Genomic DNA, 72089 nt, shown 5'->3' with positions numbered 1-72089 from the left:
CTTTGAGGAAATGTATCCTTTGATATTAACTGCTCAGAGTGCGCTTGTGCTTTATCTGGTGTTAAAGGTGAAGGTCCTCCAGCAGGATTCTGATCTTCTGTCAAACTGCACTCCATTTTAATTGGATCATCTTGAAGTTGTGGGACATTTATTTCATCTTCACAAGCCATCTCTTGTGTTTGTCCTGCTTCAGATGTGTCTGGCTTATGTTTATACTATCTGAAATGGGATTTTCATCCTTTGAGGTCTGTATAAGAAGGTCTGACTCACCACTAAACTATCAGAGCATTGAGTCTGAAGGTCCTCTTGAACCATGCAAGTTATTTCTGTGGTTAACAACTCCTGGCGCGTTGAGCTGCGACAGCTCTTCTGTGATCTTAAGCTCGCCTTGGTTCAACATGTCCTTCTGAATGTCATCGCCTGGTTTGAGCAAGCAAAAACTGGAATTGATGGAGTCTGCAAAAGCAGAGGGTTCATCTGATTCTTGGTGCAACTCTCTGAGATGGGATCGAAGTCGCACAGAGCTGACGAATTTTCCTGGCAAATTGCACACACGTAGATGAAGGGATGCTTTCGGATGTGGGCTTGCAAGGCTGGAAATTTAGTCGAGCCGTGATCGCAGAGTTCGCCTTGAAGGGTCTCTTGTTGCCATGAACCATCATATGGACGGTGCGCTCGAGCTCATTCTTGAACTTCCGGTCGCATATTTGACAGTTGTACAGAAGCTGTCTTTTGCCCTCCTGGTCTGGAGGCTGTACTCATTGTAGGAGTCCTGCACCTTTTTGTCGTTCATGTCATGAGTCTCACGGATGTGTTTTAGAAGGTTCTTCACATCAGAGTATTTCTTCTTGCAGAATTGGCAGTGCTGCTTGATTTTCTTGTGCACTCGCTCCACGTGCACTTTGAGGTGTCCTTTGCTGAGGCAATTAAATGAGCACAGCTCACAGCTGAATTTCTCCCGGTGTGTTTCGCATGTGAAGCGCTAAGATTGGCCTTTATAGCGCTGGCGTAGTCACACTGCGGGCACTTGAATGGTTTCTCATTGGTGTGAATTCTTAAGTGAGCCTGCAATGAATGTTTGAACTTGAAGACTTTATTGCAGTATTCACATGTGAAGATTTTAAGCTGCGTCTGTCCTAATCTGTAACAAGAAATATGTTTTATTAATATCATTGTGCCAAATAATTTTACAAGATCAGTACAAATGAGCATACAACTTTTGTAGGTCAAGTAGCTTTAATCAGGGTCTTACATATTTTGACCTAATAAATTATTATAATTATAATTTTTTTACATTTATTACCTTTCCATAATTTCTGGACTACTGCTTAGAGATAAAATGTTAGTGGTAGATTAAATAAATTAATAATTAATCAATCAATCAATTTATAAATATATATTTAAAATAAGTCATGTCTAGCAATTCCATAATATATTTACTAAAATTTTCTATGATTTTGTTTAGAAAATAATTGCATTGAAACATTTCCAAATACTGATTCTTATAATGCATATTACTAATAAAACAAATAAGTTAAATATATTTACAGTAAGAAAATTAAAAAAAATTCATGGAAAATTATCTTTACTTAATATTGTAAAGATTTTTGGTATTTAAGAAAAATCCTTTTTTTTTTCCATACAATGTATTTTTGGCTATTGTTACTAATATACTCATACTACTTAAGACTGCTTTTGTGGTCCAGGGTCACATATTAATACTCTATTTTGCTTTAATAATAATTAAAATAATTAAAATAATTTCTCTAGATTTGTAAATCTGAAGATAACATTTCAAATGTGGAAAGAATCATGAAATATAAACCTGTTTGATTTGAGGGGTGCTTCATAAGCAGCTTGCTGAATGGCATATTCCTGGTATCCCCTTTTCATTGCTGCCTCTTGGGAACCTTCATCTGCAACAGTAGTCTGAGTGGATGGTTCAGCTGGAGCTGCTTCAATAGGAACTATCTTAGAGGCACCTGCAATAAAGCAAAGCGTAAAGTCAGTTGAAATGCTTCACTCAACTTTTAAAGCAAATAGGCACATCTCACCAGGCATGGCCTCTCGTGACTGGTAAGGACCACACTAATAATAGGGTTTTTGTTGGCGCTTGCTGATTCAGGTCCTTTGCACTGGATAGCTTATCTGTCCGCATCGCCCGAGCTTTCTTTGGTGTCCTCTCTTCTCCTCCTCTTCATCACTGATTTTATTTGCATCAGCATTATTACCTGGGCAATAAAGTCGACAGGTGAAATAATGTGGCAATTCAGAAAGAGCTACAACATTAACCGGCATGAATTCGTACCATTACACTCTTCATCATCAGCGGTCTCTTTCAGTCCTAACGAAGCAAATGTGTTTAGAGATTTGTCGCCTGTTGCTGAATCACGCCGATTGCATTTCTTGCACTCCAGATCACTGCCATCCTCAATGGGCTCTTCAGCTACCACCAGCGGTGGAGTTTCTGAGAGTCTTTCTCCTGCTGATCGTGGGTGCATTTTCTGCACCTTTTCTGGCTGTACTTTCTTCGCGTGAGCCTTTTGGTAGCCCACGCTTTCTTTTCACAACAACTTCTGCAAGACAAACAAGACATTCTTGTTTTCGGTGCTTTTAAAATGACAAATAACATGAGATAATGCAGTTTTCTGCAAATTATAAAAATGAAGCTTAAGTCAGCGTATATTTGGTAGTTCAAGCTTAAATCAAGATTCTTTAGATGTGTAATGTTACATCATGTACAAATCCTGCTTGAGGTAAAGTGTGTTTTGGAAAACTGTAAAAATTGAATAAATGTAAAAATACAGCCGACATTGTAATTGTAAGTACCTTATTTTTCAGTGTTTGGATCTTAATAATGTTCGATTCAGTTTGATTTTAGGGTTCAAGCTGCTTACCTGAACTCTGTGGCTCCTGAGTTGTCAAAGGCTTAAGTGCTATAATAAAAGTGTCAGGATCACCTCCTTCATTGGAGTGAGTCTCATTAACATGAGAGAGCAACCAATGGTTTACTGGGAGAAAAAACAAGTTGCATATTTTGCACATGAAGACTGATGAACTAGCTCTGTGAACATAAAAACAGCAGCAAGTCTTCGTTTTGGTTTATTATTTATAATGAGAGACTTATTTGAGACTGTAAATTCCCCTGGAAGACGCACTGTGTGTGTGTGTGTATGTGTGTATATATATATATATATATATATATATATATATATATATATATATATATATATATATATATATACACACACACCTACAACATTTTTACTTTTCATTTACAAGTACTAAGATTTAACATGCATCCTTCAAAAGTAATATATATGTACTACTACGCAGAATATTATAGGTAAATAATATAAGGCTCGCAAAGATATGTAATTTCTGACTATATTTGACTAAACATTTGTTTCAAATGGTGAGTTTTAAAAACTTTCCCTGACAGAATTCACTGAGTCGTTATTCAAAAAGCATCAGAGAGCTCCTTTCTAAAATAAAGGCGTCCAACTATGACTCGAGACTAAACACTTTCAAATCAGGAATTAATTTATTGACACTTATATTAATAACCATGTTGATGTTAGTAGTCGCGGTTTAATTTCTGATCATAACAACACTATTAATTTATCCACTGATACGGATCTTCAACAATATGCAATACGTTAGATGGCATTCAACAATAGATTTCATAAACCCGTTACTAAACTGCATACCAAGGCTGATTTCTTTTTCAAGAGCAAAGGCGTGTGTATTACGTTGTAATTCTAGTTGTCAAAGCCGGGATTTTCTAAAGAAAACTAAAATATCCTGCCATATTATTTTTGCAAATTCTCATGAGCCAGTTTCGTGTGTATTTCTTAGGCACTGGAAACGGTTTTCATTAAATAAGCTGACGTTTAGGCTCAAAGAGTTGGAAGGTGTTATTTCAACAAAGAACTGTAAGAGGCAGGCATAAAACTGAATTTGCGTACCAGCATCCTCTGCAAAAAGTAACTTTTGCTGGTGCGAACCACTAGTTTTACCCTAATTTATTTGTCTCCTTATCGAATCGTTGAACTAGCCCGTTTCTCAGGGCGCAGTTAAACGAAAATCACCTTTTGCTTACCTGCTTGCGCTGCATCCATTCTTTTTAAACGTCAGCAAAATGTAAAGAGCCTCTTAAACGATTTAACCGCCGTTTATAATTGCCCAGGGGCGCAATTTTAAACGCATTCATTATGCTTAAATTGCTTCTGCGAGTTTCTGTCAGATCTGCGATAACAAATATGGCGGATGGTCTTCAGATGCCCAGGGCGGGGCGGGGATGTGTTTGTGCTCGACCAAAGCTCTGCAGAAAATGTTAGTATCAACAATGCGTTTAAATGCGCTCCTGTATACTAAACGACTTTGGTTAAATCGTTTAGACTCTTTATTTTGCTGATTTAAAATGGATGCGGCATGGCTGGTAACAAAGGAGCGATTTTCGAGTTAACATCGGCGTCCAACGTTCGACCTGAGAAGACAAATAGCCAGGTAGGCTTAGTGGCTGCCAGCAAGAAATTGCTGCTCAAATTCGGTTTTATGCGTATTCCGGACCTTTGTTGGCCTTTCTTTGAACCCCAAACATCGGCTTATTGTATGAGCTTCGTAGCTGAAGTAAAGTAGCTTAATGACATTGGTTTCACTGAGCTTCCGACAACTTAGCTACAACGTAATATTTGCCCCACTCTTTAATCGGCAACGGCTATGCAGTTTAATAACAGTTTATGAAATCTATTGATGGCTCTTTCGCTCTAACACTGTTGTTGAAAAGATCCATGTCTGAATAAGTAACTGAAGTATTATTATGACTTAGAAGATAAACTGCGACTACTAATCAATAATAACTGATAATATAGTAATCAATAAGTGTAATTCTGGAGGCTGAGGTGTTCCAAGCTGATGCATGATTGAGCGCTTTTGGCCACGAAGAGCTTTCCCTGATGCTGTTGCGGCTTTCCGGTAGTAATCAAGATTTTAAAGCTCACCATTTTAGCTAAATGTTTAGTCCAAATATGATCAGAATACATATCTTTGAAACCTTGTATTATTAACGTATTAATACATATACTTTTTGAAGGATACATGTTAAATCTTGGTATAATAAGCAAATATATGTATTATTATTGATATTATTGTGTATATGTATATATATATGTATGTATATATATATATATACTATATATATATGCTATATACATATATACACACAGTGCGTCTCCGAAAGAAATTGATCTCAAACAAAATCTCTCGTCTAAATAATAAACCAAACGAACTAACTGCTAGGCTACCGAGCATTCATCATTATTTTCACCAATGTTTCAGCCTTGCTCTCATGTTAATGAACTCACTTCTGACGTAACGCTGTGACAACTCGAAACCACGAAGTTCCGGAAGTAGCGAGCTAAAATCAATCGAACATTGAAAATAAGGTACCGACTGTGTTCCCGTTTTCAAAAACGCTCGAAGCAGAAGTTTGTTCACATGATAACAACATTACAATAAGATGCGTTTAAGCGAACTACCAAATATGCGTGACTCAGCAACCATTATATGTTCTTGTCATTTCGCGCGGAAGCACAGAATGCTTCTTTGCGAAAGTACATTGTGGCGTGGACGACTCCCGCGGCATACGGCCGAAAAGGTAGAAAGCCGCCCGATCGGCTTTGAGAGCTCTGAAAACTCCACCGTTGGCAGCTGAAACACGACAGGCGTCTGGAGATTATCTGTCGGCGTCGACTAACGAAGCGTTAATCTCCGCTAAGAATTTGGAACATCCCAGCGACTGAAAAATGCTAATGGCTGAGTCATGCGGTGTGTTTAACCAGCTCTTTGCAGTGCCACATTTGTGCCGAGTAACTAATGCTGATGCAATAAAGCGATGAGGAGGAAAGAAAGAAGGACACCAGCCATCTTGGTGCAGTGTATCGGTGCAGGCGAATGTCGGCTGGCGCCTGTTGTGTGGTCGCCTGTCACGAACGCTGCCTGAGCAATATTCTGCTGTTGCTGAGTTGAGTGGCTACATTTCGGCTGTTTTTGGTGCTTTTATTACGAATAGCACTGGAGCGGATTCCTGGCGGCTCCAGCTGAGCCATCACTCGAATTCTGACACGGGTAATTCCCCAGGCTGGCTGGCCGACTATGCCGTGCTAGCTTTGCTGCCCCTCAAATCAAGCAGTTTATATTCCTTGATTCTTTCACATTTAATGTTATCTTCAATTTACAAGTATCTGAAAGTATTTTAGTGTATTTTGAGTATTATTAAACTTAAAGCGAAGGCTATTAATATGTGACCTGTTTCCTAACGATCTTAAGTAATGTATTATTGTAACAATGGCAAAAGCTACCGATATGGAAAAAAGGATTTTCTTAAATACCAAAAATCTTTAAATAACAAGAAATAAAAATAATTTTCCATAATTACGAACACTATTTACTGTAAACTGTATTTAACTTATTTATTTTTATTATTAATATGCATTATAGAATCGTATTTGGAAATAACATTCAATTATTTTCTGAAGCAAATCATGAAAGAGCACAGTAAATATGAGAACCCTTTAGACATATTTTAAACTGTATATTTATAGAACCAGTTGATGACCAATGGTAATTTATTTATTACCACTAACATTTTGTCTCTCACAGCAGCAATCAGCATCAGAAAATAACAAGTAGCAAAACATGACCATAATAATTTTATTGAGTCAAAACAATAACGAACACGATTACTTGACCTACAGACCTTTATGCTCATTCTTATGCATTCTTCTTGAAAAGCCGGCGCTGTGTTAATGGGCTGTATTTCTTGATACGGAAGCAGGACGGCGCGGCCGTGTGAGGCTGCTGCAACCAAATGTTCGAAATTCCAAGCATTCACTGCGAGCTCACTGAAAATTCGCAATGGCATTCAGCGCCGCGGTGTGACCAGCATCGCCAAATATTGCGTTCGCATCTTGAGCACGTTCGGCGGCGACTTATTAACTGTTTGGTACTTACTCGGCAAGGGTGCACCTCAAGCGCGTGGCAGTGCTGGCTGTGCCAACTGCGAAGCTATACGATGTGAAGAACGCTACAAAACGCATCCGTGAGATCATGTTTTATGTTGCATTTTCGAGACTCTACAACATTAAGATAACTCTTACAACATGAAGCTGTGTGACGAAGTTCAGGAATGTTTCGGCGCTGTTTAAATGACGACTCATTCCCAAACTGCGGCTGCGATCTTGACTTCCATTTTCTTACAAGCCCACGTCGGCATCGCTTGCATTATAAGCTGGCTCGCGTTTCGTCTATCTCGAAGGTTGCACCAAGCGTCAGACGAACCCTCTGCTTTGCGAGCTCGTCAATTCGGTTTTGCTAACGGCGATGACCTTCAGAAGGATGACGAACCAGGCGAGCTTAAGATCTGGAAAAACTTCCAGGAAGGTGCCGACTTCTGAAATAACTTGCGTATTCCTTTCATTTCAGCTCTTCGACTCAGTGGTGAGGATCGAACAGCTAACATACAGACCTCCGAAGGATGAAAATCCCATTTCAGTATAAACAACCGAACGCTCTGGCAGGTTTCGCTACAAAGAGTATTGAAAGATGACAAATGATACAACACAAAGATGATCAAATGGTGCGGTTTGACGAAGATCGAGGAACAGCTGCACTAATCGAGGATACATTTCTCAAAGAGAGGGAAACGTTGTTCCTGACTGAATGGCGAGACTTTGCTTTTCCGGTTCAGCGAAAGAAGATGTCTGCTTTCAGCTGGCGGGCTCTGGCGTCGGCTTAACCAGTGTTTGGTGTTCCGAGAAATGAGGAAGACGCGAATGGCGAGCCTGCCCGGCTGTTTTAATAATCTATTATCTGCAGAATACATTCCTGTTCTGAGGTCCCCTGTGTCTTGCTGAAGTTTGCTCTGATCAAGCAACTGAACAACAGCCCAATTTGGCCTAAGGAGCTTACGTTGACAATTGCAATTGTGCTGGCTGAGGATGAAGTAACTGCAGTGTGCAGTCTCAGAGGCAGGGACGGCACCGTAAGTAATTGGTAGCTCTGCTGGTATAGAATAACTGCTTTTTATCATATTTAACTATTGATCTTTCTGCCAGCTTTCTTTGTGGCTGAGTAGCTTTCACGGCTTATCAGAATACGCCACAATACACGTAATCTTGACTCACGGCTACCTCTCAGTCATTATTTGTCACAGAAGTACCAGCTGCGTCATCAGTGACTGGCTGGCCTCTGCACAGTGTCCCTACCAGTACACACCTGACTACTTCAGGCTTCAAGCCTCTCCAAGCATTCAGTATGTGTCTGTTCATGTCTGCTTGTCACTTGAGATGTTTGGCTGATACTCTTCATGGGATCTTGTTTATTCATCGTTAGTCAAGATTTATACTGGCTGTCAGAATCTGTTCCTGAACAAAGATGAAAACTCGCAACCATCGAAGCTATTACAAATAACATATAAAAACCACCACAGAAACTTTAAAGTAATAGATGTGCTGGCCTAGTAATGACTCTGAGCTAATCTCAGCATTAATGCGTCAGCATAACAGCCACGGCAACCTCAAATCTTGTACTGTGATGTTTATTCTGAAACTTGAGTGTCTTCAACATAATACGTAAAATATGTCTTTTATTTTATTTTTATTTTGCTGTCATCAATAAATGTACTCAAAATTCCCCAGCTACTTTGAATAACATCTGCAAACTGTAAAAGAAATTTCACCTCATGTGCTGTTTGTTCTGTTCTGTCTGTTTCTTTGCTAAATATTGCAATGTGATATGCTCGAAATACTTCTCAAGCTCATAGGCCCAGGCTTGCAGCCCCCTTTGAAAAACTTTCGCTCTTTGTGTTTCCTCTTGAAAATTCGAAGTCAAATGCGCTGCAAAGAATAGCAAGCTCATGCACACAGCTTTGAAACGATAAGTCCTCTTTTCTTCGTGTTTATTGCATGCAGTGTTATTGCCTGTTAACATATTCCTCGGTGTTTAAAGGCTTTGCATATTACGCCTTCCCAAATATCAAACTTATTGTTTCTGTTACTGCAGTATGAGAACGTAAACTTGCTGGCTACCATGACTTTTGATAACAATGAAAAAAACTTAAACTCAACAATGACACATGTATACTACCATTCAAACTTTGGTCATTCGAAGGATGCATATTTGATGACAATTAAAAGCACAATGTAAATAATCAAATTAAAAAATCTATATAACTGTTGTAAATATCGATATTAAAGCGAATCGATGTTCGATTGCCACGCCAATACTTTAAAATCGGCTCAAATCACCCGTTGATAATACTGCGAAAATATTTCGTATTTTTGGATGTATCTTTGCCTCTGCAATGTTCTGTGAAAATATCTGGCACAATCTCTGACCAATTAAACCTTTTCATGACATATTAGTGTTGACAATGTAGTTGGCAAATGTGCACAAACTTAAGTGAAAGTATTTATTATTTAAATTTTAGTCATTTTATTTCATGCTGACTAATGAGGCTTCTTTATGATAGAGCACGATGTTTGTAGTATTTTAATACACTGCCAATGTACGTATGTGGAAAACTTATTCGGAGTAACACTGATGTGCACTAATTTTATCACTAGTCACGTAATTTCTTTATCTTTCTTTTCAGTAACTTGAAAGACATATTTTCTTTTGTTACTCGCGTGTCTACGATCACCACCAAGCAATATTTGCCTTTCACGGCAGTTCGTTGTCTTTTACAAAACATCCCCATTCGGCTACATCAATACTGTTTCAGAGTGTCCTTTCAGCTCTTGACGGCTGGGCGCAATGCTTTGTCTTGTAGAATCCCAACATATAATGCTGTTGTTTAAACACGGTGTTTGTCTGAAACTGCATGTTTGAACATTGATAATTATCGAGTAGTCAAATGTCCTTATTGGTAATTACCGTTATGTGCCAGAGAAAGGCTGAACACCTAAGCTGAGCATGATGCGTGGTGAAGACACAAATCAGTGAAAGTGATCTCCATTATAGTCACATGTTCTTAGTAAAGATGAAGTCTGTTACGTGCATAAACAACAACACTATGTTTTAAGTACTGTGCAATATGTTTGAAGATAGCTGACCTGTTAATAAACAAGCCTACTCAATTCAAAATACGTATAATCTTGTCACCATGTCACTACTAGCTTTCCAAAGCTTTAGTTAGAAGCAGATTTTTGTACAAATACGAGAGGGGATTTCTGGCTGTCTGGCTCAGACCAACAAAAAGCAAGGTACTAAAGGTCTTATATTAAAATCTGTTAAAATGCACTAGCGATTATCTTTATTCTTCACAGACTTGGTTTAGGCTGATTTGATATGAAGCTTTGCTGTTTGGTAGAAAGCGAGGAGACGAAGCTTTGGTAAATATGGCAGTGTGTGTTTCAACGTGATCTTGATATTGCTAACAGTACATTTTATAAGTACTTTATTTACTTGAACTCTGACATCATAATAATACTGTTCAGCTGGCCATGTTGTGAAACAACGTGGCGTTTTCTAACACTCCCTTTGCTTTCATGATGATATTGTATTTTGATATCCGGGTCGTGAAATCGTGAGGAAGCGACCATGCAGCCACCTTTCACATAGCTGAACTGAGAGATCACGAAAACGCTGCGAGGCCTATTTGCGCAAATGATCAGCGTTGCTTGACGAAAGAAATACAACGGCAATTCGAAGCCAATCATGTCTAAACTTTCTGGTTGTGTTCGAAATGACCCGCTGTCTACGTCGTGAAGGCAGCGTGGCATCACGCTGTGGCTGAGCTCGGGAAGAGGCCGCGATAGCTGCTATTGGCTGCAATGATTTGCTATGGCTCCTGGTACAGTGCGTTAATGAAAGCAGTGCGGCGTGCTGATCGTTTCTGCTTCTGGAAGAAAGCACCGATCTTTGGATATCTGCACTCGACACTGTATGTTGACAATGTATGAGAGCCAGCCGAGGTTTATTACACTAGCGTATTTATTATCACTGTAATTGCGTTAATAACACCTGTAATCAAGCATGCTTTTATATCTGTACAGCTGTGTCTGTTACCTATGATATAGAAGAGGCTCATGACATACCCACATTTCACAATTATTTTTAATGATATTGACAATCATTTGTCATAACAAGTATTTAATTAATGTGTCTTTATATTTACATATTAGCCAAAGCTCTTTGTAGTTTTAACAAAATAACTTTAACACTGATATTGAAAATGTTTCTATTTTATAAATATTTAGTTAAATGTACTGGCTCACTGAGACTATCACCTTAATAGTTATGTGTGACCAACATCGCCATTGTATGTTTATCGACGTCCCGCTAGCGGTATTTTAATGATGCATTTCAATGATGCTTTGAATACAATGCTTTAAATGGCTTTGCGGCGGCTTTCACAATCAGCTGCTTACTAAGAAGTCCCGTGTTCCTTGAGTGAAGAAAAGTGAACCATCTTATGGTGCCAGATACTGCTGATACAGTGAGCTTTGAAATACAATGTTGATAACTCAATGTTTATGGAAAGACTCAAGCTTTGTTGTCATGCAGGAAGAACGCGTCAGTTTATAATCTATGTTCAGAAGGCATTCAAAACTATTGCAACTGAGAGATTCCTGTATGGCACATGTTAATTTTTAGTTGAATTCGAGCTCGGTTTTTGCTATATTAACGAGATTACTCACTGTCAGGCTGAACTGAACATTACTGAGCATCCCACAAGGCCCGCGAAGTTTATTTTTACGGCTACCAGCCAATAAAGCGGTAACGACAATGATCATAACCTTTAATACAAGCTGTAGATGTTTCTTCACTGAGGACTCGGCGGCTGGCTAACCAGGTCTTTGCAAAAATCTTGGACCTACATTAAGCAAATTGCTATATTTTTAGAAAGTAGAGAAGTATTTTTTTTCGTGCTGGATAATACTATGTTAATATGGCTGTACTGTGATATTTTTATATAATGCTCCCCATGCGGTCTTCAGCCAGCTATCATATCAGTAAGCCAGAGACCCATTTAGCAGTGTTCAGTTTTATTCACTGTTTGACGTAGGCTGTTGACATCTACGGCATTGCAATGACCAATTGTCAATCCATTGCACAAGCCCCCAAGCTTTGGCACATTAACCGCTTCTATACAACAGAAGCATTTCCAAAAGATGTGTTTCGGTATCTGCTGTTGTCTCTTTCCGCTCCAACACTGTGACCTGGCTTGGCTCTCATCACCCTCCTTCTACTCTTCTCTCTTTTGAAAACTGCCAGACAGTGAAAAGTCACTTGAAATCTGTCCTTCGGCCATTTGAAACTTTTCTTCTTTTTGCTACTAATTTTTCTTCATCTGCTGCACGTCCGGCTGCTCTTGTGACCAATCTCAGCGGCAGGGACAATCTGCGCTATGGTTTATGAAACCGTCTGTTTGTCTTGACACATCGTATTTGCAGCTGCATGATCTTTCGTAATCTTCGAGTATCGGCTACGGTCTATTATTTGGGTAACGTGAAAATTGCTTTAAAAAACTATTGATTTGGTTTATTGTTAAATTCTTCTTGCCATTTGTGTGGCTGGAGCTGTGATTTATGTTATCTTCATCTGGTTTCTCTGCCTTCTTGAAGGTGCCGATGGCTCAAAAGAAAATGATAAATAAAAATCCCATGGATTATCACTATTAATATTATTAAAAAGCCAACGCTGCTTCGTGACAGCAACATATTGTTGTCTGATTCGCAGTAGCGTACCAGAGGCTGATGTCGAAAGGTACTGTAATACTAGTAAGCAAATTATAATCTTTTCAACTAAGCAAATACTATGAGCTGCATACTATATCATTGTTAAGCCTGCTGAATCTATTGTTAGCTGAGCGACGCTTTCGTCTTCCGACATGTTAACGAAAAATATTTAATGCCTCAGCGTGTTAAGCATTAGCTTTGTTGAGAAAGCACTAATGCGATGAAAAGAAAAACTGATACTACAATATATATTTAAACTCTGTTTTACTACTTAAAATGAACATTCTCGCTACTAGTTTGTATGAGCAAGTCTTGAATCAGTTGATGACAAGACTGCATTTTGTCAATGTTATATTAAATACACAGATCCTCTTTAACAAGAAAACACTGAAAGCTACATTGTATGAGCGATTTCATGCCACAAAACTATATTTATAAATATATTTAGCATATTCTATATTATATTCCTACCGTAAATATATCGAGTACAGTACTATGCATTGCTAATAACTTAATTTGAACAAGTTTAAAATAAAATATTCAAAAATATAAATTGCAAATATTTTTTTTGTACCCTCAGATTTCATATATTTAAATATGGCACATACATTGTGCCATTCTAATAAGCCATAGATCAAATGAAAGCTTATTCCTTTTTTTTTTTTTTTTTTTTTTTTTTTAAATAAACGTATTCAGGTTTCAGGGTCCAGAATCAAACATGTGATTATTTAAGGTAAGGGATTTTGAAGCAAGAGGATATCCTACTTTGGAGATCTGCACACTGTGGGAACTGATCTCTGAGTTGAGCTCATAGGAGCTCAGCAAGTCCACCACTGCTTTGTAGATGATGATATTGAGAGTCCTCACACGAACACTGTCCTCTTTACTTCGCTTTGATGGTTTCAGAAAGCTGAGTTGACTGACCGCTGAGGCCTGGATGGGCAAACCGGGAAAAAGTCCAGTAATTGAACCGAATTTAATGCGTAGTCACACTGCTTAGTCGTTAACGTATGCCATATCTAGAGTATACAGTACTGAAAACGACAGTACGTTAAATTAAATAAACACGTGTATTTTAAATATATATTTAGAAGAACTCTTACCTGCGGAGGAGAGTCATACCATTGTTTCTTCCTGTAAAGAACAATATCATATAGCATCACGCAACTTTATAGTCAAAACTGGCGTTACTTAGTTTATTAATTATACAAAACCGTGACTCGCTTCTTTTTGTTCAACATCTTCATCAGTTTATTGCCTCCAGACAGACAGGCTGAGCTATGAATACCAACGTTACTTTCTTTCAACATACCACCCAAGGACAAACTCTGTCTTCCGGCCGGACTGTCATTTTATGGATCACACTGGTTAATGCCGTCGTATATCGACTAATTGTGCAGTCTTTGGAGCAAACAACTCTTCTGACAGCCAGCATGATCACCAGCTTAATATATCTTTACACTCACGCTAGTTTCAGCATCGACTGCATTTGTCTGAGGGCGAAGGCTAAAGCAATTGAAACCAGATCGGGTCGATCGACGATAGGCTACTCTCTCGTGTGCTTTGGGTTTAGAAATTTTTTTTCCTTTTCATTTTCTCCACAAGCAAGCTATGAATTAAATTTATTAGCTACGAGGTGAATCCCAGCATTACAGACATTTATGAAAAAGCTAATATTGATAATTGATACAAAAAAAGACAAAGTTAAAAGATTTGGGTGAGGTAAAGATTTCTTGAGTAATAGTTTTCAACAGGAACTTCAATGTTGATCATTTAAATAATATTTTTACTGATAAAAAAAAATCATCTTCAACAAAAGCATATACAATCAATTTGCACCATCATAGCTCACAGTAGATCTGTCCTTAAAGGTTTGAAACACCATAAATTAAAAAATGTCAAGCCTAAATCACAAATTGTGAAGCACGTTTTCAGTAATATAGTCTGTTTACAAACAATGGTCTGATTCCTCAAGCATTCATATTCACATTTACTTGTCCTCATAGCAACAACATAGTTAACAACTTAATTAAAAAAAAAAAAAGCTGTTTTAGTTTTAACCATGTATAATATATGTAATGACAAATTAAACATAAAATACCAATTTGCTAACATAAAGAATACCCTACTTGTTCAGTCACAACTAATTTATTTAGTAAACCACACATCTGTAATATTTAGTCACGTTTATTCCAAGAGGCAAATACAACTGCAAACTTTAAATAGGACATGGAGGCACTTGTCTTTTTCACATCTGAAATAATTACAGTGTGGTTATATGAAAGCGGGAAAAAAGGGCATGAAAACACCATAAAGTGTCCCTTCCTGTGATACAGCTATGAAACGCTGCCTAATCTGCCAGTTAGTAGTAATAATTAACCAAGTCTTCATTTTCTGTACAGTTCTAATATAAAATGTTAGCGCAGAACTATTTCACTACAGACGTCCCCATATGTATATTACATTTAAAAACAAACAAACAAAAGTTTGACCTCTAATATAAAAGATGGGAAAGTGTTTTTCTTGCAATAAAGATATGTTAAAAAAAAAAAAAACGTCTTAACGTCATCATATGAACTATATACAACAATACAAAAGCGTAGAGTGTAGAGTCTTTTCAGCATTGCTGTAGGTTCCTTTTTTCCAAATATACTAATGCCAAAAAGCAAACCATCTTATAAATGTGTAAATCAAGTATTTTTAAATAAACATTTTGCAATGGTTTACATCCTAGTGTGAACATGCTGCATATAAACATAATTCATCTAACAAACTGTTCAGCCATTTTTACAGAGGCCGTACCTCTGAGATGAAGAGGCCATGTTCCATGTCATTTACTTCCTCTTGTTTAACAGTTACCCTGGGATGTAGAGGTCATGTCCCATTTCTTTTACATCCTCTTGTTTAACAGTTACCCCTGGGATGTAGAGGTCATGTCCCATTTCACTCACTTCCTCTTTTTTAACTGTGACTGGTACCCCTGGAATGAAGAGGTCATGTGTCATTTCATTCATGTCCTCTTTTTTAACAGTTACCTGTGGAACGAGGCCACGTTGTTTTACCTCGCCCAAGACCTTTTTTTAACAGGCCGACTCTGGAATGAAGAGGTTGTGCTTCACCTTGTTCACTTCGATCATTTTGAACCCGAGACGTACACAAACCTTCTTCTTCTGAATTGCTTTTAAACACTTGGTGAGCTTGCTGTTGAAGTGAGCCTTTACGTCAGCCTTGTTTATCCACAAACGAGAAGCCAGCAGTTCAATTTCAGTCTTGGTCACGTATGGCTTTCTGTGGAAGTACTGCGAAAGGAAGTCTTTTCGGTCCTCGAACGACGTCATCTCCATTCCCATTGGTTCTAAGAGGCGAGCTTAACTGGCATTTCTGGGACTTCTACCTTTGGAAGTTTAGAGTTCCTTCTTCTGCTCTTGGGAGTGATTACTTCTCTCTTTGGCTTAGCAATTTCGAGGCTCTCCTGACAGGCCACGTCTGAAGAACTGGCCATCTGAGGAGAATTACATAAATCACCCTCAGGGCGTTCTGTTGTATCTGGATTCAGTTGCCTCTCTCAGCTTCCTTTGCGGCTTTGGGAGCACAAGCGGCACCGTTGCACGTGAATAGAGATTGTCTTGATGTGTCGATTTTTCGGTATACACCCGAAACAATATATGCATTTGTATGCAGGCGTTTTTAGTATTGCATGAATGGTGGGAACGATGTGGTGTTTCGTTTGAAGATGGCTCTCATAGTCCTCAGAGTTCTGGAGTTTTACTTGGCAAAATGGGCAGGCAGTAGGTGTCGTCTTTAGCGCTGTTGCGTATTCTGCCTTGTCCGGATACATTTTTATGTACAGCTTATCTTGAGAGCTGGTGACTAGTGCAAGGTTGAGCTCTCGGTTGTCTAGAAGATCTTTGGGCACGTCTGTGTTCAGATTAAAAGTGTTGAACATTAGGTTCCCCTCGTCATCACAGTCGAGGCTAAACTGCTCTTTAATGTAATGTCGATTTTCCTTGATTTTCAAACTGTGCTCTTTTTATTGGTGTGCTCCATGATCTGCTTGAAAGAGTAGAACATCTGAGGACAGAACAGACACTTCAAGCCATGCAACAAATGCTGGAAAATCCCCTGCTCTGTCAGTAGAATCTTGCACCTCAGGCACTTGACTGTGTGATTGTCGTGTTTCTTCAAAAATGGCGCAAGCACGGCCAACTCATTTGGCACCGAATTTCTGTTTATCGCTCTCTGAACTGTAGGCATGAGACCAGCGGGCACCAACGCTGAATTTGTAGGTTGGCTGATCTGATTTGGTGTAAGTACCATTTGAGCAGGACCGCCGTGAACGGGAACCGTGACTTGAACGGGTGCTAGAGTGTAGGTTGGGACACCGTTGACTTTGTTGCCTGTGGGAATGAGACGCACAGACTGCGAGGCTATGAGGGGAGCTCTGGGAACCGACTGGTTCAGATGAAGACCTTGAGTAACAAGAATTGGTGACCTCACACCCATTTCGCCCGGGAGGTTGACCTGGACGCCAGGTGGAAGAAGAACCTGCTGTGTTGGATGGGTCTGCGGTAGCCTGGGCATGGCCATAGTGATAGGTACTGTCTTAGGAGCGCTTTGCTGCATGTTTGGCAACATCATATTAATGGGCTTCACTACTGGAGAGGTAGGCAGGACTTGCGGCATCCCGCTGGGGGACTGCGGATGCTGTGCGTTCTGAAGAGAGGCAACAGTCGTGCCTGACAGTAAAGCTTGCGTTTGTGGAGACAAAAACATCTGCCCTGCACCAGGAGAGCAAAACAAAGCAGCGGCGCTGCTTGGGCCTGCCAGAAGAACAGTACCGTTTCCATTTGTTTGTGGCATCTGCTGTGGCACATAGTTGGGCCTTGCGAGCAGCGTGACCTGTTGCATTGCTTTCGGCGCAAGGTTCAGCAGATTCTGTAGTCCAGCCATTTGGTTTGTGCAGTCTTTTTCGATTATACACGGCATTATTTGCCAGTGCAGGTCTTTGTGCTTCTCTGAACTCAAAATGTGATAGAGTAAATGTTCAATGGTCTCTGCAGGCAGTTTGCACACTTTGCAGTGATATTTCACTGATGCCCCGTCCCGTATCCGCTGACCGTCAGTCTTTTGCTTACTGTCCGAGCCCAGCCCAAAGTAGCGATCCAGCATCGCAGCATAGTGGTTGACCAAGACGTGTTTCTTCATCACATATAGTAAAGAGTCATGATAGCCACAGGTTGCGCACGTGTATCGGTCATCGGCAGCATCAGCGGAAACTGTAACTGACACGGTTTTCGGTGTGTGAGCCAAAGTGTGGCTAGGGTTGCTGTAAAGAGGTATACGATGGGTTTTTGACGGGAGCATGTGGAAAAACTGGATGTGTTGCTCTGTGACCTTCGGAGCGCTGACAAACGGGCAGTAGGGGCACATTAACAAACAGGCCACATCCAGATCATTCCAGTGACAGCGATGGATGTGACTTCTGAATGTGGGTACTGACCGGCTGGAGTACCAACACAGACTGCAGCACAGAGCTTGGCTCCGGTATGGATGCTGAAGAACAAATGTAATATTGTGATTAATATGGCATAAAATAATAGTGTGCACAGCGTAAAAAAAAATGTATTCCACTCAAAATGAAAAGTTCAACTTAAATTAAATTAAATGTTTTTAAAAAGAGATTTTACAGCGCAACATATGTCGTATACATAATCACCTTTTTTTTCTTTTTGCCAACATGGCCATCAGTGAAATCATCCCATTCCGTGTTGTCAAAACTTGCATCACCAGCATCAAAACATTTGTATGTCTGTTGGAAATAATACAAAAAATAGCATTAGCAGATATAATAGTATTTGTGTATTTTATCACTGACTTGTGAATAAAGGAGACACTAAAAATGAAAATATCGTTTTATTATATAAGACACATTTATTATTGAAATAACATTTGTCATCATCTAAACCTCATTTAAACTAAATGTAAAAAGACTGAAATTAGAATGCACAGTCAAATATGCAATATGAATTGACACTGATAATTAAATAAAAACAACACTGATCTCAGCTGATAATTAAATTAACCAGTTAACATATAGAAATGACATGCTTTCTGGTGACATATTGCTGGACTTCTTCAATCATACTTAAATTCCACCTCTTCCTTATAATCTACTCCAAGATCTGCTTCCATTAAATTAACAACCTTTAAATAGAACTAAATCCCGCCCTAGATTTTTTCCCCACTATAAGTTTCTGATGTATTTCACAATATGGAAGAAAAGAGCTGTCTCCCATTATTTCGCAACTTTTATAGTAGGATAGTTTCAGGTTTTTTTTTTTTTGCCAGTGTGTTCTTTTGCTGTGAAAGTTTTTAAAGTTCTTTAACTACAATAATTTGGTAAAAGTCGCACTAAACTGTAATGCGGTCAAAACTTGATACTGTATACGGCTATCGAATAATCAGCGCCTAAGAACGTCCGTCAGCCAATCAGAATCGAGCATTAAACAGATGCGGGTATAAAAAGAACATAACCTCTCGTTACCTCCAATAAATCTTGACACTGCTGCATCCCGATGTCACACAAAATACTTTTGACGCGTTTCCTCGGACGTCTGAGTTTTGTCAGGTTCTTCACTGGAATCTGATACATTTTGCTGATCCTGTAAATGAAAACTAAAAAAAATAATACGAAATATTAAATAGCCTGTCAAATCTTAACCTGTATCTGACGAGAATCTAAAGGACAATTAAGAGATCTCTAAATGAACATATGACTGGGGCCTATAACATAGTTATAATAAATATAGCTAGTTGTAACTATGTACCTAGCAAGGTCTGTATTGCAAACCATCCTCTGACACATCATATACACTTTTAACCAGCCGTGGATTTTAAGCGGTATAAACGCAGAAAAGACCGACATATGTCATTCATAATCAGAACTGTATTAATGCTTAAACCTGTGTGTGTGTGTGTGTGTGTGTACCTCCAGTACTCTGGCACAGAGCTGCGATTGAGTGGATGGATGTCTGCGTGCGCCCGTTTTCTTCCGGCGTCACTGGAAGGCGCGCAGTACGGAATGAGCTACTTCATCGCGTGAAGCATCCGGGTTGCGTTCAATCCGCCTTCCTCGGTGCGCTGGTGATCGTCTGTTGTTATCCGAACGCGGGATTGCCCACTTTTGATTGTATCTCACTAAAACATCACCCCACTCCTGCTGAAAAACATGGCGTACAGGAAGACGGGAAGTGACGTTTTCTGATTTACATATTGCATAGTGCAGGTCCACCAATGGGAGAAAGGTGGGCTGATCTTGCAAAGTTGATCAAAGTGATGGTCATTGGCTTTTGGAGCTATCCGTGAATCCACGCCTGGGGTCCTCACCTGTGAGTGATGTAGACTCACCTGTGGCACAACAACGCCTTCAGAGGGGCTTTTAGGGGGAGATGGATTGATTGATGGATTGAGTGTGACATGGTGACGAGGAGGCGATAAGAGTGGTGCATGCTGTCTGTTATGATATGGAGAGTATACCTGTTGCTGTTTAGGTGGTCTCTTGCATCACTGCTGATGTCGCCACAGCATTTCAGTTCAATTCAAATCTAATGACTTTATTCAGTGAAGAACATTTATGAGAACATTTATGAGAACACCTAGAACACGTCTGCATTAGGGATGTCTCTAAAGGACACAGAAAGCCATTTTATGGATGGGAGGTCTATCCATTGGTCCCTGTGAATGCAAGGACCTGAATGGACCCCATATCATTACGGTGCCCGCGATATTCCCTGACAGTTTGAGAATTAATTTTTAAAGGCAGAACACTGCAAACTTCATTTCACGCAAACCAACACTCACAAGTCATGAGAAAAGTTTTGTGAATCCTTTCTTGGCCATGTCACTTACTAAATTCCTCGTTTAAACTAAAGAGATAGGTCACCCAGAGGTGATAATTCTATAATGATTAAACCCTTATGTCATTCCGGACTTGTGTGAACTTCTTCATTCTGGAGCATGCATTTTAAGACGTGTCTCAATGCTTTTCTTTGTCCTAGCAATGGAAGTCAATTGTAACCAAAACCGTTTCCTGAAAATGTCTTAATCTACATAAAATCATTCAGGTTTGGAACAGCATGAAGGTGAGTAAGTATTGAGATTTTATTCATCCCGTTAGTTCACTAGCCTTGTTAGCTTTATTTCACAAGTGTTGTTCTGTCAATATAAAACTAGTGAGAAGAACAGCCGAATGGATAAACACAGCACTGCTGTGCGCAACGTGATTGTGTCTGTGTAGAAGATGCAACTTTTCCACAACTTATATTGATTTTATTTTTCGTGGACAACATTGGCAAAGAGTGTATGAGATGCATGTGAGGACTGTCTCTGACAGCCAGCATCAACCTGTAGCTGTCAACACCTGGGAAGGCTCCGGCTGCTCCTGGACGAAGTGCTGGTGAGGCCAGCAGAGGGAGCTCATCCGGCCGTCTGTGTGAGTGCCAGTGATGATAATGCTACAGTATATACCGTAAAAAATACAGTGTTGAGATGTTTACTACATTTTTAAAGCATATTTAATTTATCGTATGCATGGTTTATTTAATGCTATGAACTAAAATATATATTTTTTCTACACAGGCCTGGAGGCGGAGCACCAGATCCCAGCCTTCACTCATAAACAGGTAACATCCGTTATTGTATCCAGTTATTATATGCATATTTTATTTAGTTGGTGCACATGTAACTAACATTTTATGCACATTCTGTGTTTCTGTTGTTGTTTTTAGGTGTCCAGCACAAATGTTAAGAACAAAGAACATAAATCTCATACAACAAAAAAGCATTCGTATTAAAAATACTGATCAAGTTCATTATACTAATTTTATGTTTTGAATGTGGCCATGGTTCATATTCAAATGCATTTCACCTCTATATATTCTGAAAATGTTTTCCTTAATTGAAATAAGCTAAACAGTTCTTGAAAAGACTAAAATAATTTAAAAGGAATTTATTTAGAATTTTAATTGCATAGAGTCAACAGAAATCATGTGTAACTTTTTCTGTTATTTTATGGATTTGTTTCTTACAAAAACCCAATGCTATATATTTAAAAACACTACTTTATACATTAATAGCCATTAACTGTAAGAGATTCACTAATGTTAGTTTAACACATTTAATCAACACTTGGTTATGTTTATACCACAAATGCATGCCACAAAGTATCTGAGCAGAGTTTGCATTTATTTAAACGTAAAATTACAAAAGTAAAGATATTGTCATCAGTCACCCACTTTCACTCATTCCAAACTTTGATGATTTTCTTTCACTGTGGAGAGTAAAGAAATATTTCTCGAGACATACAACTGAATTCATTAGTCACCATCAACATCAACTACTAACATTTTCCAAAATTCCTTAATTTTTTCAAAAGAAAATCATTCGGGTTTGGAATGAATTAAAAGGGGCTGAGTGAATTAAAAAAAATTTTTATTTTAAACACTTTTTTAAAGGCTTTTCAGAGTATATTTTTATGCTGGACAATACGAAAATTCCTCAACATGCAGAATCCACAGTAATTTTAAAAAGTGATCACGATACTGCCATGTGAGTAATTACATATAGAGTAATTTATAAATTGTAGTGTACAGTTTAAAGCGGGTATGTATTTTCATTTTATTTTACAAAACAACAACAATTCCATCTTCCTCCATTGCCCCTGGGGCAACAGTAAATGGCGACTCAGATCTACGTACACGTGTTTAGAATATCATGTGTACTGGAGCTTCCCTGTCTGATGACCGGATTACAGCCGAAATGCTGCTGGGAGGTCCGATGCCTGTGAAGAGCGGCGCTATGGTCAGTGTGAGCTGTATGAGCGAGACAAGGCTGAGAGTGATAGGACGCAGCCGAAATGAGTGAGTTGGGCCATCTGGCAGAAACTTGAGGCCTGTAGGAAGTATTAACGTAAAGCTGAGAAGAATGAGAGGGTGCTGAAGACCCCTGATGTCGGGACAGGTGTTTGATGGGGCTCTCGACAACCACGTCTGCATCCTCTTCGCTCTCAGAGCCATTACCTAAACCATAAGCTTTCATTATCATAGGTAGCCCTGGATAGCTTATGGAGTGCGCACTATCAAAATAGTGTCCCGAACTTGAGGAACTGCAGCTTTTTCGCCTTATGTTGTTATGCTGGTTTGCAGGTTTCACCGTGATGATGAGGTTGTGGCTGTTGGCGATCATCATGTCGGTTACCTGATCCAAAGACTTCCGCAAAACATCAATACCATTCACTTCCAGGACCTGGTCATTAATGGCCAGCAGTCCCGCAAGCAGCCAGTCCTCCAGGAACTATGCGGGAGATGAAAATGCCCGGAACCTTTTCCAGACCGTACGGAGTAACCCTGACAGTGGTACCATCGCGAATGTAAAACCCCAGAGGTCTGTCTGAGCCCTGGTGATACAGACGCACTCTTCTGTGGCATTCTGGTATGACGTCCACATCGATGATGGACGAAACGGGCCGGAAGTTCTGTGGCATGCTGATCTGGAATGGGGTTTTTCTCTGGCTGACAGGTTTCTTTCGTTTTGTTGCATCTTCAACACCTATGATAGCCTGGTCAGCTTCCTCTGTAAAACAGTGTGGGAAGAAAGTTGAATTAAGCCTTTTTGTTTTGCAGTTCTGAAATTATGAAATCATTTTTTTAACTTAAATTTTAGTGTCATCACCTTTAGCTCTGATGTTGTCTGTAGAAGAGACTTTCAACTTGAATTAATGAATGGAACTGCTAAAAATTTTAGCTTGTTAAAAAATAAATACAGATGAATGTAATAATTTTAACAAATTAATTAATGTCCTGATGGAGTAAACAAATTCTCCACTAAATGTATATATTTCTAACTCTGATTATTTCTTTCTTTTTAGATTAATTTATTAATTCTTTATTTTTATTTCTGTTTTTTCTTACATTATTTTCAGAATTACGCTCACATTACTGTGGCACTTTAAGAACTCACATGATCTAGGACGGAAAGCAACAAGATAATCTACAGTATCTGACAAACAAACACACCACAAGGGAATACGAAGCAATTATACTCAAGTACATGATTTCTAACTAGATAAATTCCTTTTCTTCATTTTCCTCTGCTTTACGTAGATCAAACGGAAAGCTAAAAATGCCTTGATTAAATGTGTCTGAATTCAGAAAGAAGTCTTGTTTTATTAGCAGAAGAATTTATATCCATGTAATATATCTGAAAAATAATGCACTTTGGTACATACAAACATTATAATACTTAAGTTGCCTAAAAAGAGTACATAAACGTGTGTGGGGCAAAGAGTATATTTAATAGAAAACTAGAGATACTGTATTCATTGATTTCCCTTCTCCTTATACCTTGAAGCTGAATGAAGATACGCGCAGTAAAGACTGTGTGGAGGTCACAGCTTTTAGAAGTTGTCATCATTATTGATGGGCAGCAGCTCTCCTTGGACATCAGCATAGCCGATAAGGACATCCATTTGCCATAGGTGATGTAAACGCACAATGAGCCTTTGAAAGTCTTTATACCTGCCAGGCTCAGAGCGGTCCAGGGAAAACCTCCTGAATTCTGCACCATACTAGAAAGAGAAGTGAAATTGTATGAAAATGATTTCAAAACACAATCTCAATAACACTTGTATGTTCTACCGGACAAGATCAGTGAACGACCTAGGGCTGCATTCAAAGAACAGAAACAATGGACATATTTTAGAAGCGACCCGTTTCTGGATATTGTGTAGGTTTTGATTGTTTAAGTTATTGTTTACAAAGGTATTTCCTTTCGGTCTAATAATAATTAAGCGCCAAGATAACCACTGGGAACGCATGAAAGACACAGGAAATCTGCGAATGAATTTTAAATCTGGAAGAAGAATATGTAATTCCAAAAAGATTCAATAAAGTCTCGTAAAGGAAACGCATACCGCCAAAAACAAAGATAATGTGAGGTAATATACTGAATAAGACACATGCTACGGATCTGTTGCCAGAATAAAAAGTACAGACGTCAACTTACTTTACTTTTTACCTCGAGGACCGAACAGCAACGCAGAGACTGAGACTTTCTGAGCGCCCGGTTCATGTTGTCCGATGAGCGGTCAGCGAGCCACTGACCGCCAGCCACTCGGGTTTGGTTTGGTTCGGCTCAGCGTGACAAAACAGCGTTACGTGTTCTCATCACACGATGAATGGCTTGTTAAGAGACAGGACAGCACGGAAACTACACTTCCCAGGCGCTAGTGTACTTCTGCAGTACATAGTATCGGCGGATCAATTAGATAAACACGCAATGATTTATTTGTGAGACAGCTGACAAAATTAGTGAAGAATGAATAGATAAACAAACAGAAAAATACACACACACACACACACACACACTATATGAACAAAGGGACAGGAAGAGAGAGAGTGGATATAAAAATGTATATTCTAAGACGTAATTATTTTATTTTTAATTATTTTATCTTAGGTAATCATAACAGTCTGCAAATACATAACTACATTAAAGCAACAAACAAATAATAATTTACCTAAAATCCATGTAATAGCATGTGTGCAGTATAAAGTATGAAAAGACACCCATACTTCCTTTAGCTTTTAATCTAATCTTTTTTTTTTTTTTTTTTTTTTTTTAATGGTTGGGAATGTGAGAGATTTTGTTGGACAGAAAAAAAAAACATGTATTTATACTGTGCCGTTCAATCTAACAAATCCTTTAATATTCTTTAGACACCTGAATTAACATAAAACATTTAAAAGATGCCTCGCATGCACAAATCACAAAACATAATAAAACGAATCTATTAAATCTATTAGTATTTTCTGTGTTTTGATGGTTAAAAACAAAAGAGGAACAGATGGCTCTGTGCTCTGGCTCTATGCCTTGACTTCATCAGGAAGCTGGCCTCCAGTTACTGCGGCCAAGGCATTGGTCACCATCCTCTCCACCATTATCTGTGTGGTCTCTATAGTGTGGGTTCCTAAATGAGGCAGGACGATGACATTTGGGAAGGACAGCAGGGGATGATTCCTGTTTACAACCATAAACAGGAGCATAAAATTTATACAACAACTGCGACAAAAATTTGACTATCCTCCTTCTAGTAACGTAAGGAAGTCTGTTAAATAAAAAAAAAACATGCCAAGCAAAACAAACCTGGGAAGTGGTTCGGGATATGTGACATCTAAAGCAGCAGCTCGTATTATTTTCGCCTTGAGAGCGTCCACTAAAGCATCTTGGTCCACTACCAAGCCTATAACAAGGAAAGTAGTTCTCAAACAGGGCTACTTTTGTTTAATTGGATTTATTTGCTCCAGCCTTATTACATTACCTCTGCTAATGTTGATAAAGATGCTATTGGGTTTCATCATGGCAAACTCTTTGGCACCGATCAGTTTGTGCGTCTGAGGGGACAGATTGACCACCACCATGACGAAGTCTGACCTCTCCAACAGCTCCTTCAAGCTTGTACAATATGTGGCCCCAACTGCTCTCTCTCCTCACTCTCAGGCCTAAACAAATAAGATGCTATGAAATTAAATTTAAGCATTACATTTAGCCAATTTGACTGACCTTTTGACCAGGTTTTTATATATATATTTTAAAGCAATGTCTAATGACGTCTTGCAGAAAAATACACAGAAAACTGAGTTTATGTATTACTTAAGCTGTTTATTGACAGTGTGAATATTTCAAAGTCCAACAGATTCACCTTCGATTCCTATTGTGGTAAAGGATTTTCATCTCAAAACCTTGAGCTCTCTGGGCTATTTTGTATCCTATTCTACCCATGCCAATTATGCCCAGGGTGCCTCCAGAAACATCAGTGCCCAGAGAGGACTCTGGGAAATCATCAGACTCTCTGGACTTGGAAAAAATGTGTCCTGCAGTGAAAAAAGACCTCCGCAATGGGTTCAAGTGAATAATGTAATAAACCAGGATGTAGTAAAGAAAGGAAACCGCATCTCTCACCTTCAACAATCTTCTTGCAGATGCCAACATCAAACTCATGCCAATATCTGCAGTAGCATTATCCACCACATGAGGTGTGTTGGAAACTTTGACTCCAAAGCTATTGATCAGGGGAATGTCAAGGTGGTCTACTCCTACCCCACCATTGACCACAGCTTTGAGGTTGGGCAAAGACTGTAGCAGGTTTTGGTCAACCTTTAATGTTTTACCCCAAACAAACACTGCCTGGATTTTGTCAGCCGAGTGTCCTTTGCTCTGTACAAACCTCTCATATGGGACTATAGTGAAGTGTTTCTCGATAAACGGTGCAAAACACTCGTAGATGCCTCCTGGCGCTCCAAGTGTGGTAGCTAATATATACGGTTTCTCCATAACCTGTGAGAACATTAGCCCGTGATAGCATACATTAGCAATACCTATATAAACAAAGTAACAGCCTAACGCAAAAAGTCTTTAAACTTTATATGAGATATCTTTCTCTCTCACCACTTGTGTCGCAGTCGATCGCAGGCTGAATGTTCGCTCGATAAGTCTGCTTGTCATTTACAACATGGTATTTTATTTTCCAGACGTGGTTAATCAAGCACCGATTAAGGCCAAAGGTGGCTTCCTGCGAATATTTAACCGTTTAGCTTAACCCCAAAAAATCAGACGGCTGTCCGAAAACAGAAGTCTGCTTAAAACTGTTTCCAAATCGTCTGTTGTCACGTTTCATTATCGGAGAATGTGATAGTTTCTTACTCGATAACCAGAAGAGGGCGTTAGAAGCTCATGAATTGCATTAGCTGCCCGTTCCTCCATTTCTGTCACAAGATTGAGTACATATGTAGTTGTTTGATGGACATGTGCTTCGTGTTTTGTACTTGTACAAGATATTATTTCCAGATCTGACCTTTTATGAATTGAGTGATTTCCTTTGATCACTTTATAACAACACTATAACAATCACACTGCGGTGATGAACCAATCGAGTGAACAGTGAATTTGCTAAAAACAACAACAACAAAATTAGTTAAAAAATTAAGGCCATGAATTAAATGGTGGAGGCTTCGACGATTTGGAGGGACATTGCATTAATTCAATAACTGTTATGGCTGTTAATGGCGGCATCAGAGCTTCCATCTGTTTGGAAATTCACGTGTAGGGATTCAGCATCAGAAATAAACAACCATATAATTCAATATACTGAAACTCTAGCTTTTCATGTTTTCACTATAAAGGACACTAAATGCGTTTATGAGCTATGAGGTATTGTTTTTACAAACAAAGTGAGTCATAATTTGTTTATTTTCTGAACATTTCAGCATTGGCTACTCTAATACAACGATGCCCGGTGGGTCCATGATAAACTCCCCAAGTCCATCTGCTACAGCTGAAGGTATGCCACAATAACCATATCTGAGTGATTATTCACCACACACACATTGTATATGGCCAACCTATTAGTTATCGATGACAGTAGATAAATAATCAAAAGAAACTAGACAGTTATAATACCTTGTTATATACATGCATTAATTTAACATCTGACCAACTCTTCAAGTTGGGGATCTAAGGAAGATCAGTCTCTACCAGCCTGAATGGTGTCCTGTCTTTGTATGAAAACTACTTCCTTGAAAGTTTGCTTGGTTTGGCAATCAACCAAAAATCTTTTCTGTTCTGCTGAGCACTTCTCTTCAAAGTCTAGTGCTTCACAATTAGCCTACATCTCTGACTCTGCCCCAGGGACAGGCATGTTTTAAAGTGATGAATTGATTCTCCTGCCAGCAGGGTGGCCCATTATTAGTGGTGAATTACAGCATTCATAGTCCACTTAAAACCCTGTTTTTTTTAGAACAAAATGGTAGAATGAATTCTAATGTATCCTAAATCCTCTCACTTAAAAGTCCAGATGTATGACATTTTAAAAAATAAAATCATAATTTGGTACAGTGGTTTAATTATTTACGTCCCAAAAACTATTACCAACTTCTTTCAGTTTGCTCTTCCTGTCTCTGGCATTTTACAACTCCAGCTAAAATCTCTGGCTTAATGAAATGGGCACTTGTGCTGTGATATGCCCCTGATACTTCTTGAGGTTATTTTTAACGCTGTTCCAATTAAAGAGGCCTATCTGCCCTCAGGCTCAGGCTGAATGATAGCGTTCCTGGTAGAAAGACAAAGACCAGACTTCAGCAGATCTTTAGCTTCACAATCACAGGAATATCCCATCTTGCATTTTTTCCAGCCAAAATGAAAAAAAAAAAAGAATTCTAGAACCCCCAAAAAGTAATGGCAACAACAGTAATATATATCTGAAGCCTATACATTTTTAAGCATTATAGAGATGACACAATCAACCAGCCAACCAATAAATAAATATTTACATTCTCTTATATTCTCTCTAATGCTAATATATATTTCTTTCTCAGTTTTCTGTTGAGGCAAATTATTGGTTCTTCTATGATGAATTGCTTGTGATTGTCCTCGTTTGTAAATTGCCTTTGCTAATGTATAAATGAATCAATGTAAATTTAAATGAACTTGTTAACTGAATATGGTGCATTTCTTTTTTTTGGCAGCAACCCTGTTGTCTGATTTAAGGGAATGACACTCAGAGCATTTCACACTGTAATGGGGAAAAATACCCCATCAGTTTCATCCCCATATACTGGGATTGCTGATCAGGGTGTTTATTTTTAGAAATAATCCTGGATTATCACAGAGAGGGGTTTGCTATAATCCTTAAAGACTCCTTGATTTCGCCAACATTGGCATAGTACAATGCATTTAGGGCCGTGGTTTCCAAAACTAGCAACTTTTATGATTGTATTTAAAGCTGGGGATAACCTATATATATAGGTTTAAATGCGAATTGTGTGTTTCTGTATGTTTGCTATTCACACCGATTCTATCAGTTAGAAAAAAAAAAAGATAACACCAAACCTTCAATCTGATATTAGCATTTTGAGTCTTGGTCAAGATGCATACAAGTGATTTTATTTCTCATTTCTTGCAAACTGGTGACAGTGTTCTGAAGCCATTTAAAGCTTCGTGGCAATTCTAATAACATGCAAAAAAACTCCTAAAGCGTTCACGAACTCAATGCATACACACTGAACTTAAGGGATAAAAAAAGCACTTTATTGTTCAGGCTTTTCCACTCATCTTTCTTACTGCACCTTCTTACAGTCAAGGCTAATTATTATTGGCAGCTCAGTCAAAAATATCTGTAATTCATGCGGCTGAAATACGTTAAAAGCACCGATTCGTGCGGCGTTTCGCGACACGCTTTTCAAATGTACCGCTGAACGAGCCGACGGTGAGTGATAGGACGGAGCTTCCTATGAAAGACGCCACTAGGTCGCGGTAACATCGGTGCCATTGAGTTCACACAATATGAGGGAGCACAGCGGCAGCCAAAACCCAACTCTAGATTTTTCAAATTGGTGCGTTTGACTGTTTTGCACCCGCATAATGTAACAATAAACGACACATTACAAGCTACGAGACTGGAAGCCAGGAGCTGGCTTTTATTTTGACTGCAAGAATGTGGTGCGAGAGCTCTGACAATACGCCGTTTAGCTTTCAAATGGAAGATTGGCTACTCCGGCTCATTTCGGTGGATATGTTGCCGTTGTTTTTTTTACACAGACCCTTTCTAATCGCCATGGATCTTCGGATTTGGATTCTTTTACCTCTGTGGTGTACTGAGCTGTAAAGAGAAGACGGGCTACGCCGATCGACCGGGATACGACGTTCTCTGCCTACCTCGACATTTTGCTACCAGGGATTTAAATAATCACGTGCTACAACAACGGAAAGATTTTTTTTTTAACAATCAGAATTGATGTGGCCGTCTAACCTTTAATGAATTCAATCTGGAGGGCAAAATGAGTAGGGAAAGGCCGAAGAGAAATATCATTCAAAAGAAATTTGTAAGTGCAAATTTGACGTTTAATCCGTTGCGTGACCATGAATTCAGTGGCAGCTGCCTCTTAATTTGCATTAATCACATCGCCGTTGTCCCCCGTTTTAAGTTATCGTCAGGTTAGTGACAGAATTAGGTCAGATGTTATAAACGACCAGTCCACGGACCATCTTCTGTTTGAATTAGAGGTTAAGGGCAGGCTGGCCGATCCGTATCTTGCTGTTGACCCAAATAATGCATCGGGCTTTTGAAGTGTACCTTGTTACGGTTCGCATTTCCGGTGTCTGTGACATGTTACTATGTTGATTTCCACTGTCAGCTTTGTCATGTATTAGCTCCAGTCGACGTAGACGACCGTCTCGCGACACTGTAGCGTGGTCAGTGTGTGTGTGTGTGTGTGTGTGTGTGTGTGTGTTTGCGGTCGTCATTCTGTGAGTGTGTGTGTAGGTTGGTTTTTCAATGTCACGATAACTTAGCTTGTCAAATCGTGGGTAGATGCTTATATTGTGGTTAAGGCTGATTTAGTTTACAGCCTATCTCTGACCTACTGGTTAGATGCCGTACGCAGACTGACCTCTTTAATATATATATATATATATATATATATATAGACCCTCCTACTCTCCTTCTGTCACATTATCAGATGTGTTTGTTATAGTCTAATTAAGTAATCGAGTCACAGGTGATCAAACTCATCTCCCAGTGAGGTATTAGGGCTATTTTTCATGTTTGGCCCATTAACCCTATCTAATGCGTAATCCTAATCATTATCACCCAGACCAAAGCTATTATAGTTCAAAAAGGCTAGTTGAAATAAATGTTAACTGAAATAAAATGCTTGTATACTATAAATAAATAGGCATTAAGATATTATAAATAAAATACAGGCTTATTTTTAGCTACCTGCAACATTTAACATCTTAACGTTATGTACTAAAAGTGTAATAAAACATAGGACGATATAGTCAGAGGACAAATGACAAAAACTATGACAAATATACAAATAAATAAAATATAATGATGATAATAATAATAATTAAAAAACAAACAAATAAATAAAAGCAACACATTTTTAAAACATGAATAAAAAACACTATAATACGTTAATGACAGTAAAATAACTGTTAATCAAAAATTTTATAAATTTTGTTGTAGTAAAATGTTTGGTTACATATGCATCGCAATTTAATCTGTGATTGTTATATTTATTTCAAACTATTCAAATTTATTATTGTTTTATTTGTGTTTTTAAGAATAATTGACTTGAAGACCTATTACTTAAACGTGCATCAACACCGACAGTTGTCAACCTTTTACCTCCAAGGCCTTTTTTTGTCCTCAACAATTTTTGAAGGACCTCCTCTGTATAAAACACTTATGACAGTTTATTAATTTGTATGAATTTTTTAGGTGTAGCAGTTGCATAAAAACGAGAACACGTCATCTACCCGGGTTTTTTTAGTGTGTGTTGGAACAGTCGGAAACAAGTAGGTAACTTGGTTCTTTAAAGAAAAACAGCCGTTGAGGGGGTGAATTAAAATAAGCCATTTTTATTTTAGTTTGTAAATACCTTAAATCACCTTGAGGTCCCCTTGGAAGTTTGCTGCTGCCCCCTAGTGGACCCCAGACCCCTTGTGGAGAGCTACTTATCTACGTCCCTCTGAATACAACCTTATCTAGGAAACATTATAATCCATCTTGAGCGTAAGAAAACAAGCTCCAGTGGGAAACGTCGACATACATTTCTATAATTTAAAATCACATTCCAACGGTAAAGAAAGAAAGATATGAAATAACAGCCATGGTCTGCCGTTCTTTGAGGGTTGCCATTTCATTCAGTTGCCATCTGATGTCTTTGTTTACATTGACTCTCTGATGTTTAATTGCCACATGGCTCGAAGTACAAGCACTGAACATCGAGTACGGTTGAAGAAGGCTGGGAATGATCATTCTTCTTTGTATGGCGCTCTCTGCCCATGGCTTTAGCATTGCCTATAATTCATTGCGATCCTGTGGATCAAATACAGCTGTCGCTTAGCTGTTTAGATATGTCACACTCATAACACTTCACGCCGGAATCAATCACAGTTCAATGCGAAGGTAATTTCATGAATAAACATGAAAAACGCAAGGCTATGAACATAAATAGCATGTCGTGCATATTGTGACTCTGAGAATGTTTTGCATTCTTTCTTCTTTCTCGCCAAACCGGATATGGTTGGTTATTAAATCTACGCAGGGATCAAGAGATTCTGATTAGGGCTGCATGATTCAGCAGCGGTTGATATGTCACTTTCCATTGTAAACCGGCCTGTATTTACACAGAGACTTCTCTCATGCAGTTCCCATTATGCCGTTTGATCTCATTCTTTCTGTTTAAGAATATTACACAATGTCATTCAGGATTAGGCGAGGTTACGGAACGCATTATTACTAAGGATTATTGTAACATTATTGAAGTGTGGTGTAAATGAACGGGCCATGAAATGAAGAAGGCTGCAAGAAATCGCGTTTCACGCTTTCGCATAGCGCCGTATGTGAAAACAAATCTATTTAATGTGACAACATCAGAGCAGAAATTGGCAGATATATATCGCTCCGTGTTTACAGTGAGCACAGGCCTGCCGCACATGCCAGAGATGGCCATCTAAACTGGAAGCTCTCGTGTCCCACACATTTTCTTTGGCCTCAGCAGTCAGAGATATTTGATATATGTTTAGCTCCTTTAGACTCATCCTTGGCATCGGTTCGCTTCACACAGTAACAGAGAAATGAAGCCCATGCTACACTGACCCAGTTTAGGTAGTGCTACATTTACAAACACTAGAAAGACTATTTCATTCAAAGTGTTTGCTTTAAACGTTTTTCTAGAATACGTTGACTGTTATTGCAGATCTTGACTAACTGGTTTAGTGGGGAGGCTTGAACGATAAGAAGCTGGGCTGTTAACTGTACCACATAATGGATATGATAATCTATTTCATTATTGTTTTAGAGTTTTAGTTCTCATCTCTTGAAATGACAGAGACATAATGGACCTTTAATTTAATCACAATCTGTTTGTGGATTTTGGTCAGCGTTTGTATGATGTATGATTGCTAATGTGGTTTTAAATATAGGGCCCGAGGAAATACTTGGTCACACTTTGTATTACAGTGTTCATTTTACTGTGTATTTACGTAAGTAATGAATAATACTAATGGACTACATGTACTGGCTCTGTAATTATTTCGTAGAACTGACTGTTATTATATTAATTATAGTAACATGCTTATGAGACTCGGGCACTGTAAAATTAATTGTTTAAATGAGGTCATATTGGTGTTATAACACAGTAACAACAGAATTGACATGGCGTTGGATGTCATTAATTCATCCTATTGATCTAATTTTTACTTAATTTGAGGAACCATTTTGATATATTTTTTAAAAATATTCTTTTGTTTAGCAAGTTTGCAAGAGATTGTTCAAAAGCGACATAAAATACATTTATAACATTACAGAAAAATTCAAATATATGCTTTTCAAGTATCACTGTTTACTGAAAAATATTACGCAGCGTAACTGTTTTCAACATTGAACATAATAAATGTTTCACGATCACTGGATCAGTATAACAGAAATATTTCTGAAGGATTTAAATTAATAATATGAACCAAAAAAGTCATATTTTGCATGGATATATTTGTAGCAGTAACCAAAAATACATTGCATGGGTGAAAATTGATGCCAAAAATCATTGGAATATTGATTAATGATAATTTTTTATAATAATTATGTATATATAAAATATTCCAGTTGTCAGTTAACTTGAAATTTCAAGCTGATTAAACTTAAAAAAAAAGAAGAGCAATTTTTTTAGGGTGTAAATTTTTGTAATGTTCACACTGATAAATCACTGGATCATTTTAATCTGTGATGAGTTGACAAATAAGCAAAGGAAGATGATTAATATCACATGTGCCATCTACTACTGTACAGCCTCATTGCATTTTATCTGCGTAATGAAATTTTGTGGCTGTGTTACAACTCTCAAATAAAACAAAGGATGATGTAAAAACTGCAGGCAGCTTGTAATGGCTGCTTCATCCCTCCGTCTCAGACGTGTCCAGCTGTGCACTAATTGATGCAGTCATCCCAAACTCCAAGGAGACATATTGTATCAGAATGGGTCGCTAAATTGGGTATAGTTATTGCTGTGGTGTTATTGTCAAGAGATGTTTTTATCAAGAAATGTGTCTGGCTTTTTAATTTGTTGTAAAGATAATACCCTTAGATGGCATAGCGGTTTGATGTATTTAAAAACTTCCTTAAAACTTGGATAAGCAAATATTGCTGCATTTAGTGTATTGGCGTATTATAGCTAAAGGGATTCTGTTTGTCTGCAGCTTAGCTTGAAAGTAATAGCTTTATGTTCTCGAAGGAAAGAAACATGGGCGAAAATCAGCGTCTTTTGTCATACTACTACCTCATACTGCTTCACGCGTTGTATTAGATCACTCAGTTTTAAATTTGCTTTAATTGTTGTTTAATGCTCATGTGTATGGAAACGGAGGGAGGAAGGTGCACGTAGTAAAGCGGCCAGGTTTGCCACTGGCATTCTCCTGTTGTCATGGCAGGAGAAGGGATTGTCACTGGGTGGGTCTGTGCTTCCTTGGCTCCGTCTGCAGCAATCTGTCTTCACAGCTAGGTGAATGTGTAGAGAGCGCTGTCACTGGAAACAAAGTGTCCTTGATAAGTAAACCTATAGGATGCAGCGCTAGGAACGGGCTTGTGGGAACTCCCCTGAGCATTCAATCCTTTGTGTTTATGTAGTCAGCGAGGATTGTGTGCCACAGCGCTGAACCTGGGAATGCCAAAACATTTATTTGCAATGCAAGCATGAAGATCAGCAGCTCTGTTGTTGGGGATGATTTATAATGTGCTGTTAATTTCAAAATCAAACAGCGTTCTGAGGAAATGCGTGCCGTTTGCAATTTGTAACACTGCGCAGGTTATACTAGATTTTCCCGAAATGTCTAGTTTTTTAAAGTCTTCTTTCTTTTGCACCCGTATTGAAATTCTGTCTGATAATGATAAGTTGGAAATCGTTTTCATGTTGTGTCCAATAACTGAGAGGGAAAAAGTATCCACACGCAAATAAAACATTTTTAGGGAAAAAAAGCAGCAAGTGCAAAATATTTTGGATTCAACACTTTATTAGAACCAAACCGTTAGGAATGGCAGAATTTTTTTACATCTGTACTGCACTGTAAAAATGACTTTTCAGAGTTGTAAATAAAGATTACGGGAATATGTTTTACTAGAAACCACTTCAATATGTCATGGTAAATGTCAGGTTTTTTGTAATTATATGTGAAGCTTGCTAGCAATATTTGAGAAAAAATCTTTCTCGTCTTTAAAAAAATCTTTAAAAACTGCAGTATTTTTTTTTTTTTTTTTGTGCTGTACATTTAGGCAGTATTATGTCCAGAATGACAAACAATAGAATAGATCATTTCAAATATGATTATTAATAAATATTAATAATATAAAGATTTTTGCTCACAACCATATACACATAGCAACCCACAGCAACATGCGCGTTTTAAAACGAAAGGGCTTTGAAAGTGTCAGACCATTGCAATAATCTGTTATTATTTTTTCAAGTTAGTGCTAGATGATGGAAGAATTTACCATTTAAAATACGCAGAAACAAATATGCAATATTGATGATATCCAATATCTTGTAAAAACACAGATACATGTTTACAGTTTCCCATAGTCTCTCTCAATATATTTTCTCTCTCAATATATTCTCCACTTTTTGGGGAGTAGTTGATTTTCTTCATGAATGCAGTGGATATTTGACACCAAGGGAAGTTGAATGCCTTATTTGAAAAGCTTATGCCAGTCATCATTTACAATCGATTGCCTGCTTGTACCGTGCTGATAGGCCTCTTTTAACATCAGGTTGTTGGCCCTGGGTAAATAATAGATCCGTTTTTTCTTTCATGCCAGCTTGCTTTTGTTAACATTAGTAGTTAGTCAGCTCTGTGTGTGTGTGAGTGGCCAGTGACTGGTCTGAGACAGATGGGTAGCAAGGTCAGATTTGATATGTTGGCAGGCTGGCCCACAGCCCGTCTGCTCCTGCTGCCCTGTTTGAATTTGATCTGTGTGAAGCAGCTTTTGCAGACCCAACTAACATTGGCGAGCTCCGTCTCAATCAGGCACTGTGCAAAACTTCAGGTAAAGACGCAAGCTTTCCCAATCATTTTCCTCATTCGAGCTGTTGAAATCCATAAGGGAGCAATTTACTCATTAAACCCATCATGTTGAATAAAAGCCATTTGACAAGTTATCTGTATGCAAATCAAACCCACACACTAAATTAAACAAGCTTCAGTCTGCAGCCTATTATTCTTCCATTATTGCTCTGACTTTGTCCTCTGTTATTTGGTTTTGGCTCTTTGTTGCTGTTCTGATGCCTTACTTGATCTTTGGATTATAGACTCCCAACGTAAACATGTAAAAAGTCCTCTTAATTCAACCGATGTATGCCGCTAGCGTGAAAGGTCTGCATTGTGCCTATGTTGACAGACTTATCCTCATGACTTCAGACACAATACACCTTTATCAATAATTGACAGGGTTGCTGGCAGCGTAATAAAAACCAGCGCGTGGTTTAGAGACACGTGTGGTGAGAGATGCTGGTGTAATTGTAAGAGCTGCTCGGAGCTACATGCGCAAATAGCAGACTGATGTGGTTAAAAGGAAGATGCATATGAGGCCCTTATCATAGAGGAACTGATTATGACAGTTAAATGAGAAACATGACTGTTTAATTGATTTAGAGATACCGGGCTCATGTGCTCGCTGTGATTATTGTGTTGATATGAGATCTCGCCTTATGGGGAAATTTCTACTGTACATTTATTTATTGGCCTAAACGGGCTTGTTTAGTGAAAATAAAAGAGTTACTTTGTTGCTTTTCTTTTGTGAAGCGCATCAGGCCCTCTTGATCAAATAACAGACCAGGATATCCTAGAACCATTCACTTAACTGTCAATTTTCAAGCATCAAGCAAGCAAATTGCATTTGGAATTGGCAGCGGACCTTGTGCTGGCATAAAATCAGTGAATTTGGCCATAAATCCAGAGTGCTTCTGTCCTCCAGTAATGCACAGGCTTTGTGCTTTAAATCTCCTGTAATATAGACCCTTTTATCAGTCTTGCGATTGAAGGAGAAAACCACAGTTTAAAGCCATATCAGAGCAATGGCATTTATAATGTTTCTATTTATGAATATATATTGTGTATTTTTATATACGTTCCAAAGTTTTTTGTGAAGGAAATAAATACATATTTATTTAGCAAGGATGCACCGAATTGATCAAAAGTGACAGTAAAGGCTTTTACGTTGTTACTAATAAATAACTTTCTAAAATTGTTTTAAAATTGGAATAATATTTTACAATACTATTGCTCTTACTGTATTTTTGATCTAATAAATTTGTGAACATAAGAGACTTCTTTGAGACTTATGTGCTGTAAATAGAGAATGTAGTTGTATAATATGTTAATGTATTTCTGTCTCAGTCAATATTCGCTCTCTCAGTCCGGTGAAAAAAATTTTTTTGCGCATTCATTTTAACAATAGAAAATTGCTAGTGTAAATATATAGTTAGGTCCATATATATATATTTAGACATGGGTCCTCATTTTCATAATTTTGGATCTGTATGCCACCAATAAATGCTTGGGGTTGAACAAAAAGCTTAGGAAATACAACCATTTTATGCACAGTCCCCTCGTTATCAGGGGCTCAAATGTACTACGACAAATAAATATTCTGTTGAGAATCCAGTCAATGACTGCCTTAAATCTGGAACCCACAGTTACCATTAAAGACTGGGATTCCTCTTTTGTGATGTTTTGCCAGGTCTTTAATGCAGGTCTTTTGGCTGTAGTTTGTTTGTGGGTCTTTCTGCCTTTAGTTTTGTCTTTAGCAAGTTCAGTGGACGTTCAATTGAGTTGAGATCAGGAAATTAGCTACTGCAGAATAATCCTCAAAAACTTTCAAAAACACTTGAATAACTTTTAAGTCATTGTCCATTTGTACTATGAAGCACTGAATGAATCTGGGCAGAGAGTATGCCCTTGTGCACTTCAGAATTCTTCTGTCTTCTGTCACGTCATTAAAAAACAGCTGTAACCCAGTGCCACTGTAATCCATGCATGATCCTGCCGGGACATTGCTCCACCATGATTACAGATAATGTTGTATGCTTTGAATCATGAGCTATAGTTCATGAATCATGAGCTATAGTTCATTTTCTCTATACTTTTTTCAGCCATCCAAAGAATGCTTTTCCAGAAGTGGTTCTGGATTTTTAGGCATTTTTTTGGTCAGGCCTTGTATGCTCCTTGTAGTGAACCCACTTTGTTCTCGTGGAGTCTTCTCTTGATTGTAGACATGTAGACAGTGACAGGTATACCTTCTCTTGGCTGAGTGGGGTTTTCAGTGTGCTCTTCTTCTCAGAATGTACCAAACTGTTGATTTAGCCACTCTTAAAGTTCCCGCTATCTCTCGGATGGCTTTGTTTTGTTTTTGAACAGTTTCACTGCATTGAGAGCTCCTTTGAAGACATCATGTGGGTTCACAGCAACAGCTTCCAAATACAAATAGTGCACTTACAATCAACTCCTGACCTTTTACCTGCTTAATTGATAGTAAATAACAAAGGAATAGCCCATGCCTGTTCCTGAAATGGCTTTTGCGTCGACTATCCAATTATTTATGGTCACTTAAGGATGAGGTACATATTAAAGAACTGTAATTCCTTAACCTTTCCTCTAGTTGTGATGAGAATATCCTCAAATTAAAGCTGCAGAGTGTGCATTTTATTATTGTAAGTTGAATGTGTTTTGGTCAACAGCAAAAGTAATATAGATTATGTCCAAATATATGCGGACCTAACAATAAATGTAATCAGTTTTTCCTCCATAACTGCCTGTTTGATGTTTTAGATTAAAAATATAGTAGCTTTTTTTTTGTGCAGTGTTTAAACCATTAGTTTAAAGTGGATTAAGTAGATGGGATTTTTGGGGTTCATATAAAGAAGCATTTCTGTCTGGCAGTCTGCTGATAGTGGCTTCCACTTTCTGTTGGCTCTTTTGTGGGACCCTACTTGCATAATCTCATAAGTAATACAGCTTGGCTCTTACTCGTGAAATGTCATATCATTTTGAGTTCACCCTGACAGGGACTTTCAAATGACCACCACAATAGACCTGTGGAAGTGCATCTCCATGGTGACTAGAAGTTCCTCAGAGAGTGCCACTTTCTTTCGTGTGCCATAAGGAGGCCCTAAGCTGGGGTTAAGCACTTCACATCGTCCTAATCATCGCAAGTATTTCACATTTCTGTCACTAGTCAGAGGGCAGCATGATTGAGATTCTTACCCAAAGGGTCTGTTTGCAAAAATAAGCTAACATTTGTAGTGATAACGATAAATCACATATGTAAAATATCAGATCTGGCTTCATGAATGTGCCAAATGCAGGGACAATCATGACATTCCTCTGCGCCTGGCCTCTCATGCTATAGAACTGCTTCCAGAGGGCTGACTCACTTCACTTCACTTCAATGCAGGAAATTGAGTGAATGTGAGCAGTTCACAGGGTTGTATTTTTTTTTCTTTTTTGAAAGGTGATGCTGCTGGATAAAATGACATGATTTCTAAGTGTTCACCTTACCCTTCATGAACTATATTTAATGTGAGCTATTTATTATGGGTGGATGATATGAGCAATTTTATTTCACAATAACAATATAAATCACACTATGTTTATTTTTGCTTTAAATATCGCTGCTTTACGATATCAAAATTTCTTATACGTTAGAAATGTCATAATTCTTGTCAATATCACAAAACACTAAATCTAGCCTGAATACATTAACATGAAGAACATTACAAGCATAGGACAAAAGTATAGTAGAACGTATAAATCAGAAATGCTACATTGTATCAAATAATCAAATGTATAAATACTCATATTCTTCACTGTGTAAATTAAATATATGTTATTATTATCATGTTATATATTATTACAATTACAAAAAGGAAGAGCAGCAGGAGATGTTCTCTATTGTTGTTTGATTAACATGAATAACAAACAGCAAGAATATTAGACTGCTGTCACTTTAAGAGCTGCCTGGATCCAATATACTGTTACATGTGTGTTTTCTTTCTCAGTTGTTTGTTTTCACTTAAGACCTAAATTACTTCATTTATGAGGACACTTGCAAAGATGGGCATTTTGACACACACACGTGTGTGTACTTAACCGTTGAAGGCCAAAAAAAGCAAGCAGCAAAAATATCCCCAGTCAATAGGCTTCATGTCTCCAAGACAGCTGGCGTATATAGTAAAATAAGTTTTCTTTTGCTGCTAATTGCATTTCAGTAGCTTAAACCTGCAGAACTTTAAATATGTGCAAAATGATACGTTTTTTGTGACCATGATGTAGTAGAGAAAATCACTTGAGCGTGTAACCGAGAATAGTCCAAAATCTTCACTGGCTTTCTTTCTTTCTTTCACAGAAAAATGGTACAAAGCTGTTAATGGATACCCTAAGGTATAAAAGCTAAAAGTAACTAATATGTACGCTTAAGGGAATAATATGTACCATTTAGGGGTAAATAAGACACAGCAGTATGCTTTACCTGAGTGACAGCAACGCTAGAAGACATGATTGAGACCAAGCTTGGTTATTACCCCGTTTCTGGTGATTTATTGTGACGGCCTAAATTAACTGACTGTTATACTAAAGAGATTTAACAGTTTATAAAAGATCACATTACTGAATGAAAGACTTGTTTTGAGGCTTTAAGAGAAATGTGAAAAACAATGAGGTCATTCAGCTACCTAGTTTGAAAGATGTCTTACTACAGCACATTAGGTCATTTGGGGGGAACAAATGTTATACTAACACTGAGAGTATTTGTTGTGATTGCTTTTGGAGCATTCAGTAATAAAAGGCTTTGTGACACGTGCTGGAATGGAGAAATCGCAGCCAACTGCACTATTTATAGCGCAGCGTTCTGTCTGTATAGCTGTGGTTTCACAATACAAGAGTTTTGTTTTTTTTCTCGTCCACTCTCAGTGTTTGTCGTTTCATTTATTTGACCATTGCTTGACTAATTAACCCAAAACGGTTTATTTAGAGAGCGCATTTTTCTTGTGAGATGACTTGAGGTCACATCTGTTTCATTTTTAGAGCTCTACAATAAGCTTTTTTTTTTTTTTTTTCCTTCTGCAGGATGATAATGATGGGATCCCGTGGTCGGAGGAGAGAGTGGTCCGCCGGGTGCTCTACCTCTCACTTAAAGAGTTTAAGACGGCTCAGAAGAGCAAAGTGGAGAATGGCACTGGAATAGTTAACGGTGAGTATACGTCTTTTCTAGAGGAGTGCTTTCAGCGATATTAACTACAGATGCATACTGACCTTTAGAACAGCTGCAGCGAAAATCTCACTCCTGCGACCCGCTGCATTCAGCTGCATTTTGAATACCTTTTAGTGAATGATATGCTGACAACATCATAACGTAACAGCGGCGCTAGAATGAGTTTTAAGGAGTCGATATGTGGAAGCTCATTAATATGAATTAATTTCATACTGACATTGCCAGGTAAGTAATATTGATAAGCCAAGTCTTCACCTTGGTCACATTTACGAATTCATATCCTGTTCCCTTAGTGAAAAATATAATAAATATATACTAAAATACATATTTAAAATACAAGTATAGTATAGTACAAGTACATTTACATATTTATGTGCTTAAAGGAACACTCCACTTTTCCCAGAGTTCCCAAAGGAACACATTCTCCAACTCCCCCAGATTAAAATGTTAACGTTTTGGATAATATATTCAGTATATTCAATTATACATTTTATATTAGTACATCACAGGCGATATTAATAGATTTGAACTATACTTAGTATCAAATAAATGTACTTTAAATATAAAACTTTTTCACTAGGGTCTATGCTGTTTGGCGTTGGCAAAGCCAGTTTTATGTTGAAATAAACTGACAGTGCATTTTAATATTAACAGACGAACAATCTACATACTTAATCTTTCAAAAAAGACCTATTTCGTTACATAATTGTAAGTTTGTTCTTTTGAAATAACAGTGATTCATGATTTTTTGATCAATTCACAAGCACAACTGAACGCATTACATAATTTACTCGATGTATTTTTCCTTCCGTCTACTAAACTTTTCATAAATGTGCAGTCTGATGTGGTATTTTGAAGGTGCATTGGTATTTGATGAACGATTTTAGCTCAGACGCTGAGATCACGAGCCAGCTGTGACACTCAGGGAGCACATGGCTCTGTGGGACTTTTCTTTATTTCCTCAGCAGCTCAGTGGTCCATTAGGAGTATTATTGTTCTGCCATGATTGCGTTGAAAATGTGTGAGCAAAGTAAATTATGCCCCGAATAATGCCCTCTCTGTATGGGTTTCATGTGCCGGGGCTGTGAAGCGCTCTCACTGCTTTCAAATCACTGCACTCTAATGAGGTGAACCCAGTGACCTGCCTGCCTGTGTATGGTGCAGTGCATCATCTCAGAGAATGTCAAGGGCATGAACAGAACACCTCACGAGCTCTCCGCTTTATTGTGCGCTCAGTAACTAACACTTAAGGATTCCTTTGGAATTACTTTGTAATCAAAAGCACTGCATTGCGATCATTACATGCAGAGATTCTTTTCGCAGTGTTTGTAATTAAAAGGCAACAGGCAGAATTCTAACAACTATAATGTGTGGCACATTAACCTGCGTGGTTAGCAGCTGCATTCGGATATACAATTACATTTTGTATGTTTAAATATTTCCATAAATAAAATATATAGTTTAATGGTTTATTTGATTCATTATTTTAACTGATTATTAATATTAATAAATATTAATATTTAATTAATGTGTAGTACATTTATATACATAGCTTATTATTTATTATTATTTATCACAAGGCCCCACCCTAGTAAAAACAATAATATATTTAAAATACATTTATTTTATACTAAGTATAACTCAAATCTATTAACATACTCACATATCGCTCCAAGGTTTACCAAATAAAGATTATAATTATCAACTTTATTTGGAGTACTACTTGTACACAATGCTTATTTCTTAATATCAGTTTAAAATGTGTTATAAGGATTATGTCATTTTTGAATAATATCAGTCTTTGAATGCAAATGAAATATTTAAAGTGTACCTCTTGCAATATTTCCACTTTAGCACAATCAAATATACTTCAGTATATATTTCATTTAGGTTTTCACGAAATGTATAATGAAGCATATTTCATTGTATATTTGACTACTTTTGCACAATTGAAGTGCATGTAGTTTAATACCAGGATAAAGGTCAATTGCAGGGTATTTTTCATTAAGTACTTAAATGAAGTAATTGTCTTTGCACTATATACTCAGCTTAAAATAAGTGTATTTCAAATATATTTTAGTGTATTTATTTTTCACTAGGGCATACATGCTAATAGAGCCATTTTTTTCTCGATTTTGGATGATGGGGAAGAGACAATAGACAATACCTCATACACATTTTATGTGAGTTAATAGACTAAATGTTTGTTTTTGGTGACTTAACCGAACAGAAAGCTTAGATAAATGTAACAGGACAATGGAGGCATTGTGATTTTCCCTACGTCCCGTCAGTTCGGAGTCTGAGTGTTTACTGTTTTTTAGACTGAATTATTTGAACAATCCTGTTTCAAACCTCTTTTTCAAAAGGTTGCTATGGGTGCTGTGTCCTTTAGATTTGCTCATTTCAAAAGATCAGTGTTATAGCAATGGTAAAAAACAGGATGGAGCAAATCATTTTCTTCTGTATTTATGTGTATATGACTATTGCTTAAACTTTCCCAGGCTCCTTTACAAATGGACGTTTAAACGGTCCGGGAGCTAAAGCCGGGCTGTTTGCTGGAAGCTGTAAGTCGGACCGGACACAACATGCCGTTCAGAGCAAAGACTGCGGCCGTGAGTACTCAATGGAGGGGCCTGTCAGAAAGAGGTGAGTTTACTAGGCTTTTAGGAGTGAGATTTAGAGTACAGCCTATTGTGGAATTACAGCATGTCATTTTAGAAATACTGATAAAAGTTTTATGGATCGCTATATCGTGATGCTTTAATTAGGTGGGGAAAATAACAGATCTATAACTGTAGGTGCCAGAGAATACAGTATGAAGTTACATTCTAGGCTAGTCCATACTGTTCACCAGCAAAACATCAAATCATAGACGTCTTGCTTTTTAAAGCTGGTGGGGACATCCAACCATGAAAACACAACATACTGTGCTGTTGGCCAATTAAAAATGACTTGCACAGTCAGGCTTTTTGCTGAGCTTTTGTATATCAGACCAAACTGCTTCCCTCTGCAGGTCTCCTATACAATTAGTTAACATCTCTATTCCTACCAAAGCACGTTCCTTTCTTATATAGATTCCAGAAACCCGGTTTCTTAACCTCATTAAAACAGAAGCTGTTAAATAAAAGATATCGAAAATCTGTCATCATTTATTCTCATTTTACTCAAAACCCACGTGACAGTCTTCAGTGTAACGTAAAAGGAAAGAAGAAAGGACTCGTTGAAATTGCTTAGGAAAGTTTGACTGGTGAAAGCTTTCAGAATTGCTTGATGAATAAATGAAGGATGGAAAGATGTGTAAATAATGACAGAATTTTCATTTCTAGGAGAACTAATCCCTTCATTTCCTAATTCCCTGTTTCTCATACCAGGCCGAGACTGCAGGCTCAGAGGAAGTTTGCTCAGTCTCATCCCTGCTCTCCCAATGCCACCCCGCTGAAAATGCTGGAGGCCATGCCCCGAGCCCAGCCATGCTCAACCATCTCACAAAACGCAAACCCAAAACAGAAGACTTCCCTTACCTTCCTCTGCCTAAGAGGTGGGTCTGCTCTCTGTCTGTCTTCATTTTCTCATCCTATCAACTCTTAAAATGTTTACAGGCCTTATAATTCTTTGCCTCTGGGCAGCACACATTGACCTCTCACATGGGAGTCACGGTTATTGGGAGTCACTGGCAGACTTTTGGCTGGCTGTCTTTTGTGTGCTGCTGTTATGTATTTTGGCTCTTGGCTGATCTGTCAGTGCACGTTTTCAGTTCGGCTTTTACCCTTCCAGTAAGAAAGTCAAAGGTTACAATGGCAAAACGAAAAGCTCTCGAACATGAGGAACTTCTTCTTATTCACTGGCGTTATACTATTCAAGGTTAATTAATTGGAAATTGCATTGAGATTCTCATAATGCATGCAGGTTACTTTATATATATATATATATATATATATATATATATATATATATATATATATATATATATATATAAAATTTCATTTATTAGATAAGCATATTAGTAGTGTGTCAAAACATCAGTTAAACAAAAAGAATATTTTAAATCTGCTGGATATAGTTTGGGTGCTTATGGATGTTGTGAGTTATGAGAGAGAGCATAAATGAATATGTTGATGTACGGCAAAACATTCATAAATGTGACAATTAACACAACCAATATAAAAAAATAATTGGCTTTGACCAGTGTTGTTATTGTTAACTAAAATTACTGTTATTAAAAATAAAGCTAAATGATGATTTAAAGCTAATAAAGATAATGAATTCAAATAAAGCTAAAATGAAATTAAAATGATAACATTTTAAATGTCAATTTAAAGAATTAAATAAAATTAGAAATGATGCCTTGGCAACTAACTATATAAAGTAAACTATACAGGTACAGTGATAACTAAATTGAAGTGTAATGGCACAAAAATGGCTTAAAACTAAAATGAAAATAAAACAAAATATAAAAACAATATAACAATGGAAATATGAATATAAAAATAACAGATCATTTAAAATATAATAAATAAAAAATAGTATATAATTAGTTATAAAATAAAACTGGTTTTGACATTAAAGCATAAACAGAAATTTGAACAATTAAAACTTTTACATTTACCAGATAAAAGGTGCTTACTTGTCCTCAAAGGACAGAACTCGAGGAAGCAAGCATAGTTGGTGTAAAAACAGTGATGAGTCTGCATTGGTGACAGCTATACATTCTGCTGCAGTCCTTAATCATATTCTTCTTCTCCGCTTTGCTGGCAGAACAAACATAGAGGACACAAATTGAGTTAACGTCATACTTTTTCGCTTATTCTCTCTCCCTTCCCACTCACTCACATTTCCCAGGCTACTTTGAAATGGAACTTTCTCCGTCTCTCTTCTTTCTCACACACACACGGCTGTGTAAAGACAGGGAACAGACTGATTGGATTTGCCATGGACTCTTGGCTGAGGGCAAAGTGGGTTAATGGATTTTCAAACATAAAGAATGTAAATGAGAACATCTTTTCCCAGTCTCCATTCCTCCCCTTCATCATATCAAACCTCTTTTCATTATTGGGTTAGAGCTAAGAGCGAACGTAAATGTGAGAGTGGCATTGTGGATCAGTTTATGGATTTTTAAAATATAACCTGAGCTTGTAGTGTCACATAAGTCAAGGCTGATTTAATAGATGCCAGAAGTCGTAACTCAGAAACACCGGCGGTTGGTGCTCCTCTTGAGCGAGGAAGCAAGAGATGTCACTTATGAGTGTAAAATCCTTATTTATTTATCCATCCATTCATTTATATAGTAGTGTCTGTTTCTAAAAGCTGCATTTTAAACTTTTAGTAAACAGTGAAAAATAATTCTAAAATGTCTTTTTATTTTTAATGATCAATTTTGGCCATGACTGTATATACTGTATCTGCACTACCATTCAAAAGTTTAAGGTCAATAAGATTTACTTTTTAGAAAGATATTAATATTTGTACTTTACAAGGAAGTATTCAATTGATCAAAAGTGACAGTAAAGAGATTTACAATGTTACAAAAGGTTTCTATTTCAAATGAATGCTATTCTTGTGAACAAATAGTGTTTATCCTATTTTCCACAAATTAGTGAAAGACTTATTTCAATATTAATAATTATAAGAAATGTTTGTTGAGCACCAAATCAGCATTTGCTGTACTTTTTTTTTTTTGCTGTAGTTTAATGCAGCTTTGGTGTGGATAAAATATTTATTTCGTTATTTATTTCAGTTATACTACTACTTTACACTATTTTATATATATTACACTCCTAATCTGGGTACCATTATATTAGCATTTTGAATTTATATTAACAACATTGAATTTGATTTAATTTGCCATTTAAGCCTGTTTCTTTCGCTCTCTCACTTTTTTTTCTCCTGCTCTAACTCTCTTTCTCTCTTCACCCTCATTCTCCAGCAGCCCATAAGGGACAGATGTAAAAACAGATTCAGATTCATGCACAAAAAATCCTCAAAGGCATCATTCAAAGGCATGAAAGGAAAAATTAAAATCAGAGGACATCATGAGATCTGATATTCCAACTCTTTCCAAAAATAATAGGATACTTAGACAAAACGCAGACCTCTTTCCTGCGCATAGCGAAATTATGCATATCATGTTAATTAATGACTAGTGAGAGTTGAATACTGTATCACAGCAAATAATCGGCTGTATTACTGCGGAGTAGTAATTGTGAGATGAAAATCACATTCATTAATATTCGCTCTGAAATGGCTCTTCAAAACCTCTGGCGTTATCGAAGAATCATTCAGTTGCCTCTTGAGATGCGAACAATAGCCAATAGCTCAAAGCCCCCAGGAGCCCTTATTAAAGCTCTTGATGATAGAAGACGGGCCTTAAGAGCCTTGCTCCGTAATCTAGGGGGCCCAGGGACCCTTTCATTCACCATTCATCTGGGCTCTCATTTCACCTGGAAATTATAACCCGCCATCCATAACCAGTCGTTTCATATAGTTCATTTCTATTGATCTCAAATAATGGCAGATATCACCAGGTTGCTACATAAATTTAACAGTCTATTGAGTATTGTGGTTTGGAGAAGTGGACCGCTTCTTCTCTCTATTTGTCTCTCAGCAGTCTGTCCCGTTCCCCACCCCCTCCTCGGGGCGCACGTATACACTCTCTCACGCATGCACACACAATCACATGCTACGGCACATGTGAGCACCACGGACCCAGTGACTCTGGTGCAGATAAATGGCTATTGAGGGAATGTGGAATAAAGCTGGTGAACAGGCTCTCTATTGTGAGCGCTGAACCCTTCAGCGAGGATCAGTAGCACATGAGATGAGCGCTGGACCACTCCGCCGTCCCATTTAACGGCTCTCTCTCTCTCTCACAGTGCTGGGACAGTGAAGTTAAACAGGATATGGAGCTTTGCACAGTATACAAATGCTCTCACCAGAGTTTTAGGAAGTTATCTCCTTATTGTTGCGCCCTAAGAGAGAACGTCTGTGCAAAACGTAGAAAACTGAAGCTTTTTAAATCTGACCGATTAATGGCCATGTTGTTTTCAAGCTTTTTTTTTCTGCGGAACGCAAAATATGTTTAGATACATTTTTTTCCTACACAGTAAAAGCCAGTTTTTGTTTTTTTTTTTGTAAAATAAAAGTCAATCATTATGAATGTTTCATTTAAGTGTACGCTACTATTTAAAAAAAAAATATATTTTTTTGTAAAAAAAAGATGTGCTAACTATTAGGGGATTCACATATGAATCGCGATTGAGTCTTCTAGCGTCTTCTTACGATCACAAATTTATAACATGCTGTTGGAACAAAAAAGGCAGAACTCAAATGCGAGAGCGGTGTGTTCTGAAAGGCACAGTAAACATAACATTCTGTGTTCTGTCGAATTTCAGGAAAAATTATTTCATAAATTTTTTTATTGATTGTCAGCGCTAATTATATGATGTTATATTGTATTGCATTGTATTAATTATATTATATTGTACTGACCTGACTGAAATGTAGTGAATGGTGGTGTGGGACCAAAATATTTATTTATCTATATATTATTAATTAATAATTTTTTAATATCTTCCTTTATTTTCCACAGAAGCAAGTCATAAGATTACAAATGACAACTAAATTTGTATTATTTTTTATTTCATTTTTATTTGATATCTCTTTAAGCTTAATCGGGTTTCCGATAAAGCAAGATATGCAAAGACTTAATCTGTGTTCATCTCAGCTTGTAGTCATTACTTCTGTTCTGTTCTCTATTTCTAACTCGTACTGTGTGTCTCTCTCCGTATGATACTCCCTCATTTTGTCTTTACCCTCTCTCTCATTGGTTCAGGCTCTCCTGCGTTGCCCAGCAACATGGCATACTTTGGTAGTGCTAAAGATGATGAAGATGTCGATGAGGAAGAGGATGAGGAAGAGGAAGAAGACAGTGTTAGCAATGCCCCTGCTTTCTGCCAGTCTACTCCACGCAAGAGCAAAGGACCCAACAAATGCATCGCCAACGGTCATGGTACTTACATTCCTGAATACTGAATAACCACAAACACATGATCGATTTGTGGTTTATTATCCTTTTTCACTTTTCACAAAATAGTGATTTACAACCCATTTTACTGTATTATTGCACTGCCAGTAGCAGACATTTGGTTCCATTTAAGGACCTCAGTAAGGTGTTACAGTCCTGCCTCTTTCCACACCGTACAGTTAATGAGCTGTGACTATATACAGACTGACATTTGCTCTATATATTTCTACATTTGCATCCATATAAGACAAGGTATTTAATATCTCATGTAGTAGAAGCACATATAGTATAATATAATTTGTAATTGCAGCTGAAAGTTCAGTTTTGCAATAGGAATAAATAGTTAATTCATGATAAAATAACATATGTTAATCATTTTATTTTTTCATAAGATTTTTTTTTATCAAATAATTGCAGCATAAATAAATAAATATACAATATGTATTGTATATATATATATATATATATATATATATATATATATATATATATATATATATATATATATTTGAGTGTTAAAATAATAAAATTATTATTATTATTTTCATGACTATTTATGCTATATTTATGATAAATATTTTTACATACATTTTTCTATCTCTGTTTATAATTAATGATTGCACTGGTCACTGAACTGCGTTTCCTATTTCTCTTTCTATTTCCAACATATTTATAGCTAACAGATCAAAACAGGCCAAGCTAAATTTAGCCATATAATAAAGTGATGAACGTCTTTTGAGTGCTCACCCCATTTCTTTCGGTCTCTGGGTTTGTAACCGGACCCTAATGCCCACTCAGCAAAATCTGCAGAGTAATCTGACACCTCAGTAAACCAATACTGCTCCACATACTCAACACATGTCTGAGGGGCTCCGGACAAACTACAACCACGCACCCGTCACCTCGCTGGGGTTTCGAGGTCAGATTGAACCTTGAGGGTAAACAGTGTTTGTGTCTAAAAGTGGGAACAGCTTTCAGGGTTTATAAATTTAGATCATTCCTCTCCAATGCGCCCCACGCTTATGAGATCCTTGAACACTGACCAAGATTTTTCAGTAGAAGTTCTGCTGCTCTAAATTCAGTCTCTGCGCAGTGTGTTGTGTCTGTATGTGGGATATCGTGCTGAAAGGACACTCTGTGTGCTGCCTAATGAAAATAGGAGTCATGTTGAGCATCCCTACTTTATAACTTGAAACTAGAGCCACTTCTCTTTACATACTGTACGAGACCACACGCTAAATATGACACTTTTATGTGCACCGTTGGCTGAGCTCCAAATGGTTTGAATGATAAGTTGGTCCCTCTAGAAGCTTTCATTTACTAAAGTGACCCAAAGAGCCTTTCAATACTTGTTTAGTGTTTTACTGCTAACATTGGACTCTCTGTTCAGTTTACCATCTGTTTAGTTAATGGAGGCGCAAAACTTTGAAAACTTTCTTTCTTTTGTCCAAGTGCAATGTGGGTGGCTCTCAGGAAGAATGAAAATCTGTTACAGTAGATTGTCATGCAATATTAAGTTGTTCTTACAGTCGAAGAGCAGGAGATTAGTGTTTAACACAGCCAAAGTTAGCACTTTTAGTGGCATTCAGTCATTCGTGGTACTGGGTTTCAGTGATTTATTGATGTTAGTTTGAGAGCTGTAAGCAGCTTTGCTGTTACAATATTTGAGCTTTAAAATCCCATAAATTCTAGTGCGTTAGACAAGGCCTCTATGCAGACTCTGTTAGCTGCTTGGCAGTCTTCTTTTATAAGAGCAATTTACAAGTCAAGTTCACAGAAAATGGAAAGCAGTGCAGTCAGGTACAGCAAGACCATTCAGCAGAAAGATTCAAACTTGGGTCTTTTTCCACTACAGTACTGACTCATCTGGTTTAGGTCACATAGGCGGGAAACCGTCTGGTTATCTCAGGCTATAATCATTAGGCACCCATAGTGCGTCCTAATATAGATAAATAAACCATCTAAGTACATGCATTTTCTTTTCATTTTAGAAATGAAATATGGCTGTATTCAATAACGAAATGTGGTAAAAGAATTCTTAACATTATGATCTCTCTTCTACCAGTTTTTAATGGACAGACACGAGCTGCTGAGGAACACGAGAGCAGTTTAAGGGCCAGAGGGAGAGACGGGGTCCATGGGAAGGAGAAGAACTCTGTAGCATCAGCTAGGACCTCCACTACACACAATCTACGACCCAACAGGGCTGTACAAGAACAGAAACAACAGGTATCACTGAATTGGGTTTTTTTTGTTGTGCTGTATTGCTTTTCGTTTTGTGTTGTGTTGCATTACTTTCTGTTTTGTTTGTTTTTTTTGTTTGTACCGTTTTGTTTTCTCAGGAACCCAACTTAATTTTCTTGTGATCTCAACATAAGGTTTCTCCTGATCTTCATTTAAGTTTTGCATGACAAAAGTAATGCTCATCATTTCTCTGGTCAACTGCAAAACATTTAATCAACATCTGTCGAACATCAGTCGTTATCACAGTCCCTCGAGCTGGCTTGAAGCGAAATTGACCAAGTGTTCAGACATTCAGATCACTTATTATTTCACAGTAACAGTAAAGTTGTAGCTGCCTTCCTAAGTGTATGACACGGATGTGAAGTGGTCTGTCCCTGACAGACATATTCTGTCTATCTGAGCTTAAGTGGGTCCCTGATGAATGTGAAATTGGACTCGCTCAACTATGATGCAGCATTATATATATATTGCACTTAGAAATGGCTTTTGTCACTTCCAGACCGAGAAATACAAGAGAAAATTATTTTCAAGCTGAAATTTTGAGAAAACAACTTTTATGTCAAGATCAATGAAGTTGTTGAAAGCTGTGGAGAAATAGCATCAAGCCTTAGGGATTCAGATGTATAAATGCTGAAGATAAAATGAATTTCAGAAAGATTTTTGAATTATTTATAACCCAAAATCCTGCTTCTTAGTAAGAACTGCTAAGCCAGCTTACAGTAGCATATTTCATAATCTATTACAGTGAGATTTATTCTTATGTACTGGTATTTGTTGCTGTTATACACCACGATGTACGCTTAGCTGCTCTCAGAGTGACCTTTCCTATGAGTGAATGGTGAATAATTGAAAAGCAACAAAAAACAAAATGTTCCGCTTTCAAGAAACACCGTCTGCCATTTTTACACACAGCATTACTTATTAGAAAATTATATTCCAGTGCGCACAGTGACATTTGCCTCCCTTTACTGTCTGCTAATACATTGGTACAGAAGAGAGGGCTAATAGACACTATGTAGGACCCATTTGTGAGTGTTCATCAGAATTTCCTCCTCTTCTGCCAGAGCGTCCTATGGGCTCGCAGAGCAGCATACGGTTAGCTTTACCCTATCCCTACTATCCTGCAGCAGGCCTATAGCAACACATGATGTCATCTCTCCTCCACCCAACCCCCCTCTCTCTCCACACAGTCAAATCCAGTGGAGTGTGCAAGTACCACATACATGGGACTGTGCAATTTTTGTAAACATGAACTGCGTCTGCATGTGGTGGACCATTTGTATAGCTGTTGTGGTTTCTGTCAAGAACTTTGGTTTTGCAGACAAATTAATCGCCCTCCCATCCCCCATCGCATGCAGATGGAACAATCATACTACATGGCCCAGGTCACGTGCGTGAGCTCCCTAAAGAACGATAGAACAGCTCCACTGAGCCCCCTAGTGGAAGAATGTGGTCACTCTAAAGGTTGTTGTGGTGCATCACATTTGAGGAAGTTATGTTTGCTGCTTCTTGAAAACTACACCCTCAGCCCTTGACTTTAAATCAGTGAAAAGAAAGCAAACACCAGACTCTTGTTGCAGCAATGCAGAACCAGCGTTTACTGCAGCTCAGACAAGATCATTATTGGGATTTTTGTGGAATGCAAAATTTCTTTAGATAAAAGTGTCAAATATTCAATTTATACACTTTAATCTACCTATGTGATAACCATGCTTTACATTTTGAAATTAAAACATATACATATATATATATATATATATATATATATATATATATATATATATATATATATATATATATATATTCTCTTATTACATTGTTAATATTACAATTATTCTTCAAAATTTTTTTACATCAAAATATATATTTTATTAAAACAGTTCAAGTCGCAGAAACATGAAAAAAGCATAAAACAGGAAATTATGTCATAAAGTGGACCCTCAAAAATATTTCAACATCATTAAATATTTTTAAAGATCAGATAAATTAACAAAATTTTGTTCAGGTTGGACAATCTGGTGAGCTTCACAAAAAATGATGTTTATTAATTATTAAATGAACAATAGTCAATAAACCTTCTCAGAAATGGTCTGAAGATTTTTAACTATATGAAACCAACATGAATACAAAGAATACCTGAATTATACTAAGAAACAAATATAAAATGATGCACAACATCTTGTGTGTTGAATTTACTTTATATGGGTATTTGACCAATAACATATTGGACTGTGTCCTATAGTGTGACATAACAAAAAGTTATAGTTTATAGTTAGAGTCATGAATAGTGTGAGATTTTTTTTTTTTTTTACATTGTCACACCATTGGACACCCTGATACATCAACTATCCATATTCAGTTTTCTAGAGCGCAAATAAATGAAATAACTAAAGTAATTTCTATCATCCCTCAGCCGTCCAAAATGAATGGAACATCAGGAGCATCCACTGTCAATTCTAGGAAGACGAGAGAACCCCGTAGTCCCCCGACCAAAGCTGTGAAATACCCCAAGGGCCACGTGACTTACACCAAAGCCAGACTGCTCAAAGAGGCCAAGCTCAGCCTGAGCACACACACACGCCACACCCACACACACCCTCAGCACTCCAACTCAGGAAAAGCCCAAACCAGCCACGCCAAGATGCAAAAACAGGTGCTATCACCAGCAACTGCTGGGAGGCTGTGTGGGACGGACACTTTCCCACCCAGGAGAAACGGACTGAGACAGTCAAAGAGGCAGTTGGAGTTAGCCGGGGATAGTCTGACCGGAACAGAGGTCGAGGTCAAGAGGGTCAAAGTGCAAGTGGTTCCCTTAGGGACACGGAGTAGGAAAGCAGCTCAGGAGACCCCGGTGAGATCACAAGTGGCAGGATCGCAACGGCCCAAACGGGCTTCGGCGGGGAAGCTCATGTTCACCAAACAGATGCACTGTAAAGCCACCGTTCTGGCCAAGAACAGCCCCACTACCTCAACACGAGACATTTTGAAGCCAGCCAACTCCCCCAAAATATCAGAGACCCCCAAAACAAGCAATTCTCTAAAGCAAGGCAATCCTTCTAATACGACTGAGCCCGTCAACCAAGCTGAGCCTAAAGAACGCGGCCGGCGCAGCGCGGAGGTCACGGAGGTTCCCGTTTTCTATCCCAGCACACGCGACTTTCACGACCCGATGACTTACATGGAGGTTGTGCGGGGGCAAGCCGAGGCGTATGGGTTGTACCGGGTTGTTCCGCCAGCGGATTGGCGTCCTGAGTGTAAGCTTAAAGAGGAGATGCGCTTTGTCTCGTACGTGCAGCATGTGCACAAGCTGGGCAGACGCTGGGGCCCGAATGTACAGCAACTGGCCTGCATCAGGAGACACCTGCGCACACAGGGCATTAACATGGAAGAGCCTCCACTTATAGGTAAGAAGGGCTGGACAGTGAGCGTAATAGACAATCAGAGACAGCGCTGGGGGGTAACTAATTAGTAGAAATGCTGCTAACTTAGTCTTTATTTTGATAGGTGATAGAGAGAGAGAGAGAAGGATCAGAAGTGGTCCACGAGCTGGGATTCAAACTTGAGCTGCTTAAAGCGTAACAGTACTATATGTGGAATAATACTATATATTATTCATTGTGGTGAAATAATTTTTCTTAAACACTATCCATAACACTACACAACACTATCCTATTTCTTAAACACTCTCTCACAATAAGCATGGAAACGTCAGGTTCATTGTGGTGAATCGGTTCATCCTTAATGGTCCTTGCTATCAGATGTTTTAAAGTAAGATTCATGCTAGTAAATCGGTTTGGCATAAACACTCCCCTCTTTTTTTATGTAGCATTAGACAGCCTGATTAATTCCATTCAAATGGGTTCATTTGGATGCATCACTTTATAACACAATATTTAATTAATTGCTTCTATTCAAAAATGTCAAAAGTAAAAAAAAATAGGTTGTGTTCATTTAAATGTTTTTTACTTGTATTTTGTATGAATTTATCAGTTAAATGTTGTGACCCAACTCTTATTCTTTTCAAAAAATAATTGTTTTAGCATCATGTTTAATTTGAATTCAAAAATGTTAATCAATGTTAAGACGGTTATAATCTTTATTACTACCTTGACTACAACAGCAGAAGTTACAGTTTCAAAAGAGCTTTCTTAATATAATTATATTCATACCCATTTCATCAAATTCTCTTTTAAATCCAGGCTATGTTGTCTTTAGTTGAAGTAAATTAGATTGACGTGTTAGCTCAGACAAAAAGTGGTGTGATTTTGTATTAATATTCAAATCAGTATTCTATCTTCACTTGTAATCTACCAGCTATAAGTGCAGATCTATTGGTCATTCTGCCACTGACCTGTTCAGTTTAGGACAGATTAGCGAGCTCATGCTAGCAAAGGCAGCTTCCTTTGACGAGATTACTCAGTGCATCTAGAGCCAAGACAGATAGACGGCTCAGTCTGGTCTCTTGTTGACTGAATGAGGAAAATCATCTTGGCCATGCCAGACAGAGCTGCTGCCTTCTTGCCAACCTCAAATCCTTCTTTAGTTTCAATGTGCCACTCAAACAGTGACATTGCTGGCACTAATGCGAGCCGTTTGAAAGCCTGTGACTAATGGGGTATGTGCGCACACATTTAGAGATAAAAGTGAAGCGAAATTAAAGAAGCAGCCATTTGCAAACAGCCAGCGTGGTGATTCATTTGTATCCTTTTTGCTTCCTTTCAGGCGGCTGTGAACTGGACCTGGCCAGATTCTTCCAGATCCTCAATGAAATGGGGGGCATGCAGCAGGTGACAGACCTGAAGACGTGGGGCCGTCTCGCCGATCTGCTGGGCATCCCACGCTCGGCTCAAGACCGGCTGGCCAAGCTCCAGGAGGCGTATTGCCAGTACCTGCTCTCCTACGACTCCCTGTCCCCGGCCCAGAGGGCCCAGCTGGAGAAGGAAGTGCTGGCAGAGAAAGAGGCCCTGGAGAGAAGAAGTGGGCCCCTAGAGGGCCAGGGAGACATATCCCAGCATGCCGCTCTGCTGCTTCCACGCTGCGAGCCCAAAAATGGACTGGTGAACGGAGCGTTGCACCGGAGCGGAGCTCGCGAGCACCTCAGAGAGCTGGACCCCACGGCGAAGACCACCCGGCCGAGAAGACTAGAGAAGAGAGGGGAGGATGAAGGGGTGATAAATGAACATCACAAGTGCATACACAGGGTATGTTTGCTCTACTTTCAGGATACATAATTATATTTATGAACACTTCTTTTAAGGGGTGGCAGATTAAGTGATTTCACAATTCTATTTTTAGTTATTGTGTAATGTTGCTGTTTGAGTATAAACAGTGTCTGAAAAAGTTACGAGGAGATATAGTCTTTTCAAATTCTGGCAGCTTAATGCCTACAAAAATGGCTTGTAGGGACTACAACGAGCTACTTCCCGGGTTGGTGACATCACTGTTCCTGAAATTTATATAAACCCCGCCCCCCCGGAAACACTCAACAAAGGCAAAAGCATGCTATGAAGCACTGTCAAGAGCACGCCAAACCAACAGGTGGTGATATAACCACCATAAATCCATGTTTAAACAGGATAAAAATGTATATTTCAAGCTAACATACGTAGCTGCATTTACAAATAACAGTGTATCTAAAGGTATAAGACTATAACAAACAAAACATATTCTAAAACGTCCTGTAATGTTCTGTGCAATAATATTCTCTGGGACTCAATGGTGACGAGGCATTAACACAAGTTAGACTGCACCATCAAGCCTAGAAAAAAGCATTCAACCACCCCTTTAATCATTTTTCTGTCTTTGCCAGGGAAAGTCGTTCTCGCTGACGACGTTCTACAGGGCAGCCAGAAACACTATGAACATGTGCTTCAGCAAAGAGCCAGACACCGCTGAAGTTGAGGTACATCTTCATGTTGACAAGCTGTTTTCATCATGTTTTCTTTGATGCGCAGGAATAAGTGATGTTGTTTTTAGTCATGCTCACTGTCACGTCTTTTTAACTGTTGCTGCAGAGGGAGTACTGGAGACTGGTTGATGAAAAGGAATGCCATGTTGCTGTGCACTGTGGGAGGGTTGACACAAAGACTCATGGGAGTGGATTTCCTGTGGGAAAGTCTGAGCCATTTTCAAAGTTAGTGTTTTGAAAAACTTTTTACATTAAAGGGATAGTTTGCCCAAAAGTGAAGATTTTGATACTGTCATCATTTTGTCTAACCTCCCTTTGTTCCAAACCTGTATGAGTCTCTTTATTCTGATAAACACAAAAGAAAATATTTTGAAAATTTAGTTGGTAACCAGATAGCTGAACGGTAACCATCAACATCTATAGTATATTTCCTTACTATGGAAGTCAGAGGCTGCCATCAACTGTTTGGTGAGCAAAATATCTTCTTTTGTGTTCAACAGCTAAAAGAAACTCATACAGGTTTGGAACGATTTGATGGGAATTGCATAATGACAGAATAAAAATTTTTGGGTAAACTATCTTTATAGTTTGTATAGATTAACATCATTTAATGCATCAATTCAAATTTTTATAAATATTATAGTTAATAGAAATATATTATGTATATTTATATATAAACGTTAAATATTATTGAGTTTATTTGCAGACAACCCAGTTTTTGTACATTTTCAAAAATCATATTTTTAAGTATGTTATTATGTTTTTAAAGTTGTCAATTAAGATTAATTGGAATGCACAATGAAAAACATGATTTTTGAGAATTGTTAAAAATGGAGTTATCTGTTTTTGCAAATTAACTATATATATATATATTAACAAATGACACCAGTAAAAACAGATGCTATCATTTAAAGATATATTAGGTGAATTTAGGCATTTCGATGTACATTATGAAAAATGATTATTCATTTTACGTGTGCGTGAAAGATTTCCGCACACAGATTTATAACAGTTCAAGTTGGTCACGCAGATACACCACGCTGACCAACAAGAAGCTGCTTGCGTTGACTGTGACTCCCGTGTGAGCTGTTTCATACATCACTTTACTGTTGACAACAGACAATGGAGCCTTTTTTGCCTCTGGAATTTCTCGAACGTGACTTAAGAGTGTTTTTAAAGATTAGCTTAAAAACATAGGAAATGAGCAGAAAATCCCGTGTTGGCTGATGTATTGCTCAACTATTGTAAGATGTGTATCTGTAAATGAACCTTATTACTGAGAATTAAAAATTCTGTACAATACCTATTATGGTGCTTTAACGATGTATAAAACCTTTACCCGTAGAAGATAAACAAAATGTGCATAAAATATTGACAGACTCTGCAAACTCTAATTGGTTTGTTTTGTTCCAAAGGCATGGATGGAATCTTACTGTCCTTCCCAATAACTCAGGATCCATCTTACGTCATCTTGGTGCTGTGCCAGGTAATGTTTTCTGAAAAACAAAACTTGAATGCATATAGTAAAACATTTTGACCACCAAGATATTATATTCCCGTTCCCATGCTAGATCCTTTAGAATGATGTTTATATTTAATCTGCCTGCGAAGTTGCTCGAATCTGCAGCATCAAGTGCTCAGTACATCTGTTTGTGTTTGCCTGAAGGAGTGACCATCCCCTGGCTGAACATAGGCATGGTCTTTTCTACCTCATGCTGGTGTCGGGACCAGAACAGCCTTCCGTATATAGATTACCTACACACTGGTGCTGACTGCGTTTGGTGAGAGTTTTAAAGAGTTTGGTAAGTTCTTTAAATCAAACCCAATTGGTTTGTTGCCTAACAAATGTGTCTCTCTCATCCTCAGGTACTGTATTCCAGCTGAAGAGAAATCAAAACTTGACAAAGTAGTACACACACTGCTACAGGCGAACGGCACTCCAGGGCTGGAGATGCTAGAGAGGAACATTATGGTGAGAGAGAAAAGCTGACTTTTCTCTTAAAGGGACAGCTCACATAAAAATAAACATTTGATTTTAATTTACTCTCATGTTATTCTTTCACTCTCTTTTCTTATGGTGACCGGGTAGGGATATGTTTGTTTCGCTCAATTTTGTTGTGGCCACAGCATATTAACTTGTGGGAACTTAATAATATGTCACGACCACAAGATCATTTTGTTGCGGTAACAACATCCTTATGTCGTGGCTACGTGATGTAATGCTATTTTGTTTTACAACATTTATTTTTATTTTACGTAACATTTATTCATGATAAATTCACGCAATACAGTCTGGTAGCCTTGGCCTATAGTTAATATAATAATTTATTAATGTAAACATTTCTATGATAATATCACTTAAAATAAAATAATGCTAAATTCATCCATGATAATTCCGGGTCACTAAGGTCACTCATAAAACCACAAGATATGAACCGAAACGGAACAGAGACATAATTTCTATGTTTGTGTTCAACAGAAAACAAAGAGCAAATGTGGCCATTTCTGGTGACTGGCCCTTTAAATGTACTGTCTTTCTGTAATGAAAATGCTTTGATGTAATGTTTTCATTTGACTTTTATCTCTTCATCCTCATGACAGATTTCTCCAGAGGTGCTCCGTCGAAAGGGGGTGAAAGTGTACCGGACTGTGCAACAGAGTGGGCAGTTCATGGTATGTTTCCCAGGGACCTTTGTGTCTAAGGTGTGTTGTGGCTACAGTGTCTCAGAGACAGTGCACTTCGCCAACCCCCAGTGGATGAAACTGGGCTACGAGGCAGCTAAGGTGAGAGACTCGCCGCGCGGACGGACAAAGCCAGCTGGAACTTGGCTTGGTTCAGCTCAAAAAGAGCTGTATTTTTGGCCTGAGGTTTTGCCTGTTTTCTGTGGGTGTACGGTGCATTCACACATGCGTGTCGTGTTTTCTTTGCAGGACCTTAAACGGCGTCGTATAGAGGAGCCTTTCTCCACGGAGAAACTGCTCTACCAGATCACTACATGTGAGCGGGACAACAAGCAGCTCATGAATGCAGTCTCCAGTCTCATCAGAGATCTCAGGTCTGTCCGAAACACATCCCCGAGGCCTGCTTCGACTCGTTTATTGAGCTTCGGTGGCCAGAAGCACAGATGAGCACGCTCGCGGGTGAAACTTCTGTTCCGTACCATTTCAGGGATGCAGAGATTAGCGAGCGCAGGGATCTGTTCGAGGCCGGGCTCCGTCTGTCCGCACGCTACGGCACACACTGCGAGGCTCAAGCTGACAAGAAGAAGCAGCAGCGCTTGAGATTTACAGAAGACACGGCTGACAGACGCTGCCAAGTGTGTCAGCATCTGTGTTACCTCTCCATGGTAAATATTACACATCGTGTACTGTCTTAAGTTATGAAGAAAGTTCCCCATCCTAATTGGTCTAGCTGTGCTGTAATATGTCGTGTTAGCGTACATACTGTACTCTCCTTGTCTTGTTTTTAACAGGTTGTTCATGAGAGTGACAATGTGGTTTTCTGTCTGGAATGCGCTCTGCGATACATCCAGAAGCGCAGGTCCCCCCGAGGCCTCAAGATGATGTTTCGTTACACCGAGGTACATAGAAATACATAGGAATTAAAATCAAATTAAGGCTAAATTTTTTTCATTTCAAAATCAATTATCGTAAATCATTTTTGTTTCGTTATACACTGCCACTAAAACGTTTGGAGTTTTTGGTTTTTGAAGGAAATCCCACACGCTCATCAGGCCTGCATTTATTTGATTAAAAATGCAGTAAAAGCAGTAATATTGTGAAATACTATTACGATCTAAAATAGCTGTTTTCTATTTTATTCCAATTTTTCCTGTGATGGCAAAGCTGAATTTCCAGCAGCCATTACTTCAGTGTCACATGATCCTCCATATGTCATTCTAATGTTGCTAAAATAACATTTTATATTTAAAAAAATCAAACAGGAGGGCTTTTATTTGAAATACAAATGTTTTGTAACAATGTAAAGTCATTTAAGTGACTTTAAGTGAAATGACTTGTAATCTACTTTGCTGTCATCATGAAAAGGATTGTCCTTTTTTATTCAGAACATTACAATGTCGTCATGTATAAATCCATGTGTAGCATTCAAAATGATTTTATTTTGGAGTTTTTACATTTTTAATTCATTGTAATCAACATGAATTTGAATATCGGTCAGAATCATTGGACTCCTAGTTTAAAATGAGAGTTGTTGCGTTATTATGTTAAATTGTAAATAATAGCATGTGGCAAGAAATGCACAGAAAATAAAAATGTAAAACTGCGCGGGTGTTTTGCCACTCCAAATCTATTTTTTAAAATCGATCCTTTAGTCACACCCGAAGATCAAATGGAGCTCCGAGCACGGTATTGTACGATGTTGTATTAATTGATAATTAATAAACAGCGGTTTGCTGTATAATTCACATTATGAATAAAATATTACTTCGAAGTAGAGATGTCGCTCTAAATACGTAAGCTATTTTTGCGCAGGAGCAGATCAACGGTCTGGTGAGTCGAGTGTGCGGGAGAGCGCTGGAGAAGGGCGGCGTGAAGCAGAGAGCCGTCGGCCCCAGCAAGACACCAGCAAAACGAAGCCCCAGAAACTCTCTCCAGCACCACCTCAAAGAACACCGGCCGCTCCTAACCAGACCAGAGCGTCAGCGACATTCCTCCGGGTCTCCTTTTATATCAGGTGTTCCTAATACTTGTGTACAAACACTCTTCAATACTCTTTGTACCTAGTGTATAAATATATCAATACAACAAGCTGTTATATTGCACTTTTGTATTACAGATACGTGTAGTTACTGGCTGGTTAGTCCAATATATTGAATGTACGGAGGTTAAATGTTACATCGCATTTCACGTCAAATATAAGGGGGCGAATACACAATTGTTTGGGGCACCTGACGTAAGGCTATTGGGTCATCATCAACAAGCACGAAACCTTTTGCACTAGTATTGAGATTGGTTTTTAGATGAGTATTTTCGGGTTGTTTTAGCATTAAATCGAGTATAGATATGCGTATACATAGATATAAATATATCCTATACTATTCCTATCATTTGTGTTTAACTGGTGCTGTAGTGACACTTTTCTCCATCACCCTTACGGCCTGTTTGTCTCTTGGGCTCACGTTTATGACGTCTTAAAGCTGTCAGGTACAAGAAGGAACGTGCGAGAGTACAGCCCACACGTCTAACATTACATGTATCGAGGTTACTGGCATTTTGGATCTTCAGCTACAAAAATTAAAAAAATTGAGATAGATGAGATGCACGTCAAGGAGCCCGTGATCTCAAGGCCTTGTGTGAGTACACTAGGAACTCCCCTCTTTTAAAAGCACATTTTGAGGCCTTTTAATAAATCACAATAATCTTTGGAGCGTTTGATGCTGAGGGCAGTTTGTACTTGTTTTTAAAGATACGCTATTTCAATTGTAAATGCACTTTCCCTTTTATCCCACAAACTTTTGCCCCCCCGACTTTATATTTGTAATTGGTTAGCAGTGTTTCTTGAAAATGCTCCACCTGTTAAGAATTAAATCTTTACATATTCTTTCATTTTCATAGAATGTTATTGCAAAATACTGATATTTATCAACAAAAAAAAAGAAGCCCCAAATATGTTTCTATGCCAGTAAATGTTAAATTTGAGCCTTTGAGTTCGGGTCTCTAGGGGTTTGGATGAGAAGGTCGAGATGAAGAAAAAGCCTTACTTCTACATTGGTTTCTTCATCGATATAAATTAGATGTTAACAGGGTTGCTACAAAAACATACAAAAATTAAGTGCTGCTTAAATCACTGAGAAGTATGTGATAGTGGTGATCCCTAGTTTTTTAGCTTTACTTTTTTTATTCGAAAGGAAAAGTCTTTTACCCAAAAGTAAACTATTGCGTAGGCCTAGCTACCCATTGCACTGACTGTATCAAAGTCCTGTAATCAAACATGGTAGTCGCCCTTTCCAAATGACTGACTTGTATTTAAGGTTTAAAAACTGAACAGTGTTTCCAAAATGTGGTTGTATACTTTTTATGGCCTTAAAATGTTTTTTTTTTCTTTTGTTATCCTTTTCACCCTATTTTATACAGTAATACTCCTGATCCTTGTACTGTTTATTTATATGCACTGTTATTCAGTCCTCCAGTCCAGTGGAGATCTTTTTGGTTTTTTTTTTTTTTTTTTTACTTTTTAGGTTTGTATATTTTTTTTTTTGTTTTAATAAATAAATCACTTGTCAATCCTTCCAAAACTTTACTGGCCTCATGTTTTTTTTTTTTGATGCTACAGACAATAACTGGTAAAATGGCATAATTATTTTTGTATATTATTTTGTATTAAATATAATACGTAAAACGCTACAAATCTAAAAATTAATTCAAATTAATCATTTGAAAAGCTTTAAATAAATTTAGGAATCACAACATTATAATGTACAGTATGAAAAATAAAACAAGTGTTAATAGTGTTTAAAGATTTTGTATATCATGTGATTGCAAATATAATCCAATATAATGTTAAAAAAAGGGAAAATGAGCATGTACAGTTAAAAAGCAGGTATGTGTTTATAACAGAAATAAAATAATACAACTGTTAGTCTGTGTTAGCGTAGGTACATTAATATTACCGTTGATTTGAACATTTAGTATGAACTTTACCCCCTTCCCTTAAAAGTACATTTTACATGAAGTTAGCAAATGAAACCTTATTGTTGTTGTAAATTCTTTTAATTTGTATTTTTCATATTTCTTTAAAACACTTAATATTTTTATTCAGCATGCATGCATGCATTCATCTGATGAAGTGACTAATTCTACAGTTACAAAAAGCTTGCCCTTTTGTGCTTTTTTTATGAAAAGCTTATGTTTCACGGTTTCCACAAAGTCTTCAATACTAAGAAATGTTTCTTGAGCACCAAAGTGACATTTTTATTTTTAATTATAACCATTTATCAATGCATTGTGGTTCAAAAAAAATGCAGCCTCCTCTGCGAGCACGAGACTAACTTTTCACACATCCCTTGTTCTTGTAGTCATTTGTTATTAAAGGCCGTGCCGTCAGATTTTACTCATTTTAGCTGCCTTCATTTCACTGCAGTTACCGTGATAACTAGTGTTTTTCCCCAGAGGTAATCGGGTTTGAGAGCAACAGCTTGCTGTACGTAAATTCTGTAACCACAGATGGTCCAAATGTTCCCAGCTATTTTTATATCAGAGACTCTGTGAAGTCGTTGGTGGAAGATATTTGCTTTAGATCACTGTGATATGAAATATCAGTCCTACACGGAGACCATCTTTGAGGCTCGTCTTATTTCAAGGTATATTTATTGTATTTCAGAGTCTTTCGATCGGCTCGATAATGTCATATGCAAAAATGAGCTCTGCGTTACAAATTCATGCAACATACATCAGTGATATTAGCGGGAACACTGTAAAATGTTTATTATTATAATTCTGATGCAATAGGTAATACGAAGAACTGTGTCGTACATTGGCTTTTTTTTTGTATTGGGAAAGAATAAAACAAAAAAAATCACAGTGCTAAAAGTCAGAAAGAAGTGCTCTCTAGGCTGAGCACAAACAGCATTCTATAAGGCTCCAAAATCTTCATCTTAAAGTGCCGCATTAAGCCATGAAGAAACATCTGGCAGGTCTTTCATCTGGCACTCTTCTGGGCCTTGATGTAAAACAGGTTTTCGTCCAGAAAGCCACTGAAACGAGTGCGTTTGCCATCCATGGCCACTAGGGGGCCTGTGTGTCGCTGTCATCTGAGCTTTTGAGCGGCTCTGTTTCTGGGAGGCCCACGAGGGCTGTGTCAGCATGTACCTCCTCCTCATCTGACTGGACCAGTGGAGAGTCTCCGCTGCAGCTTTCCTCGCTAGCGTCCTCTTCGTCCGGGCCCTCGGTCACGCCGCTGATGGTGTCGGTGCAGGAGGACGAGACAGAGGAGACGGTGTGCCGTAGATCGGTCTGTGAGGGCACCTTCAGGCTGATCTCTGAGGGGGACGAGCCGGGCTCCAGAACCGGACCACCTGCCCAACAGACAGAACAAGGTTAAAATGTGTCGCGCCACCTATTTCAGAATATTAATTAGTCCTGTGAAGTGCATGCTGTGAGAGACACGGTAATGTGTTTGCAGCCATTCAACACAAATCTGCACACTTTCTGAGTATCTGCAGTATCTGGAGGAATCATTAAACCACTACTATTAGTATTAAACTAGGGAGTAAAAAAGTCAGTTCTATATTACTTCATTCTCACATGATCCATAAATCATTCTGATTTGGTGCTTAAGAAACATTTCAGTAAAAAAAAAAAAAAAAAAAAGTGTTAGCCTTTTATTGGCAGCTATATTTCTCAGAAATTAAAAGAAATGAAGTAATGCTAAAATAATGATAAATCTTACCCTTTTTCTATACCTTTATAACAACCTTATAACAACCTTATAACAACCTTTTGGTTTATATATATATTTATATATATATATATATATATATATATATATATATATATATATATATATATATATATATATATATATATACACACACACATGCATTTACGCATTACACTTATTTGCACAAACTAGTATAAAACTTTAATATTAGTGTATTCTAATCCTGAGAAGTAAGGACACACAGTTCAAACTGAAATACATCTACAAATAGATCTTTTTAAAAACACATTTACAAATAGGGTTTGGATCGGGTATGTCCTACAATCTAATTGTGCTAGTGTGGAAAAATCCAAACACATCAAAACAAATTGAGTTTTTCTTATATGTTTTGGGTCTTGTTTCTTTCCACAAGCCATCTCTATTATGAACATGTTCCATATTACACCAATTCTACTGAGTGCAATATGTTCTATATATACTTATGCCACCTACTTTTATATTTTTATACCTGCACAAACAACATCTCTGCACCACCACTATTCTATTTTTCCTCATATAACTGCGTAAATTGTTTTTGAGGTACTGAGATTTGAAATTCCTTGTGTATGAGCGCATTTTGCCAATAAAAGTGATTCAGATTTTTGCACATTTTTGTGTTTGTTCCATAACAAACGTGAAAAAAACCTGTGTCAGGAGACCGAGCGTTGCTCTCTTCCCCTACAGAGCTCAGGAAGACATCGAGCGCCTCGTGATCGGACACATCCGTGAGATCCATTTGTTCCAGGAGATCAACATTCACCTCCATTGAAGACATGCTGCCTAATGGATCTGCCCCAGAGAAAGAAAGAAATTATAATCCTACACTTTGACAACTCTAACACCAAACCAGCTTCAAAACCACAGAATATACAAGAAAATTTCACAATACAGTGAACAGACTGACACATGAAAGGGGCCTAGGACAAAGAAGATGCAGGGGAAAGCATAGAGTACCTCACACATCAGGGCAGCATTAATTCAGGAGAGAGGAAAGAGAAGACCATCAGTTTAGCATCAACATCCTTGCTCGAGCGCTTTAACCTCCCATTTAACATAGTAACAGCATGCGTTAAAATATTCATGAAGGAAAGGAAGGAGCCTTGAGCGGCACATCATATAGGGCGGCTTTAATTCAAACTATTTTGCTGTTATTTTCTGAAGTTTACAAAAAAAAAAACCCAGAACAAATCGCATTTTGATTTCAAAAATACTGTTTATTTCCGTATGTGTTCGCCAATAACCACTAAACACATACGACTCTACACAAGGAGAGTAAAGATGGAAAGAAAAAGGGTTGTTAAGAGCATTATTTGAACAAGTATGTGTAGAAGTGGTCCTTCGAAAATAAGACACTGACCTCTCCTGTCGGTGATCTGGAGGTATCCTGTGGAGAGGTACTGCTCCATGTCTTGCTGAAATGCCTCTTCAAAGTACTTCTGACGCTCCTTTAGCTTGACCTGCTGCGCATGCTCCATCTCCAGCACTTTCTGGGCATGTTCTGCATCGAGCTCCGCTAAAGAGAGACATAAAACACCAAGTAGGTTACAAAATGACAGAGAGAGAGAGAGAGAGAGAGAGGGAGAGAGAGAGAGAGAGAGATGGGGATGGAAGCACAAATTGAACTGGAAAAGGAAGTGGATTAACCCTCAGAGAATTTATGCAAAAACATGCAACATTTGCTTACTGCAATTGAATAGAATTTAAATTAACATAAATCAAAATATGTGTATAATGTAATGTAATATTGATATAACTTGCTCTAATTTAATGTACAAATGTTGGAAAGGCATAAATAAAAAGTTACAAAAATATCTTAGTTGAAGTTGGTTGCTGTTTAATATTTGTTGGAAACAGATTTTTCAAGATTCTTTAATGAATACAAAGTTCAAAAGAACATTTATTTGAAATATTATTAAGAACAATGCAAAAGCCTTTGTCCAATTTAAAGCATGCTTGCTGAATTTAAAAACAAACAAACAAACAAAAAAAAACTGACCCCAAAATTTTGTTAAGTAATTTCTGTTTTAGAATTATAATTGTTATGAAATGTTGCGCTCTCGAAACCTAGTGTTTTTTAACCAGTTGCTTTCTAAAAACACATTTAAAGATAAAATAATAATAACTACTGAGATCTCTAGTATTCAGCTCAACACACACATGTTCTAACATCATTAAAATGCCAGCTCCGGTATGCATTTGACAAGACACACTGCAATAACTAAACCAAACCTCTGATAATCTGACCTTTAAGATAACACTGCATACACAGCCAAACATCCTTTCTACATCAAAGATCAAGATCCTACACAAGCATCAAGCTGCCAACTTACCACAGAATATAAAGCTTTCTAGTAGTGGGGGGAAGCAACACTTGTTTCTGTGAGTGGAACAAGAGCGTAAGTGATACAAGATGCAGTTAAAATCTTTTATCTTTCACAGGAAGTGCATGCTCTTCTCTGAAAAGCAGGAAGTTTGCCTGTGCTGTTTGAATCTCGCTGTGGTGTCTATGAGTGTGATGTACTCTTAAAAGATACGGTACAAACATCCTGCCAAAGCTTACGGTGACATATCCTAGACGCATCTTTTTAGAATGAAACACGACATGGTCAGCAATCACCCTGCATTGTAAAGAAGCAACTTTAAACGCATGCAAGTGTGCAAAAAGCACCATCAAACACTGTATGGGCAGGCACTGCCCACCATCATAATCCTTCTGTGTACTGTGTGAAGAAAAGAGGTCACTGATGAAGAGGTGAACTGCGCCTCTGTTATTAGGATGTGGTCTTAACCACAGTCCTGTCACACATTCTTTTAAACAGATGCTGGTTGAACAGCGTTAAATAAAAGTGCTGGGCTGAATGCAAGCATGCTCACTGGGAAACCATTGTTGCTCATTTTGGCACAATATTTGTAGGCTAAATCATGCAAATGAAGTTGATGCAAGCAGATTTAAAATTAAATGAATGTTTATGCATGCATTTTCAAGATAGCAAATGATGGTCGGTTGACATACTCCTCTGATGCTTCAACCTCTAACGCTTGTCAAATTGATATTTCACAGCAGGACCATCATTATTCAGTTTCTTCACAGTAATTCACACTACCTGGTTTAGGAGTTTAAAAAGTATTTGTTTTGATTTTATGCTAATTTTATGGTAATTTGCGTGAAATGAATGACAATAGCATAACTCCTCTTCTTATTATTAAGATTTTAAACCAAGGTGTATGAAAAATGCCTAATGCTGTCATTCAAAAGTTAGCGGGTCGGTCCAAATTATTTTAAAAGCTGCATTTCTAATCAAATGTATGCTAATTTTGGTATAAATTTATTTTAAAAAATAATGTAATTACACCAAACTCATCTGGTAGTTTATTTCTAATTACACTTCCATTATTTAATAATTATAGTAGATTACTCAACTTATTTGAAGGGCTCTACATACGTGAAATTAATTTATTATTATCGTCACAGATCAAGATAGCTACTAATGAAAGAACCGAGACTGTTCTTAATACCCCACGAATACAGCAGTTTTTTTTTTTTCATGCATTTGAGCTTCAGGTGATTGGCGCAAAAAAAAAAAAAAAAAAGCTAAGAGCTTCAACGCCATTTAAGCAAGTGCCATTGAGATGAATGAGAATGCGATAGCTTCCTCCTCCTTGAATAATTCCATGTCCACAAGAACTAAATCATGGATACGGCATGAAAGAACGGAATCTGCGGGGATAAGCCGTGCCTTTCGTCACATTTTCCGTTGCGTGTGTGACAAAGCACGAGCAGATTTATTTACGACGAGTTTCAGCGTTTCGATCATTGTTGTCACATCCTCCATTATCAAAACTTCGTAAAAGAAGAAAACATAACATTAAACGTTATGGTGCAGCGCAGAAAGCCGGCAGCCGAGTATTCAACAACAGCCAGCTCATGGAAATTACCGCACATCGCGACAATTTCCAGAAAACCTTCGTCAATCTTCTTTAAATGAGCGCGAAACAAACAAAGCGCGCCGGATCAGCGAGCGCGCATTCAAAGCAGCATATTCACGAGTGATAGTAATGCAGGTTCGCTCCGTGCCACGGCTCATTTCACGAGTCGATGCACGCACACCTATGAATTCAGCAAACAGAAAGAGAAGCGAGAGAATGTCAGCCCAGATGACAGATCACCAACACATGAATTTGCTCAGTATTGTCATTCGTTCACCACCGATCAGAATGGACAATGAGCTATAACCCTGTTTCTATGAAGAGATCCTTATTACGTAGCTTAAATCACTTAGATACACACACAAGAAACGTTCACACTCATAGGTCGAGCTACGGTCTTTGAACCTTTGCGCGCAGTTTCAGACACTAGTCATGCGTTTCGCACAGACCACGAAAGCTTGCACAGCACACGGCATTAGCAGACAAATGTATACTCTTATTGGGATTCATCTTCAGTTATAAAAAGTTATTGCGATGACATCTGGTCATATAACAATGGATACAGGTTTCCAAAAGACACATAACAAAGAGCCTGCTTGTTTTACACTGTGTCTTCTTGCTTTGTTACTTTTTATACTAACACTACACTTGCAATTAAAAACATAAACAAGAGTACATTTTTTCATAATATTTCTGGATTAAATATTTTGATTAATTGTATTTAGATTTTTTACAATATTAAATACATGCAATAGTTGAAATAAAAATACATATTATTCAATAATGGAGAGCACATTTAATAAGTCATTTGTGTGTTGTCATTTCTCCACACAATTTTTCTCATTAGCTGCAATGAGAAAAATTATTACAATGGAGTGACACATACAAATGACATTAAATTAATGCCGTTGTTGGGACAATATGTACTTTGTTTTCTACTGTGCATGTGACAGTATTGTAAAAAATTCCAAATACAAGTTAATCCAAAGTAATTTAGTCCAAGAATGTTATGGAAAAAATGTCTTAAATATCTTAATTTTATGTTTTAATTACCTATGTGGTGTTTAATTATAAAAAGTAGCAAAGCAGGAGACACAGTTAAGCAAAACAAGCCAAAATGTATTGTAGTATGCTAGAGTATATATCCATTGTTATATATTAGATGTCATCACAATAACATAACTAGAGATGAATTAATAAGAATTATACATTTGTCTGTAATGCCATAAAAGGTGTAAACTGTGGTTATAATGCAAACGACATTTGAATGTCTAAGAATACTTTAAAGATAATTTCAAAGACCGTAGCCTGGATTTGGTGAGAGTGTGACGCTTTTATTGTGTGGCTCCTATTGGTTTAAGAAATACAGTAATAAAAAGGATCTACTCAGAAACCAGTGTATTTATAGCTCATTGTCCATTCTAATCGAGTGC

The 72089-nt window shown here is 37.8% G+C and overlaps 2 protein-coding genes, 1 long non-coding RNA gene and 4 pseudogenes across 3 annotated transcripts; 2 read left to right on the top strand and 5 right to left on the bottom strand.

Moving 5' to 3' along the window:
* Window positions 1-2061, bottom strand: part of LOC122360847 — a 6628-nt pseudogene extending 4567 nt beyond the window's left edge.
* Window positions 2062-15173: 13112 nt separating this feature from the next.
* On the bottom strand, window positions 15174-20554 carry LOC122359902 (annotated as a pseudogene).
* Window positions 20555-22423: 1869 nt separating this feature from the next.
* LOC122361142 lies at window positions 22424-25379 on the bottom strand (annotated as a pseudogene).
* Window positions 25380-25395: 16 nt separating this feature from the next.
* On the bottom strand, window positions 25396-27472 carry LOC122361141 (annotated as a pseudogene).
* A 2625-nt stretch (window positions 27473-30097) lies between these two features.
* Window positions 30098-63214, top strand: LOC122360718 (protein Jumonji-like). Its single transcript, XM_043261540.1, is given in 20 exon segments — window positions 30098-30676; window positions 41973-42096; window positions 44619-44763; window positions 45489-45571; window positions 45574-45632; window positions 45634-45655; window positions 49946-50122; window positions 52203-52366; window positions 54795-55785; window positions 57104-57582; window positions 58191-58283; window positions 58396-58514; window positions 59705-59775; window positions 59956-60070; window positions 60156-60261; window positions 60891-61073; window positions 61221-61345; window positions 61459-61636; window positions 61763-61870; window positions 62784-63214. Coding segments are annotated over 20 exon segments (3639 nt in total). The 5' UTR covers window positions 30098-30631; the 3' UTR covers window positions 63036-63214.
* A 2374-nt stretch (window positions 63215-65588) lies between these two features.
* On the bottom strand, window positions 65589-68296 carry LOC122361071 (dysbindin-A-like). The gene is made up of 3 exons (XM_043262030.1): window positions 68087-68296; window positions 67375-67509; window positions 65589-66325 (listed from the first exon to the last, which is right to left on the bottom strand). Exons 1-3 carry the CDS (start codon window positions 68202-68204, stop codon window positions 66036-66038), a joined length of 543 nt encoding a protein of 180 aa, XP_043117965.1. The 5' UTR covers window positions 68205-68296; the 3' UTR covers window positions 65589-66035.
* On the top strand, window positions 66208-67587 carry LOC122361072. The gene is made up of 2 exons (XR_006252851.1): window positions 66208-66346; window positions 67414-67587. It is a non-coding gene; the product is annotated as an uncharacterized LOC122361072 (long non-coding RNA).
* Window positions 68297-72089: the final 3793 nt, after the last annotated feature.

The sequence above is a fragment of the Puntigrus tetrazona genome, chromosome 16, assembly GCF_018831695.1.
Source record: "Puntigrus tetrazona isolate hp1 chromosome 16, ASM1883169v1, whole genome shotgun sequence".
Classification (NCBI taxonomy): Eukaryota; Metazoa; Chordata; class Actinopteri; order Cypriniformes; family Cyprinidae; genus Puntigrus; species Puntigrus tetrazona.
The sequence above is the reverse complement of the archived record's forward strand: the minus strand, read 5'-3'. Positions and strand labels throughout refer to the sequence as shown.

Excerpts from the sequence above, each read along its gene's own strand:
- LOC122361071 (XM_043262030.1), bottom strand. The coding sequence starts at position 68,204 with ATGGAGCATGCGCAGCAGGTCAAGCTAAAGGAGCGTCAGAAGTACTTT. Across the intron at positions 67,510-68,086 it reads CCAGATCACCGACAGGAGAG|GCAGCATGTCTTCAATGGAG; the intron begins GTCAGTGTCTTA and ends CAGATCCATTAG. Across the intron at positions 66,326-67,374 it reads CGCTCGGTCTCCTGACACAG|GTGGTCCGGTTCTGGAGCCC; the intron begins GTTTTTTTCACG and ends TCTGTTGGGCAG.